The 72,089-nt window shown below is 42.6% G+C and overlaps 1 long non-coding RNA gene across 5 annotated transcripts; it reads right to left on the reverse strand.

The window, feature by feature from the left end:
• Positions 1-5,407: 5,407 nt before the first annotated feature.
• LOC149524125 (uncharacterized) lies at positions 5,408-33,890 on the reverse strand. 5 transcript variants are annotated; one of them, XR_016349988.1, is made up of 6 exons: positions 33,768-33,890; positions 30,260-30,302; positions 11,544-11,614; positions 8,679-8,725; positions 6,883-7,498; positions 5,408-5,964 (listed from the first exon to the last, which is right to left on the reverse strand). It is a non-coding gene; the product is annotated as an uncharacterized LOC149524125 (long non-coding RNA). The 5 variants fall into 5 exon arrangements; XR_016349987.1 differs by lacking the exons at positions 30,260-30,302; positions 33,768-33,890 and adding an exon at positions 11,808-11,856; XR_016349990.1 differs by lacking the exons at positions 5,408-5,964; positions 6,883-7,498; positions 8,679-8,725 and adding an exon at positions 8,958-9,610.
• Between the last annotated feature and the right edge of the window lie 38,199 nt (positions 33,891-72,089).

The raw sequence follows: 72,089 nt of genomic DNA on the forward strand, positions 1-72,089 counted from the left end.
TGTGGAAAAATCATGTGAAGTGGAGAGGATGAACCTGACAGTTAACAGTAGTAAAGTGTTTGGGTTAGATTAATGTATTGAGTCAAAAGAAATGCAAACTAAAGATGCCTGTTCAGTAGCCAGCATGAAGCAATAAGCCAAAATAAAAAGTGATCTGAAAAACAGATCCAATACAAACTCAAAGACATAGATTAAGGGGATTTATTAAATGGTTTCATGGACAGCTGTGATGCAACTAGCAGGAGATGTGGAACCTATTTAGTTCTCTTTCAGTGAAAGTATCCATCAAGCCTAAAACCTCTTTGCAGAGGAGATCACTGTAACATATACAAATGTTTGTATACTATAATTATAATACTAGTTAAAGTATAACTGGTTCATTTAAATAAGTTAAATAAAATCTATTCTTGTCTTGGAATAAACAAATTCTAGCAAGCATTTAACTTGAGAACGCTGGCCTAAAACTTCCACTTGTCTTAAAAGTATTTCTGCAAAATCATGCCAGTCTAGACACAGCCCTAGAGATTAGTCCTTTATCTTGTAACGGAAAAGTTTTTCCGTTAAAAGTATTTCCACAAATGTGTGTCTAGATTGGCACGGATGCGTTTGCACAAAAAGTGCTTTTGCGCAAAAGCATCCTTGCCAATCTAGACACGCTTTTGTGCAAGAAAGCCCCGATCGCCATTTTAGCCATCGGGCTTTCTTGTGCAAAAAGTTAAGGTGCCTGTCTACACTAGCCCTCTTGCTCAAGTATTCTTGCGCAAGAGGGCTTATCCCTGAGTGGGAGCATCAAAGTATTTGCGCAAGAAGCACTGAATTCTTACATTAGAACATCAGTGCTCTTGCGCAAATTCAAGTGGCCAGTGTAGACAGCTGGCAAGTTTTTGCGCAAAATCTTGCCAGTCTAGACGCACCCTAAGAGTAGGAATAGGGCATGAAATAAATCATTGACATTACAGAAGGAAATTGTAGTGGCAGGATGCTGCTGTGCAACAGTTTGCTTAGTACATATTGCAGCTCTCCATAATAGCCAATCAAAAGATCTTTCTATTTCTAAGTGCACAACTGTGCTTTGTGCTATAATTTAAATGTTACAAGTAATGGGGCTCCAGCAGTCCCCTGAAATGACCAATGGTGCCAATGTAACCATTCTAATTACTAGGAACTAATTCTTGCCATACAACTTAAATATTTCTTTCTTTATGAAAAAAGATTAGAAGCACTGAAGGAGTATAATTTGGCTAAACTACAGCCATTGATTACAGATGGGCTATGTCTAGACTGGCATGATTTTCCAGAAATGCTTTTAATGGAAAAGTTTTCAGTTAAAAGCATTTTTGGAAAAGAGCGTCTAGATTGGCACGGACGCTTTTCCGCAAAAGCACTTTTTGCAGAAAAGCATCCGTGGCCAATCTAAACACGCTTTTGCGCAAAAAAGCCCCGATCGCCATTTTTGCAATTGGGCCTTTTTTGTGGAAAACAAATCTCAACTGTCTACACTGGCCCTTTTGCGCAGAAGTTTTGCGCAAAAGGGACTTTTGCCCGAATGGGAGCAGCATAGTATTTCTGCAAAAAGCACTGATTTCTTACAGTAGGAAGTCAGTGCTTTTGCAGAAATTCAAGTGGCCAGTGTAGACAGCTGGCAAGTTTTTCCGGAAAAGCAGCTGATTTTCCAGAAAAACTGGCCAGTCTAGACACAGCCATGTCGTCTTGGGGAATATTAGAAGGATATGCACACACATGCAAAAATTGAGTTATTTAGGATTGTCTAAACAAAGTATGAGTGTGTGTGTGGGGGGGGGGGGGGGAAATGACATACAATTAAGGAAAAGAAAATGTATTTCCAGACCCTTAGTCACTTTCATTGTTTCTGAGACTTGTCTCCATTTTTGTGTGGTATGGAGTATCCAGTCTGAGTGCAATATCACTAATGCTGCCTGTGAGCAGATCTGCCTTCAGGCAGAGCCTAAAAGTTTGGGTAAAATACCTAGCCCCCAACCTTGAACTCTGTTAAGTTTATCTGAACCTCAAACAACTTTTTTAAATATTTGAATACATTTAAATAATGTTGTTCCATTTGAAAATGTCTGCACTTCTTAGGTTTAGCCAGGCCCCCCACACAGAGAAGTGATGTAAAGTGTATAAATGCAGCAGCAGTGGAAGCAAGGATGATCATAAATCAATCTGGGTATTTCTAATATGCCTCATAACTGGCACTAAGCTCATGGGAAAGTCACTGTTCTTGCACAACTTTCTGATCACTTGTGAGGGTACAAAAAGAGGGAAATAAACTTGAAAATTTCAGAAAGAGCACTAATATGACAAGACCAATTGACAAATAGGTTTTTAATCAGGGCTGTACCTATTCAGATTTGGGGTCTTTATTTAAAAAGGAAATCACTAATCTTTTGAAACTCACCCATTTCTTGTTATTGCCTCCTGATCCAGGAGATGACATCTCTGCATTTACAGTCACTCCAGCATCAAAATAAATTTTGAAACAAATACTGTGTTGCAAAAGTGTAACAGGTCATCATGATTCACCACTACTGAACCTTCTGCTGGTCTCTTTGGGAATTAGCTCTTCAGCCTTGGAGTGCCTTCTTCTGGCCAGTGTTTCACGTTTGTTATCTGTCTTCTGAGCTATTGAAGGCCCTGTGTTCCTCCCAGCCCACAATGCCCTTTCCTCACAGCACTACCATGTGGCAGTGCCCCCCACACTCCAGGGCCCTCTCTCCCTGGGAACTCCAATCCCCTATACACACCTTGCCTCAGACTCACTGTCAGTTATCTAGCTCCTCCCTCCAGGCAAACTACAGTCTGACATGGCCACTTATCATTGGCAAGGGTGTGGACATGTACCTCCCTGCAGCCCTGGATGCCTCAGACCTTGAGAGCAAGGCCTCAGCCTGGGAATTTGCCTAGACAGAGTTCCCCAGCTCTGCTCAGCATCATGTCCCCTCTCTAGGCCTACAAGCAGTCAGGTCCTTCCTGCTCCCCAGTTGCAAGAGCCTGTTTCTCTATGCTCCATGAGCCCCTATTTATACAAGCTCAGCTGGGCCCTAATTGGCTGCTATATGCCACAGCTGCAGCCCTCTCAGGGCTGGATTTTACCTTTGGTATAGTGGGTTGTGAAGGGGTTTCTACCCCCAAAAGGGTTATGTAACTTGCTGTCAAAGGTACCAGGAATGTTGAGAGACATAATTTACTCTATTTCCATCCCATGGTTCAGATTATTCTCCCCAGATGTATTACAATAACCTGTGTTTTTTCCAGATGCAACCTCATTATATTTTGTTTCTATTCTTCTAGCCTTGGTAGGTTCCTTTATATTATTTTGCCCTCCCTGGTGTTTACAGCATCTTTCAATTCTGCAAATTTAATTAATTTGCTGCACAGTTTTTCTAGATCATTAATAAAGACATAAAATAAAACTGGGGCCAAGACTGAGGTTTACACAACCTCACTGGACATTTCCTTGCTAACATTTCACCCTCATCACAGCACTTTTTTTATTTTTCTGCTTTGTTTACAATCTTTCAGCCATTTTTCAAGCCAACTAACAGATCTTACATCCAAGTCTGTTTGAAAAATTATTGGATGAATGTAATGCAGTAGGCGTAAGATGCTATAACAAAGCATTTAACAGAATGCCCCTCCAATTATTATTTCTTTACAATTTAATTCAATCACAAAACAATTCAATGTTGCAGCCTTCTATCTAAATCCATGAAACCAAGAGCTTGTATTTATATATTCTCCCCATTTCTAGCGAGTGCACCCCCACGCCGCCTCTGATATGGCATTTTTATGTGTAGGTTTAAAACTGGTATACAAAAAAGGAAGCACCATTATTCCCATTTAATAGATAAGGAAACAGACACACACAAGTGAGTGTTTGTAGGGCTGCCAGGTGCCCAGCATTTTTGCCTCTTGTGTGCATGTGTGTGTGCGTGCGTGAGGACAGAGGGAAACACGGGGTGGGGGGCCCAAGGGAGCGCACACTCACCCTGCCTTATGTGATGTGCTCCCCTGTGTTTCTCTGCACCCTTCTGCAGGTCATCCACGCCGAGAGTGATCCACCTGCACAATGTGGACGCGACACTGGCTAGCTTCGCTGCCCTCGGGTTCCCCAACTGTGGGGGAGACCTGGATGCAACCCACATCCCCGTCCGGGCCCCGGAGCATCGAGCAGCTCATTTCACAAACAGGAAAGGGTACTGCTCAATTGTTCTCCAGGCCCTCGTGGACCACCGGGGCCGCTTCTTAGATGTCTATGCGGGCTGGTCCGGCAGGGCACACGACGCCCGCATCCTCCGCAACTCCGGACTGTTTCGCAGGCTGGAGGCAGGCACCTACTTCCCCCAGCAGAAGTTGACTGTCGGGGATGTGCCTATGCCCATCTGCGTCATCAGGGACGCGGCCTACCCTCTGCTGCCCTGGCTAATGTGGCCCTACACAGGGCAGCTGGACCAGAACTGGGCCAGGTTCAGCGACCGCCTCAACCGGGCCCGAAATCAGGTGGAGCTCGCCTTCAGCCGCTTAAAAGCCCGCTTCCATTGTTTGCTCACCCGTCTCGAGATGGGTGAGCGGAATGCAACGGAGGTCCTGGCCGCGTGCTGCGTGCTCCACAACATTGTGGAGCGGAGTGGGGAGGCCTTCCTCCCTGCATGGATGGCAGCCGAGGCACAGACATTTGAACAGCCCCACACAGCTACCATCCGCCAGGGACACCAGGATGGGGTGCACATCCGAGAGGCCCTGACGGACATGTTTGCACAAGCCCCATAGTAGGGTTGCCTCGGTCTCCCCATACAACTCCCTCCCATCCCTCCCCTACTCTTATCTCCCCCCAATAGTAAAGCGTCGGTTCCAAGCACATCGGCCGTCATCGTGAATGTTCGTCGGGTGCGTCAGATGTACTTAGGGTTTTTCTTTTAGTTTAGGCTAGGGTTTAGGCCACCATCGCCTGTCCGAGCTGTCCCAAAGAACAGGAAGAGGATTCATGGTTCATGCGGAAGGCTCGAGTCAGCGTACCCGATTCCAGTTGTCTTCAAGGGATCTCCTGGCCGTTCTTCTCCCGAAGCCCAGAAGGACGAAAGGATTGAGGCTGCCAGCAACACTACAGTTGTTCTCTGCGTCTAGGCTATGTACATATTTCTTTTAACCTTTCTTGCTTGTTGGTTATCTACGTTAATATAGTTGTGGTTTAAATTTTACTTAAAAGTGTCAGTATTTATTTATGCGCCACAAACCAATGACCACTTAAAGGGACGACCGGTGATAGATACAGAATTTGGTGTCCGCATTTTGTAATCCTCTTAAATTTAGTTGGATAATTGGCATCTCAAATATTTATTACAGTTACCTTGAGTAACACAATAACCAACACAGTTTTGTTCTCAACTGAAAAATGTATGTTTTTATTTACAAGGGGAAGGGAGAGGGGGAGGAGACCTTCAACTGGGACGGGGAGGGGGAGGAGCTACTCCTGGGAGGGGTGGTCCCTGCGAGCGCTCCTGCGGGGACGGATCTGGACATGAGGGTCAGGCCGCATCGGGGCAGGCTGCACGGGGAGGTGGGCAGGAGGAGGGGACATTGCAGGGGCGGCAGGAGGAGCGGGCATTGCAGGGGCAGGAGGGGGCATGGGCAGTGCTAGGGGAGGGACGGTGGGAGCATGGGGTAAGGCCATGCCATAGTGAATGGCATGGGCTATGTGGGCAGTGAGGGTGGTGATGGAGTCAGCCACGCGTGTGCACTGGGCCTGGAAGGCAGCCCAGGCCTCCTGGCGCCACTGCAGGTCCCCCTGGATGCTTTGGTGAATCGATGCCTCGATGCGCTCGACGGCCTGCACATGCCGGTGAAGGAGCTGGTCCCGGTGGCGGAGCCTCTGCCTGCGTGGTTGGGCAGCTGGGGGTGCTGCTGCTGCCGGACTGGAGGGTCCCCGGCTTGTGCTTGATCCCGCTGCAGGGAAGAGAAGAAAGGATGGGTCAGTCAGGCAAGCTGGCCACTGTCCCCACACCTCATGCCCTCCACCCCTGAGCCCAGGTGACACCACAGGAGTGTGGCTTGGGCCCACTCGGTTTCCCCCTTACCCCCCCATGTTGTATGTTTGCAAGGAGGACTGCCCCTGGAGTAGGGTCCTCCTCCATGTATTGTAACCACCGGTCTGTGTCCTGGCCCCATGGAGGGCGGGAGGGCGCTTGTGTTGCGTTCACCTGTGGAACTCCCTGCTGGTGGAGGCTGTGAGGCTTTCGGCTAATCACTGGTGTTTGACAGGGAGTGAGATGCATCCCCACACAGTGCCTGGGAGCGTATCTGGCAGAGGCGGTCTGGGCTCTCAGATCCTCATCGCGTGGGATATCTCCTGGACGGAACCAGGAGAGTGACTGGGGGGGGGGGGAGAGAGGTATCCCATCCTTGCAGCAAAACTCAGGCGGCCCTATGGGTGGCCCAAGCGCTTCCCCCCCTTCTCCCTCCCACTATCCCTCACACACATAGCCCAGGGACATGTGTGTGGCCGCAGTGGGGACTTCCCTCAGGGAGCCAGCCAAGGCACCAGGAGCAGGCAAGGGGCTTGGTGGGGACCAGGGCTGTGATGCTGCGGTTTACCCAGGAGCAGCTGGCTGTGCCTCACAGCCAGGCATGGGACAGTGTTGCCGTTCTCTGTGCTGCACTCTTGTGGAGGTGCGGGCTCTGGCCTGAGTCCCTGGGGCCCTGGCTGGTTCCAGCCGGCATCCACCCTTCCCCCTGGTCCCGCCGAATGTGTGTGGTTGCACATGCTGCTTGCTGCCTAATGCTACACAGCGTGCAGCTCATGTGGCCTGAGTGACATGCTCTCCCCCCACCCCCGCCCTTGTGAGTGCAAAGTTCAAGACTCACCGGTGGATCCTTCCCCGGCCTCCGAGGAGGCGCGGGAGACGTTGGGGCTGCTGGAGGGGGCCTGCTGGGTGGCACTGCTGTCTCCTTCCCCTGCCTTGGTGGTCCTGGTGACTGGAGGGCACATGCTGCTGTCGACGGAGACCTCTGAGGCTTGTGGGGCTGGCTGGCCCAGGATGGCATGGAGCCGGTTGTAGTGGGGGCAGGTGTCTGCTCCTGCCCCCTGGCCCTTGCTGGCCCGCATGTAGCCCAGGCGCAGCTCCTTGACTTTAGCCCGGACTTGCTCTAGGTTCCGGGCTGGGTGACCCTGCTGGGCAAGCGCCTGGGCCATGCGGGCGAAGATGTACGCATTCCGGCGCCGGGAGCGGGTGTTATGGAGGGCCTCCTCCTCCTGCCAGAGGTCGAGCAGGCTGTCCAGCTCCCCCAACGACCAGGATGGGGCCCTTCGTTTGCGGCCTCTGGGGGCCTCCTGCGCTGGGGGTGCGGGTGGCTGATCCCCTCCTGGAGCTGCCATCCTGCTGCGGGGTGGCTGCTGAGGACGGCAGGGGCCACGTGGCAGACCTCAGCCCAGAGGTCCGAGGAAGTGTCCTGTCTGGTGACCTCAGCTGCCCTGCGTCTGCTTTAAAAGGGATCAGATTACCAGGAAGTCCGGGAAGCTGATCCTGGCTACGGCGTCTGATAGGGCTTTTTTCCGTTTAGCCTGCTTTTGCGCAAAATGTCTTAGCTGCCTGTCTACACTGGCCCTTTTACGCAAAAACATTTCCGGAAAAGGGCTTTTGCCCGAACAGTAACATCAAAGCATTTGCACAAGAAGCACTGATTTCGGACAGTAGAACGTCAGTGCTTTTGCGCAAAATCCAGCGGTCAGTGTAGACAGCTGGCAAGTTTTTCTGCAAAAGCAGCTGCTTTTGTGGAAAAACTTGCCAGTCTAGACGCAGCCCCACAGTATAACAGATACATACAGGCTACGTCTACACTACAAGGTTTTTGTGCAAAACCAGATGTTTTTAAGCAAAAACCTGCAGAGCATCCACACCTCAAATGAGTTATTTCGCAATTATATTGGCAGTTACATAACAAACCAGAGGGCTCTTTCTACTGTAGGTAAACCTCCTTTACTGAGGTATAACTGATTTTAGCACTACAGATATTGCACTAGAAGGCAAATGTGGATGCTCCAGAGGGGTTTCTTGCACAACAAACCCCTATGGAAAAAAGCACGGGTGGTCTGATGGCCATTCTGTGAATGGCCATCAGAGCTGTCTTGCTCAAGAGCGCCCAGCATGGTGGACGTTCTCTTGAGCAAAAGCACATTGTTTTTGCAATGTGCTTTGAGGTGTGGACATGCTCTTGTGCAAGAAGCCTGTAGGTGCAGACATAGCCACAGAGTGGTCACGTCTCTAGTCATACTGACAAATGCTCCATTTTAAGTATGAACTAGGGAAGCGTTGATGACCCATCTATAATTCCATAATTCTGAGCTCTAACTGGAACAGGCTGTTGATTATACAGGGAGGCAGGACTGCATTTCCCATTGAACATTCCTTTCAGTCTTTAATATTAGAAGTGTTGTATTACTCTAGCAGATCCTCCACCAGTAAAGTGGCAGCTGGCATTGCGGAATTTCCCCTTTACAGAATGGGAACAAAAGAAAAAATAACTGAAGAATCCCTTCCCACCTGTTCCATAGGTCTGAATACATTGGCGTTAATATCACATTGAAACCTACTGTATATCAATATTACTACAACAGAGCCAACCTAATGCTTTGCAAACAAAATGGAGTAATTAATACTCACTGTGTCAATAGTAGGACCACGCCTTTAAAAAGTTGATTTCAACAGCACTGCAATAGAGTGGCAAGATTAAAACTACCAGATGAATGCATACCAAATGTATCAATAGACCCTAAAGTACTTAAGAAAAATCCAATTGGTCATTTTGAGATAAGAGGAAAATTTTCTTTTTAAATCTAGTTCAGTAGGAAAGGTGCGTGCTTCCCTGCCAATGCTTTGCAAAAAAAAGAAATCTTGAGGAAGTAATAGCATCTCATTTATTCAAAATCTATTAAACCAAATTAACTCTCAATTGATTAGGCCCCTACAGGGCAACAAACTGACAATTTAAGCAAATGCTCCTTCTGTCAAAGAAAAAAAAAAACAATTGTTCATCTAAAACATTCCCTTTCCATAATTGTTGACTATTCATCCATCATTCAGTATTCTTACAAGAGTATATCAGAAGCTATTGCATATTATGAGTTATTCTCAAATTGTTATAGATTAATACATTTCAGTGTTTCTAATGTAACAGCAATACAGACTGATTGGAATAAGTTTCCAAAGAGTGTGGAATGCGACAAGATGCAGGGGATTTTTTTAAAATGTTTTCCTCTCCAAAAATAATTAGGGAAGTAAGGCAAAAGATGTGTTAATGCAATATTAACATCCCACATTCACAATAACAAGTGGACAGGATTTGCAAACGTTAGGGTTTCTACTGGAACTGTGGGGCAAATCTTGTTCTCATGTACACCAATGTAAATCTACACAAAAGGTACTATAAATATGAAGTATCCTGCAGCACTCTTCTCTAGGGGGCCAACTATGTCCACTCCAATTCGCTCAAAGGATATACACAGGAGTGAGAACAGAATTTCTCCACAGGCTGGGGTGCCATGAACTAACACTTTGGACAGGAGGCACAAAAGTATGCCATCTACTTGCGGATCCTGGAACAAAAGAAACGTGCTAGTATCCAGAGCCAGCATCTTTTCCCTCCCCAGGTGTCCTGCAGTGGGTATGGCATGGAGAAGCCACATGACCTCCCTCTAGTATGGGCGTGGTACCAAGAGTTGGTGGTATACTTCTTCCATTTGCAGTCCCTTTTCTACCCAGTATAAGCGGTCTTCCTCAATTTGAAAATGGGGGAATTGTTCCTCTGGGGGGGGGGGGGGGGCAGGGCTTAGTCTCCCCATTTACTACAGCCACTTGGTCATCAGCTTGTTGCTCTCCCACGAAGTCTGAGGGATGAGTTCTAAATTTCAGGTCCCAAGACGCCGAACTTCCCTCTTATCAGGGGTTCTAGCGGGTTTTCCCCTTTGTCCCAGGGGAGCTGGGGTTGAAGGCTTACTTGTTCCTCTTGCTGGCATGTGGAAAGGTTTGGGTTCCTGTCACACAAACAGCAGAACCACAGTCTCAGTTCTGGTCAGGAGCCAACTGATCTAGGCTCCTTCCTTTTATAATCCTTCCGGGCCTGGCATTGGCTACAGGTGAAGCAAGGCGGGGCTAGCTGGGCCAAAAGGCTTTTTTTTTTTAAACTCCTGTACTAACAGACTCTCCTCTTCGCTCCCTCCCACCAAGCCTTATAGCTGTCCAGAGCACGCCACATGGCACTCCAGCAGTGATTTCAAGGGCCTAGGGCTCCTGGGCCCTTTCAGATTGCTGGGCTGCAGGACAGCTGCCTGCTTTGTCTTCCCCCATCCTGCCCCGTATGTGGGTCCACATACAAGGCCTTTGCTCTCTCCATCTGTCTTCAAGTCCTTCATGCATGAGCTCTGCCATGTGCTCGTGGGACTGTAACTGCTACCAATATTGAACTTGGAATAATTCAGGTGTCCTATTTCAGGAATAACTATACTGATTTCACATAATATAACTGTACACATGGTGCCATCTTTTCCTTATCCTCCATTTATTTGTTGCTATTTAGAGTTGCTTAGGAAAAGTAATGTGCCTTGGACTCTGTTTGGAAAGGGTGTATGTGACCTGGCACACCACTCGTCCGATGCGCCTTCTTAGCTGCTCTGCAGATTAGCTCATTAGGTCTACAGCCATTCCCACAGCTGCACACTGTCACTCCATAGAATCCCAGGTCTGGAAGAGACCTCAGGAAGTCATCAAGTCCAACCCCCTGCCCAAGGCAGGACCAATCCCAACTAAATCAACCCAGCCAGGGCTTTGTCAAGCCGAGACTTAAAAACCTCTATGGATGGAGATTCCACCACCTCCCTAGGTAATCCATTCCAGTGCTTCACCACCCTCCTAGTGAAAATTTTTTTCTAATATACAACCCAGACCTCCCCTACTGTAACTAGAGACCATTACTCCTTGTTCTATCATCTGTCATCACTGAGAACAGCCTCTCTCCATCCTCTTTGGAACCTCCCTTCAGGAAATTGAAGGCTGCTATCAAATCCCCCCTCATTCTTCTCTTCTGCAAACTAAATAAGCCCAAATCCCTCAGCCTCTCCTCACAGATCATGTGTTCCAGCCCTCTAATCATTTTGATTGCCCTCCTCTGGACCCTCTCCAATGCATCCACACCCTTTCTGTAGTGGGGGGGGCACCAGAATTGGACCCAATACTTAAATTCTCTCTCTGATCTGCAGTCCCTCTCTGACTCTAGGAGCTGCAGCATGACCTCTTTGTAACTCAGCAACCATGTCATTCAGTGTTGCTGCTTTCTGGGTATATTTAAATGTTCCCTTGAGCAGCCATAATTAGTGTCTCACTGTTTCAGCAGCCATTCCTCTGTGGCTGGTAAGACAACTGAGACCCACCCTCTCCTCCAGGTGCTAATCCAGGCACAGGCAACACATGGGGTGCATATGCACCCCCTTTAATGTGGGAGGGCCAGTCCACACCCTCCCCCACTTCACTCACCAGTAATAGGGAAAGTGCAGGCCAGGCAACTCCAATCCATGTAGTGCTGCTTCTCCACGCTTTAAGGAGTGCTGGGAAAAAGCAGGCAAAGAGGGGTGAAGCAAGGCCAGGGTAGGGGCAGGTCCACTTCCTTCCTCTGCTACCCATGGGCACTGAATCCTCAATCTAGCACTTCTGGGCTTTACTCTCTCAGCTCTCACTGTTCTTCCCCTGTATGCACTATTCCTTCCCTGTCCTGTTTTCTACCATTTCTGTTTCCCTCACCTGCTTCCCTTGGGTGTGCAAGCTTCAAACCTTCCTTCCTTGTTCCAAGGAGTGACTACGCTTTCCCAGGAGCAGCCCCTGGCAGTTACCAACTGACTGACTTTTTAGACCCTGCCTATTCCTGCACAGCTGAACCTGATTGCAGTAAATTCCCTACAACCTGGCTTTTCCTCCAGGTTCAGCCTATAGAGCTAATAGGGTAACATTTTGCTATTGCTACCAAAAATAATATTTCATAGGACATGCAATGTGGCCAGGTAAATGTTGCTGACAGAACTTTTTTGTGCTTATTTGACTTAATAGAGATTTCAGCTATTCAGCCTTCTCATTGCGTATTTTGTATTAAACAATTTCTTTCAGGCCTACCAACTGGCTTGATTTAATTGATTCCCTTTTGTTTATATTGCCTTATACTCCCAGTTAAACTCAGGAAATTTATACTAGCCTGCATAGGATCATAGAACTGGAAGGGACCTTGAGAGATCATCAAGTCCAGTTCCCTTCCCTCATGGCAGGACTGAGCACCATCTAGATCATCCCCGATATTTGTCTATCAAACCTGCTCTTAAATATTTCCAAAGATGGAAATTCTGCAACCTCCGTAGGCAATTTATTCCAGTGTTTAACCTCCCTGACAGGAAGTTTTTCCTAGTGTCCATCCTAAACCTCTCTTGCTGCAATTTAAGCCCATTGCTTCTTGTCCTATCTTCAGAGTCCAAGGAGAACAATTTTTCTCCCTCCTCCCTGTGACACCCTTTTAGATACCTGAAAACCGCTATCATGTCCCCACTCAGTCTTCTCCTTTCCAAACTAAACAAGCCCAATTCTTTCAGTCTTCCTTCATAGGTCATGTTCTCTAGACCTTTCATCATTCTTGTTGCTCTTCTCTGGAGCGTCTCTACTTTTTCCCCATGTTTCTTGAAATGTGGCGCATGTTTCTAGTATAATGCATGTACAAGACAGGGGATCAGAGGGAATGACTCAACTATGTAAAAGGATATCGATAGTATTTTATTTCTACAAATGGAGTCTTCCAGTGCAGCATTTATCTGCCATTGCCATTACCTTTGTTAATAACATCTCCTTAGGCCTATTTTCAATTACATAACTATTGATTTATACATACATACATGGAGCACTAGAATGACTTGTTTAGTGGGGTTGCTGGAAGCCAACAAACAGAACTATAAACTGTTAACCCTGCAGATGATGGAAACCTCTTCAAACCAGAGGTGCAGCAGCACCTCTATTTCCACCACCCATACATATGCCTACATACGCATACATAGAAACACACACAACTTGGTGAAAATCCTTTTCTATATTAACCAGTACTGTGCCCAAGAAAGTAAGGGAGAGATGGGAAGGAGCCGCAAGGATTTCAGTCTTTGTATTATTTGTGGACATACTTTTTTGGGTGATCAATATCTGCACCTACTTGACGTGTAGTTTCAAATATGCATTTGAATTATGGATCAGGGCTCTTGCCATTTCTTGCTCACTCAGTAAACAGCACACAGATAAATAGCTGTATTCTGTGAGAGTGATTTCAAATTGGACTCATATTTGTCCAAATAAGAAGTCTAGTTACTAGACACGTGACAGCTCTTAGCTCAAAGATGCATCATGGCTATTGATTTTCTAAATGATCATTTCAGATGGAAAAGGAGGGGGAACTTAATTGGCTAGCAGAGTCCCGGGTATAATGTTAAAAACATTTTAGAGTTTGTGTGCCACATACTTTTTCCCTTTTGCAGTTCTGTACATTTTTTCTTTCACATTTATCAAAAGGACAAATTTCCATTGGTCCAAAAATTAAGATTTACAAAACTTTGCTTGCACTAGACAGAATCCATCAGCAACATTGTAAGTGTATTACCAAGATCTGAAAACTGTTTATGCCACAGATGGTAGCACAGCACATTTGGAAAACGTACATGTGTCAGGAGAGTGGTTCGAGCCTCCAGTTTGTTAAACACCAAGCATTACCTGTAATCCTTCAGCTTTACAACTCTTCCTATGCTTATCCCTCCATCAAAAGCCTCAAAAACTTCTGCTAGCAGAATCACAACGCTTACTGGCTGAATGCCTCACATTTGTTTATGAAGTCACAATATAATGTATCATGGACAGAAGGCTTTTTTGTATTTTCCATTTCCACACCTAAAAGGGGCAGCTGGGAGTTTAGAATACTGGGTCAACATCCCCCAAGATACAAAGGTTCTGAAGACATTGACGATGGCTTAAAGGATGTTCTTCTCTGTACTCTCATTCAGATAATATGTGAGATTACATCACAAAAAGGCATACATTTAATGAAGACTAGCAAGTGATTTAAAATATAGCTGTTGCTATACTTCACAGGCAAAAGCACTGTGGGGAGCACGGGGCCACCACAGGACTCAAGCAGTCCCCTGCTGGTCCCATGCTCCCCACAGTGTTTGAAAGCGGCAGCACCACATGGAGCCTGGGGTTAGCTGGGGACTCTGCTCCCGGGTTCCATGCAGCACTGCTGCTTTGAAACACCACAGGGAGCCCAGCCTCAGGCTCCACACAGCGTTTCAAAGTGGCAGCGCCACATGGAGCCTGGAGTCAGTGGGGAAGTCCTCAGCGGAACCTGGTCTCAACATAGTGCTCCCTGACACACTGGGGTCTAGCCCCAGGCTCCATGCAGCAATGCTGCTTTGAAGCATTCCCTCTCCCCACCCCTCCTCACACCCACTGCCTCTTTCTGATAGAGGCAGCATGCAGGAGGAAGCGACTAGTTGACTAGCCAATAAGCATTTGCTTATCAGATAGTCAGCTCGTCGTTCAGAGCCCTACTCCACAGTTTGATATGTCTGAGTGCTTTCCTTTAACTTCAGTGGCCAGCTCCTCTCCTAACCCTGGTCTACACTAGGGAGTTATTTTAGAATAATTCCCCTTATTTTCAAACAAGTGGAGCGTCCACACTGCCAAGCCTGTTATTTCAAATTAAGACTGCTTATTTCAAAATTGTCTTAGCGTGGACGATCTGGTGCTCCTAATTCAAAATAAATGGCCTAAACGGCCTCCACACCTGCCAGCTCCACTGCTCCCCTTCTCCTGCAAAACTTACAGCAGCAGGCTACAGAAAAAGGGCTTGTGGCACATGCAGAACTTTGCCAGCTCTGTGCTGCACAGCACCATCCCAGGAGCCATGGAAGATGCCAGCACTCCCTCAGCTGCAGAGATCCAGGCCCTCATCAAGCTCTGGGGCAAGGAGCCCAACCTCCAAGATCTCCACACCAGAAAGAGAAACACTAATGTCTGTGGCTGGATGGCCACCGGCCTGTCTGAGAAAGGACGCACCTGGACCCTTGACCAGGTCCAGATGAAAATAGAAGTGCTCCAGCAGAAGAACAAGGCCAGGGAGCGGAGTGGATGATCTGCAGTGGCACCACACACATGCCGCTATTACAACCAGCTGGATGCCAGTCACCTCCTCCACCCCACCCCCACATCATCATTGAGTCCAGCCAGGACACACCTAGCATCAGCCTCCATGAGGGCAGGGTTGCAGAGGTTGAGGAGAAGCATGCTAGCCAGGTGACTATGCTCACAAGCCAGGAGTTGCTCCTCACCCTGGAGCACGTCCCCCTGCCTCAGGATGTCTCCCAGACATTGGATGATACAGGGAAGGCACTTCAGGTGAGTTCTATAACTTGCCCTATACACACATAGGGGCAGGTGGCAGCCTACCTGACCTGCAGGTCGCACAACAGCCTGTGCACGTGGGTGCACAAGGAATGCTAGTTCAGATCACTCAGCCCCATGACACTCACACAGGAGCCCCTCGGTCCTTCTCACAAGGTTTCTGGAGAGGCCTGCCATACTCCGGACTCCATGGTGGGACACCTTCCTATGACAAGCCACCACTATGGAGTCACACAGCAGTGCCACATGGGGTACAGGGTCATGCCCACACCCGGGCAGCATTTACTTCTGGTCAAACACAATGATGCAGAGGAGACCTATCCACTGCATGGAACCTGCAGGGGAGAGAGAGAGAGGAGGGGACCCCAGTAACACTCTCTTCTGCAAGCAGCATCTGCCACTCACACACACCTCCCCTATGCCTTTCCTTCCTTCAGCGAGCAGAGATAGAAGTTCTCTCTTTGCAGGATGCAGCCAGTGCTGGATCCGATGTGAGCGAGACACAGAAGGAAGCCAAGTTCCCTATCCTCATCTCCAGCCTGCAGGCTCCTGGCCAAGCCGGCACCCTACCATGCCTGTTTATCACCACCTCTTAAACTGGGATGTTGGAATGTCCGTACAATGTTGACGGGCCTCTCCGAAGACGTATGGGACATTGACGACCTACGAAAGACAGCAGTCATCAACAACGAACTTCTGAGGCTGAACGTAGACATCGCCGCCCTACAGGAAACACGACTGGCAGACTCAGGCATTCTGAAAGAAAAAGACTACACCTTCTACTGGCAGGGAAAGGCCCCAGACGAGCCCAGACAGCATGGCGTAGCTTTCGCGGTGAAAAATAGCCTACTGAGTATGGTAGAACCAGGCAGTAATGGCTCAGAACGACTCCTCACCCTTCATCTCAACACCACCACGGGCCCTATCACCCTCGTCAGCGTATACGCCCCAACTCTGAACGCAACATTGGAAACTAAAGACCGGTTCTATGAGAACCTAACATCTGTCATCAACAGCATCCCCTACAAGGAACAACTCATCCTTCTGGGTGACTTCAATGCCAGAGTAGGTGCGGACAATGACTCATGGCCTTCGTGCCTCGGAAAATTTGGCGTCGGCAAAATGAACGAGAACGGCCAACGCCTGCTCGAGCTCTGCGCTTTCTACAACCTGTGCATCACCAACTCATACTTTCAGACCAAGCCCCAGCATAAGGTCTCCTGGCGACATCCGCGCTCGAAACATTGGCACAAGTTGGACCTTATACTAGTTCACCGCTCAGCTATCAATTGCGTCCTGCACGTACGCTCTTATCATAGCGCTGACTGCGACACAGACCACTCCTTAGTGTGCTGCAAGATCAGGCTGAACCCGAAGAGGTTTTATCGTTCAAGGAAACAAGGAAATCCTCGCATCGACGTCAGCAAGATGTCGCAGCCTGACCTGATGCAGAAATTCGCAGAAGCGCTTGAGAAGGAACTTGACACCACACAGACAGGAGACTCTGCCATGGAAAAGTGGGAAACACTGCGGAACATAATGCACTGCACTGCCCTGGCAACCTTTGGAAAGAGGACCACAAAGACGCACGACTGGTTTGAAGCAAAGTCCTCTGTGATGATTCCAGTCATAGAAGCCAAGCGCGCCGCCCTGGCAGAATACAAGCGGTCACCAAGCCAGAGGAACCTACAAATTCTCAGGGCTACTAGAAGCAAGGCTCAACAGGTTGCCAGACACTGTGCGAACGAATATTGGCAGCAGCTCAGCAACGACATCCAGAAAGCAGCCATATCAGGGAACACAAGAGGCATGTACGACGGCATCAAGAAAGCGCTGGCCCTACCAAGAGCAAAACAGCACCCCTCAAGTCATCTACTGGAGAAATAATCTCCGACAAGCAACAACAGTTGGGGAGATGGGTGGAACACTACTCTGACCTCTACTCCAGACGGAATACGGTGACCTCCGCAGCATTAGATGCCATTGAATGCCTGTCAATAATGGAAGAACTTGATGCAGAGCCAACAGTAGAAGAGCTCAGCAAGGCTGTTGATAAACTGGCCTCAAGAAAAGCCCCCGGCAGCGACGGGATTCCTCCAGACCTGCTGAAACAGTGCAAGTGTTCCCTACTGCACCCTCTTCACAAAGTGCTCTGTCAGTGCTGGAAAGAAGGAGCCGTACCGCAGGATATGCGGGATGCTAAGATCGTCACCCTCTACAAGAATAAGGGCGAGAGAAGTGATTGCAACAACTACAGAGGCATCTCCCTTCTTAGCATCGTAGGCAAAGTATTTGCTAAGGTCATCTTGACCCGACTGCAGAAGCTGGCTGAACGTGTCTACCCGGAGTCACAGTGTGGTTTCCGCGCAGAACGGTCAACCGTAGACATGATTTTCTCCCTACGACAACTCCAGGAGAAGTGTAGAGAACAGCAGATGCCCCTGTACGTCTCCTTCATTGATCTCACCAAAGCCTTTGACCTGGTCAGCAGAGACGGACTCTTCAAAATCCTTCACAAGATCGGCTGCCCACCAAAACTGCAGAGTTTGATTGAATCCTTCCACACAGACATGAAGGGAACAGTGCAGTTTAACGGCAGTTGCTCCGAGCCTTTCAGCATCAGCAGCGGCGTCAAGCAAGGCTGCGTTCTTGCCCCCACATTGTTTGGGATCTTCTTTGCCCTGCTCCTCAAGCATGCCTTCGGCTCAGCAACGGAAGGAATCTACCTCCACACCAGATCGGACGGCAAGCTATTCAATCTCTCTCGCCTCAAAGCCAAGACGAAGATACGCGAGACGCTGATCAGGGACATGATATTTGCCGACGACGCAGCAGTCGTCACACACACCCAGGAAGAACTACAGTCGCTGATGAGCCGTTTTTCCATGGCCTGCAAAGACTTTGGGCTGACTATCAGTTTGAAAAAAACAAACGTCCTAAGCCAGGACACTGTCACTCCACCAGCCATCACAGTAGACGACTACCAGCTTGACGTCGTCCACCAGTTCACGTACTTGGGCTCCACCATCACCGATAATCTCTCCCTTGACGCTGAGCTCGACAAGAGGATCGGGAAGGCAGCCTCTACTTTAGCCCGCCTGACAACCCGAGTGTGGACCAACCCCAGGCTGACAACCGCAACAAAGATGGCAGTGTACAACGCCTGCGTCATCAGCACCCTGCTGTACGGGAGCGAGACATGGACCACATACGCGAGACAAGAGCGGAGACTGAACGCCTTCCATCTACGAGGTCTGCGCCGCATCCTGGGTATTACCTGGCAAGACAAAGTCTCCAACCTCGAAGTTCTGACTCGAGCCGGCCTCCCCAGCATGTACACCATGCTCCGACAACGTCGCCTGCGTTGGCTTGGCCATGTACGCCGCATGGAGGATGGGAGGATCCCAAAGGACATCCTCTACGGGGAACTGGCATCTGGGAAGAGAACCACAGGGCGCCCGAACCTGCGATTTAAAGATGTCGTGAAGAGGGACATGAAAGCCATCGACATAAACACGCAGTCCTGGGAAGACCTCGCAGCAGACCGCCCAAAGTGGAGGGGCACCCTGACCACACAGCTCAAGTCAGGCGAAACGAACATGATGCGTGCATCAGAAGAAAAGCGAGCCCGCAGGAAGTTACGCAACAACAACAGCCAGGGAACCACCTATAGCTGCGACTTCTGCGGCAAAGAATGCCTGTCCCGGATTGGCCTTTTCAGCCACCAACGACGCTGTCCCCGACGCTGTCCCAGACAATTCGACACGAACCAAGACGAGAACTAGGATACGTCATCCATGGTCAACTGACCGACGGAGGCCAACAAATGGGTGGGTGATGCCTCCTCTGGGATATCCATGCCCCTCCAGAAAAGTGCCTGCTTTCTAGGCATCATATGGTCTTGCTTGAAGCACATCTCCATCATCTGAACTGACACCTTCGGTGTTAGCTCAGACATTAGGGCTAGGCTCCATACACAGTGTCTCCTGGGATGAATGCCCTTGTAACTTTTCTTCACAGTTGGGCCAGCTATGAGCGTGGTGCATCCACTGCCTCCCATGCCATCTTCATGACTTTGTGGTATCCACTAAAGAAAACGCATCCAGGAAGACCTGATGTGTGAGTAGTTGGCCTGCCTCCAGTCCTTTTTCCAGGAGCTTGACGAGGAGCACCGGGAGCAGGCTGCTGACCACAAGGAGTGCTGGGCTGACCAGGAGCAGCAGAAGGCTACCTGGGACCAGCTGGATTGCCAGGATGAGGCTATGTGCTCCTCCTTCACCTCGGAGATGAAACAGGGGAAGGAAAGACACACAGGGGAAATGCAGGGGCCCCTTGTGGAGGGCACGGGGGAGAGTCTCACAGCTGGCCTTAGCTTAAACTCTCCCTCGAGGCCTCCCAGATGAGCACAGTTGCTTGATGTGCTCATCAAATGGCACTAGTGTTCAGCTCCTCATAAGTCCTGGCAGGCATTCAGCCTTCACCCCCACCCTGGCAGGAAAGTCTCCACCTTGCTCTCTCAGAGGTTGTGGAGCACACAGCAGGTTGCCACCAAAAAGGAGATGTTGCACTTGCTGAGGTCCAGATGGGTGAGGAGACTCCTGAGCTTCCTCTTTAAGTGGCCAAAGGTACCCTCAATGACCATGAGGCACCTGATCAGCCTGGTATTGGTGGGGTCCAAGCTGTCCGTGTAGGGCCTCAGAAACCAGGGGAGCAAGGAGTAGTCTTCATCGCTCAGGAGGCAGATGGACATGTCTACTTCCCTGACCCTGATGGTGTAGTTGGGGAAAAAAGTTTATCTTCCCAACCAGCCAACGTTGATGTTGGTGAAGCGCCCCTACAGCTTCTGCATCCCTTTCCGCTTATGTCATCCAAGCCACAGTGTTTGTGGGCCAGGATGAGCTCACAAATGGGGAAGCCCATGGTGGCAGAGCACCTGACGATGCTATTGATGTTGCCTACAGTGACAACCCTCCATAGCAACATGTTATTGATGGCCTTGGCTATGTGCATGAGCATGGCCCTGAGTATGTATTTTCCCATGCCAAACTGGTTCCCATCAGAGTGGTAGCTGTCCAGCATGGCAAGCTTCCACAAGGCAATGGTGACATGCTTCTGAAGGGGGATGGTGTGTTGCAGTCAGGTGTCCAAAGTTCTCGAGCCACTGCTGGTTGTCCCATCACTGCTGGACTATGTGATCTCACCATTTTGAACTGGTCTCCCTCCATAAGAAGTGGTGTTCAATGGTGTCCAGAGGAATGAGGGGCGTTTGCAGCAGCAGGAGCACGAGTACCTGGGTGAAAGGGTCCTCCAGTTTGAACTAGCCATTGTCCTGCTGTAACAACATGTGGGCAGTTGGATATTAGGAAAGGCTGGGGAACGGGCGTTTAGAAGAGGGCGGTCTGATGCCCACCCTCTCCTGGATTTCAAATAGAGCTAACTAATGGTTCTTATCAGCCTCTTATAACTACTCAGTCTTTAAGATGCTACTATACTGTTTATTGTTTTTTACAAGTTTTTCCTGTGACAGACTCATTCGGCTATCCCTCTGAAGCTTTCATTTTAGCTGTAAGACCATTCTTGAGTATGTCTGACAGTGTGTCCAATACAAGGGGGAGTGCACTGGCCTAGTGCTCCACAGTGAACAGTTAGTTGCGTGATGGTGCATATTTAACTAAACATTGTATTTGAAAATATACTAAACATCCGATTCTTTAATGCACAGTCATGGGCTTTAAGCATGCAAGTTGCGCACCAAGTAGGGGCCCCACTAGGCTTGGCACTATACAAAACTTAACCATCCACCACAGACAAAAAATGGAAGCAGAAACAGTCAAAAAGAGGTGAAGTAAATTGCCCCAGGTCACACAGCAGCCAGTGGTAGAGATGAGACTAGAACTCAAAACTAGGAGTTCAGTGCTCTGTATATCAAAATCACCCCATAACTGCCCCTCAGAGTGATAATGGCACTAATGGATCATCTCTTGCTAAGGATGTTAAATTTAGTTTAATCAACTAATAGACTAGTTAATTATTCAATAAGTGGGGGAACTGCAGCAGGGTTAGCTCCTGGACTGGTAGCTAACCCTACTGTGGCTCTGCCTTTTAAATGTATTAAGAGCCTATTGGCTCTTAATACACTTAAAAGGCTAAAGCATAGCATGAGGGACCCAGTGCAAACCAGGACAGCTGATTCCAGGCTCGCGCAGAGTCCTCCCTGCTGCGCACCAGCCTAGCCCCTGACAAAATGCCACTGTTTGATTGCCCACCCTGATCTAGTCTATAAGCACTTGCAGGATAGTGGTTAGCTGCCTCCAATCCCTCCACCTTCAGAGTCCCACAAGGTCTAGTTCTGCACTGTCCAACATCCACAAAAACCTGCTAGGAGAGCTAACAAGTGGATTTAGGCCTAAACACTAGCAATTCTCTTATAGCACATAGCTGTGTGTCCTTCACAAAATACAATATTACAATTTTGTAACTTAAGAGTCACTGTGCAGTGCATGTTGCTGTATTGTGTGTTCTTCAGGTTGCCAAAAATAAAACGTAACTAAATCATGTATAATGCTTTTTAAATACATATGTACATATGTATACGTAATCTCCTTTCTTGCTGTTGCCACTGTACTACTTTGTTGCTTCTTTTTAAGATAGAAGAATTCCTTGGGCATCAGGCCTTTTTATCATATGCTTTCATTTTACAACTGCAAGCAGCATTTGCAAACAGAACAGGGTGTATCTGTTGATTCATCTGAAACTCACTCCCATCTCAAAGTTAATGAGAATGCTCTTCCAGAGGTTTATTAAATTCCTTCAGCAGTTAGTCATTTCCCCCTCCTGTTCTGATATTAAGGAAAGCACTTTAAAAAGGGCAATTTATCATTAAGTCTGCAAATCAGACCCTGACAAAATTCAGTACAAGCCAGCAAATGTAGCTACTTTACTCCCAGCTGTAAAACAGGTAGACTAACAAAGCAGAATTGCTATTACAAACCCAAGAGAGAGAGAGAGTGAGTGGGGAGGGGGAGAGCAGAGAGAGAAAAGAAAAAAAGGCAATTAAGCTAATGCAAGTTGGGTGTCACAAGGTTATAGATATTTCAAGAGCTGAGCAATTTACCGTCTGGAAAAGGAGTAGAGCTCTTGCATAAAATGTCCCCCAGTTCAGATTTATTATGCTTTTAGTTGTGTTATATGTGATACAATTAGCAGGAGGTGCCAATAAGGCATTCTCTCAAGGACGTGGTCATTCCATACCATCTGTTATTAATTGCATTGTCCTTTCTACAGCCAGCTAGAGGGGAAAAAGTTCTCTAGAAGCACCTGCAAATACTCACTGTATGATGACTAGAATTTAAAAATACCTAAGCCAGAGCTTGGAGTAGAGGGGAAGAGTAGAATATATCTTCAGATCAGCTTATCAGAATTCTGAGAGGAAAACAAAACATGAAGAGGCTATTTTTTGTAGTGTAATTGAGAGTTGCATTGATTTTTTTATTTTAAATTTATCATATATCAGAAATAAAAAACAATTAAATCCTACTACTGGAATAGAACTGTCATATAAGGTTTGAAGATCATATTGAAGTTTTAATAGCCTTCATTTGCACGTTCCCTATGCTACTCATATAATCAGAAACCAAACATGTTAGTGTATGTCTACACTAGTTCATTAGTTTGAGCTACGTAGGCAAATGAGGGCAACCAGAGTTGCAAAGGAAGCCCGGGATTTAAATAACCCGGGCTTCATTTGCATCTTCCCGGGCGCCGCAATTTTTAAATCCCCTTAGTCCGAACTCCATGCCCATGGCTACACGCGGCACAGAGTAGGTAGTTCAAACTAGGATCTCTAATTCAAACTACCTACACCATGTCGCGTGTAGCGCGGGCACGAAGTTCGAATTAAGGGGGATTTTAAAATGGCAGCGCCCGGGAAGATGCAAATGAAGCCTGGGATATTTAAATACCGGGCTTCATTTGCAACTCTGGTGACCCTCATTTGCCTACCTAGCTCAAACTAACAAGCTAGTTTAGATATACGCTTAAAGACTGACTACTATTTTTGTTCTTGTTGGGAGAACATGAAGGAATGGGTAGAAATGAAATCACACACTGAAAAATATCACTTTCTGAAAACTATTGGTGCCAATATACCTTGTATCCCTGCTATTCAGGTTATTGTTATCCAGATAACATGATGAGGGATGCTTATGGAATAGATTAAAAAATGATTTTCCTTTGTATGTCACTCATGTTGGGGGGTTTTATCTGACTTTTTATTATGTGACCAGTCCTGTGTGCCTATGCAGAAGAGTAAGCCACTGCTTTATCTCCCAGCACTGGTTATCTATACCACAAGGATGGGAGCAGCCTTCGGAGAATCGCCATATCCATCCATCATGCATGTGAGTTGGAGAATTGAAATCTCTGACAAACACCCCAGGCAGCAGAGCTGAGCTTATGTGCTTTGAGATGTCCATTGTGATCTGTACAGGAGGCCCCCAACTTGCAATGCAATCTGTTCCTGGGGAAGCGTCACAAGCCGGGAGCATCGTAACTTGAGCCTTCATTTACAGTAGGTGCTGTGCACCATCGTAAATGAAGGCTGAAGACATAAGTCAGAGGTTTCAAGCCCCTTCTGCACTTACAAAAATGGATGTAAGTGTGGGGGGTCGGAACTTGTTGGGGGCCTCCTGTATAAGAAAAGCCATCCTAGGCCAGACCATCTAGCCCAGTATCCTGTCATTGCCTACAGCTATGCCAGGTGCACCAGAGAGAAAGAAAAGAGCAAGTGACCCATCTCCTATTGCCCATTACCAGCTTCTGACAGAGGCTAGAGACATCATCCCTGTCACCATGGCGAATAGGCATTGATGGACCTAACCTTCATGAATGTATCTAGCCCTTTATTGAATCTTTTTATAGTCTTAGACTTCATAACATCCTCTGGAAAAACGTTCCCCAGGTTGACTGTGCATTGCATGAAGTAATATTTCCTTTTGTTTTAAATCTGCTACCCATTATTTTCATGTGGTGACACCCAGTTATATGTTAAGGGAAAGAGTAAGTAACTCTTCATCACTTTTTCCACAAAAATCATGATGTTATAGATCTCTATCATAGCACCCCCCCCCCCTTAGTCATCGATTTTCCATGCTGAAAAGACAATCTTAGTAATATCTCCTCATATGGCAGCTCTTCTAAACCCGTAATCATTTTCGTTGCCCATTTCCAAACTTTTTCCAATGACAAGATATCTTTCTTAAGATAAGGTATGCATGCATATTCAAGATGTGGATGTACCATGGATTTATAGAGAGGCAATAAGATATTCTGTTTTATTCTCTATCCCTTTCTTAATAATTCCTAACATCCTGTTTGCTTTTTTGACTGCCACTGCACATTGAGTGGATGTTTTCAGATAACTATCTGTAATGACTCTAAGATCTTTTACTCTTAAGCGGTTAAACCTAATTTAGTCCCTATCATTTTATACATATAGTTGGGATTATTTTTTCCAATGTGCATTACTTTGCATTTAATCAATATTCAATTTAATGTACCATTTTGTTGCCCACTCACCAGTTTTGTGACCTCTTTTTGAAGCTCTTCACAGTCTGCTTTGGTCTTAACTATCTCGAGCAGTTTTGTATCTACAAATTATGCCTCCTCCCTATTAACCCACATCATTTAGAAGATGTTGAATAGGATTGGTCCCAATACGGACCACTAGTTACATCTCTCCATTATAACAGCTGACCATTTATTCCTACTTTGTTTCCTATGTTTTAACCAGTTAATATATGACAGGACCTCTTATCCCATTACAACATACTTTGCTTAAGAGCCTTTGGAGAGGGGCCTTGATGATGGCTTTGTGGGTATATAAATACACTAAAACCACTGGACCTTCCTTGTCCACATATCTTCCTTGTTAAGCCCACTCAAATAATTCTAGTAAATTGGCAAGGTATAATTTCCCTTTACTGGAACCATGTCAATATAGGTACAAGAGAGCCTTTCTAAGCAGGAGGAAACCAAGAACAAAATCATTGATTTAACCTAGGGGCAAGGGCAGCTACACATTGCTACAAGCCCCTGAGATGTTGCTAAGAGTCAAGTGCCATTGTATTCTAAAGCACCATGCAGCAACAACATCACTGTATCCAAATTTCAGATTTATGGGCATATAACTAGAAATAAAAACTACACTTTTACATCTGTAATTTGCCCACTAAATATTTGTCCTGATGATGAAAACCAACAGTTTCCAAACTAAGTAAGTTCTTAAAATAAAGGATAATTATGCCAATTAGGGCAAAACTTCAGCAGGAGTAAGAGCAGGTCATAATATAAGATCCAACCCTGTACATTCTTAACCTCTTCTAAAAGGTGTTGGGTCCCCTCAAGTCCCACTGACTGTAATGCAAACTGAAGAAACTCAACATGTTGTAGGATCAGACAGAAATAATAGAAGTAAAGGCACACATGATGCATAAGGGAGGGAGGAAGAAAGAAAGGTACCAGAGTCAGGAATAGGCAAGGGAGCACAGAGGACTTAGTAAACTGTTTGGTTTAATATATTTCTGTTTGTTAGTTTGTCCATATGTCACAAGCACACATCTGGAATGGAAACTTGCATGGGATGCGAGTCAAAAGATGTGACTCTTAAAGAGGGATTTGAAGAGCAAGGTTGCTTAATGTAAAGGTAAAAGGAGGTGGTTTTAAATTTATGAGGAAGAAGAATAAAGGCATGTGACAAAAGCAGCATAATCCTACAGTCCCTATTAAGGTAAAGCTACCATGCACCTATTCTCTGCCTGCTGCAAAGTGCAGGCACAAGAGTGCAACAGGCATGGCAGGGAGACTCATGTGTCTGATTCTCACATGTATTCCTAGTTCAATGCTGAACCATCTGCCTACAGTGAGGCTAATATTTACATATAACACCATAAAAACACTTCTCCTCATTACATTTTGTAATCTGTCCTGTCAGTCACTCTGTCTTTTTCTTTAAGCCCTAAAATAATCTGTGGTTTCCTTTTTAAAATATCACAAGCTACAGCTGATGAGTAATTCACTGAGTTACAGCTACTTAAAATGAAATATAATTTCAGGAGTACCTTAGGTACTGCAGACTGCAGCTACTAAATTAGCTGTAGTACACTTCTGTAATTGTTAGATTAAAATCTTTAATAAAATTAAGGTTGCATGTGAAAGCCTGCATGATTGTATCATTGCATCATTTTTGTATAATATGAGCCTAACTACTCCATCTCTGGACTGGCCTTCCTTGGAAATTATTAAAGGAAATGAGTTCCTCATAGATGATCTAGCAGCACTGCTGTAATTAGTTCAGTTTGGTACTTTAGGACTGAATTTCTGTTAAGGGTTCATAACTCAAGTAGCATTATGTAAATGTTATGATATGTGGTATGCATGCCTGGTCTAAATATAAAAAAAACAAGTATCATCTGAGAAGCCAAATATACCTACCAGAATTCACAACGTATGGAATACCAGCAAGGATTCCGTAGATTATTGGTTGTCCAATGATCTTCCCTGGAGGACTATTTGTCCATTGGACAGGTAAGAAATTGTCATGCTTATGAAGTCAGGGTACCCACTCCCACAGAATATACTGGGAGGGAGGGATTTTTGTATTAGAAGAAAACTGTATGGTGGCCCCAGATCAGCACCCTAAAGCTAGAGCACCATCAAAATCCTCTTAGAGCTCGTTTCCTGTTGGCTGTCTTGACTAACTGCACAAAAAGCTTATTATTATACATTCGTATTATGATAGAATCCAAAGGCACCATTTTTCTGGGTATTGTAGAGCTGAAAATAAAATAAGAGTTCCCTGCTCTGAAGAGTTTATCCGGCTTTTATCTTGCCTGCAGTCCCCTGAAGCTCTGTCACCTTTTCAGAATTCTTCTGCCCACAGCATCCTTAGCAGAAACTGTAATGGGATGAATGGAATTGAAAAAGTTCTGGTTTCAAGATGGAACTCTTGGGGGGACTCCACATGCTCCAGAATGCACACCAGGCTTGTGCTGCTACCAGATAAATTCTAGTTTCATCACCAAACAGGCTTCTCCAGATGTTTAATAATCTCTTTCTTACAACTCTGCCTGCCTGTTGCATTCCTTATTGCCACTGAAGCAAGAGCTGCCTGTGGAGCCCATGTTCTCCATATCAGGCAAAACACAGCAGCTCAAAGAGGCAGATACACTCTGAAGTTAATGCAGCCTCAGGCACAACACAAAGCCTGTCTCCCTCTCCACAAAGAAACCCCTGATCCAGTGGTGCACCCTCTGTGCAGGATCTAGGGGTGCAGATGGAACCTTGGGTGGGTTAGACTTCACTGCCCCTCTCCAGTGCCTTAAAACCCCCAAATCTCTCAGAAAAGTAGCTGGAGACCCAGAGTTCAGTCTCAAAGGATTTTCAGCAAGGATTGCCCAGTGCCAGCCTCCCCACATTCAACTCCCAAAAGGAAGTAAAAAAAAAATATTAAATAACTTTATACAATCTCATGATGAAGAAACAAATCTAATGTTTACAACATAACAGCTATTTTATAAGCCAGAGGCATCTTCACAGTTATAACAAACATAAATAAAGAGAAAAAAAAAGTAAAATTTGAACAGTCCATACAAAACACAGTAAGGAGAAACTGAGAGACGTCAAAATCTTAGATTTAGTTCCCCTCTCAGATGGTGTGTCTGAGCACCAAATCTTCACAATATGCTGAGTCTGAACTTGCTTGTGGGAATCCTCAGCTGGAATCCAGGCAGACTCATTTTCTGCCGTGGATCACTGCTAGACAGGCTGCTAACGGATTAACTAGACATTCAGTTGAGTCACAAGTGAACAGACTTAAAACCCCGTTACAAGAAAATACAAAAATTGAGAACAACAAAATAGAAATGACTTTCCCCATTACTACATTTAAAGAGGAGCTGAAGAATCACACTAGCTGAGACATTAACTAGAACAGACTAGCTAAAATCAACAACATTCCAAGCATACAACTAAAGCAGAAGTAATTTTCCCTTCCAGGTCCCCCTTGCTATGATTAACATTGCCCATGTTCCCTCACAGAGGGTTAACAGCCTCACTACCTGCTGCAAAGTGCTTCAGAGTGAGGGACAGCAGCCTGCTTTCTGCTCCAGGCTCAGCTTCTCCCAGCTCACCCAAGACAGGAGGTCCTAAGAAAACCAGCTGCCCTGCCTCCTTTCTCATGGAGTCTGACCCCACCAACAGAGTCAGAATCTAGTGGAGCTGACTCCAAACTATCACACCCAATTCCAGAAGCTTCTCGGTGTGGAGTGCTAAATAAGCCTACCAACAGTGACCCAGACACAACTTACTCCTTTGTCTCCCCATGGGTGTCTTAAAGAGATATCTCCCTGTTGGGTACATGGGTTACACAGAGACTGATCTCCCTTCCACACAGGGAGTAGGAGGGAAGCCTCTGTGCAAACCCAGGAGCACAACCTGAGGTTAGTAAACTATTTCATAAGGCCCTCAATGCTTTATTCATTTACTATTATTATTATCAACTATTTCCTCCCATTTCCCACCGCATTTTGCACATATGACGAAAGATATGCCCTCCCAGATTCTTGTTCTTTGTTAAAATACAGCATTCAGCAGCAAAAAGAATTTTGAAGGGAATATTGTAGCTTTTCTGTGGCCATCACATGTACTTCAAAAATTCCATTGATGTAATGCTGAAACTAGAAAAGTGGTCTTAAAACAGGATAATGGATTGATGGCCTTTGAACTGTGGTTCTCAAACTTTTTGGCCAAGGGCCCATGACTCAATGCAGGCCTTTCTGTGGCCCACCTGACAACCACTTATAATAACAAAATGCCTTTGCTTATCTCTAAATACTTTCAATACTAAATTATTCATGTTAGGCTATTGGGACTAACATATAGAGGTATATATAACTGATTAGAAAGGAAAATATTCATCAAAATAAAAAAATTAAACAGATTAAGTGCTTTAACTATGGTGTTAGTTTACCAAACTTTTATTTAAATCAAGTAAAATGTTAACTGATGTCCAAAATAAAAGGTTTCAATACTGTCTTTATTTAGCAGGGTTGGGGAACCTTTTTTGGGTCTAAGGTCCACAGAAAAATCAGATGTCAGATCACAAAAGTGAGAGGCAACCCCCTCACACCCAAACCTCACTGATGTGGCCCCCAACTAAAACACCTTACTACCCTGTTGCTCCAGCCTCACAGGAGGGGAGGGGCAGGGAAGACCAAGGTGCAGGGCTTCCCACAGGCCAAACAAACACTTTTGGGGTTCCAGGGTTTGTAGATTGTGAACCTTTCTAGGTTCTGGGGTGAGGCCAAAAATGAGGGGATTCAGTGGGAAGTGCTAGGGAGTGAGATAAGTACGGGGGTGCAGGAGAGAGTCAGGGTAGGGGGTCTGGATTGGAGACAGGGTGCTGGAGCTAGCTTGGAGTGGGGGGGGTCTTGCTGGGAGTTTGGGTACAAGAAGGGTGAGTGTGTAAGGTCTGGCTCGAAAGGAGGGTGCCAGAACAGGCTGGAAGTGAGGTATCTGGAAGGGAGGGAGGGTACAGGAGCAGACCGTGACTTGAGTGTCTGGCCAGGGGGCAAGGTACAGGAGCAAGGAAGAGTGCAATGTCAGGCCAGGAGGGTAGGTGCAGGAGTGGGCAGGGCATAGGGTGTCTGACCAGGAGGGAGGATACATGAGTGGGATATGGGTGCAGAATCTGGGCATAAGAGGGATGGGGGGGCACTTACTTGGCTTCGCATCCCTACTGCTCCCAGGCACTGCTCCCTTTGGCTATAAAGAAAAGGAAATGAGGACTGCTGATATTAAGCTGTTTTGAAAGGTCTCAGAACAACATTCACAATGGAAATGTGTGAACCTTGGGGAGCCAAAGAGTCTGTGAGCCTCTTGGGTTGATTAGAATAGTTAAATTGTTATCCATATTAATGACCAATCTTTTGTGAGCTTAGCTCAACTCCTGCCCTCACTGATCACCTTTGGCAATGAATTCCTCAGCAAAGGTGGAGAGGTTTACCTCCTGTAGCCCTGATAAATATATACAAAATAATGCTAATCTGCCCATTTAAAGTCACAATATCATAATACAAACTCCCATCTAGTTTCTGCTCCTTGTAAAGCCTAAATCTTGTTTGGCATTTAGTATTTCCCTATTCATGGAATATCAGATTATTTGAGAATAGTGATAGAAATGTAGCCGTGTTAGTCTGGTGTAGCTGAAACAAAAAACAGGACTATGTAGCACTTTAAAGACTAACAAGATGGTTTATTAGATGATGAGCTTTCGTAGGCCAGACCCATTTCCTCAGATCAAATAGTGGAATTTTCTTCCACTATTTGATCTGAGGAAGTGGGTCTGGCCCTCGAAAGTTCATCACCCAATAAACCATCTTGTTAGTCTTTAAAGTGCTACATAGTCCTGTCTTTTGTTTCGGATTACTTGAGAGTCTTTTAGATTATTTTTCCAGGTTGAACCTCTTGTTTATTTGCTAGCATTACTTCTAGACTCTGTGTCTTATTGTGTTCAATTTAAGTCTCTCCTAGTATTTGTATTACTCCATCGCTGCATCCCCTTGCCCCCCTCCCTTCCCAATTTAACATTATCTGTTAATTTAATGAACAAGCTCTTCACTTATTCCATCTTATTAATGAAGATATCCTTTCCACTTGGCCTGTCACAAATCCCCAAAGAGACCGCCAGTGAATATCTCCTTCTGGTCAATATGCTTTTTTGTATGAGAATGCACATGTATTCTTTATGGTCTTTTATTCTGGTTCCACATATTTAAGACAATGTGATTTTTTTCCTAAGTAAAATTTCATGAGATTCCCAGAGCAGATATTTCACTGAAGTGCAGTTGTATCACTCATTGCATTAAATTCATCTACTAAATATATAATTTAATTAAAAATATGACATCTGATCACTTAGTCTTTAGAAAGTCATGGTGTTCATTATTATTCTCTAGATACTAGCACTTACTTATCTCTAGTACTTCATTAGAGATTATAGGTACACTATGGGGAAGCTGTTCAAGAGACCTGAGTTCAATTCCTCCCTCTGCCAGGTGCCTTTGACAGGCAAAGTTGCCATTCTGCACTACAGTTACCTCCCATCTTTAAAAATGGGAATAATGATACTGCCCTACTTAGTTGAGCGCTTTATTAGAAGTAATTCCAAATCTCCAAGGTCAAATATTGGTACTATATTTCCCTTCGTCTTACTTGTCTTGTAACCCCCTCGGCTTTCCATTACTTTTCAAAATGAATGCTAGTGCTACAGTAACTTCCTTTATAATAAGAGTTTGTTATCTGAACCTACTGCTTTCTCTGCCTTTCTAAATGTGCCTTTCCATTTTTAAAATTAATGGCTATCTTGACAAGATCTGTAATATGTACTAAGGGGAAAATTCTATTCTAAGAATCCAGAAAAGCCCTCAACATGCACAAGACACAGAACCATCACAGCCAGACTCTATGGCAAACATCATAGTGGCACTCCGTAATGTATGTTGGCCTCATTATCATTGTAAGCCAAGGTTGGAATGGGCCAGCTGAAGGTGGTTTTACTAGTAGTGATTGAGATATGGATACATTTCTAAAAGGAAATGGACTGAAAGTGTGCCTTCACTGACACAAAGGTGTGTTTTTATAAAAAAAGAAACTAAAATGTTTTAGCTATCTTGCAGTAAAAATCTAGCAGACACAAGACATACATTTCTCAAGAGGAAGGCTATGTAAGGTTAACCATGTTGCTTAACTCATCCACTTACTTTGTTGTAAGCTGCCTTCTCTGCATTTAAGGTTTCAAACTGTGAGAACTAACACACAATAGTTACATCATGTAAAACAGAAAGGAAAAACTGAGTCAGTGAAGACAAAGCTGAAAGACTACTAAGTCATTTCTCATACCCCTGGACAAAACAACAAATATTTGAAGGCTTGATTTAAGTCAGGAAGCTAGAGGTGAAAATCCAGCACAACTCTACTCATAACTCTTCTGAGGAGCAGAAACTATCTCACCTTGAAGCTGCCAGTTTGCAAACAAATTAGCTAGTCTGTAATTTATTTAGAATAGGAATGGCAACTTTATATGAGCCTAAGAACAGATATTGCAATCTGTCCTGTTTATCATGCTTTTAGTCTTTTCCAGCAAGTCTCCTAGTAAAGTTTGTCTGAAGCACCCTTAGGCTACGTCTAGACTGGCATGATTTTCCGCAAATGCTTTTAATGGAAAAGTTTTCGTTAAAAGCATTTGCGGAAAAGAGCATCTAGATTGGCACAGACGCTTTTCTGCAAAAGCCCTTTTTGCGGGAAAGCGTCCGTGCCTATCTAGACGCGATTTTCCGGAAAAAAAAGAAGCCCCGATCGCTGTTTTCGCAATCGGGGCTTTTTTGCCCAAAACAAATGAGCTGTCTACACTGGCCCTTTTGCACAAAAGCATTGAGCAAAAGGGACTTTTGCCCGAAAGGGAGCAGCATAGTATTTCCACAAGAAGCACTGATTTCAGATAGTAGGAAGTCAGTGTTCTTGCGGAAATTCAAGCGGCCAGTGTATACAGCTGGCAAATTTTTCCTGCAAAAGCACCTGCATTTGCAGAAAAACTTGCCCGTCTAGACACAGCCTTATTGTCTGACTTGTGCCTTTTTGTGTCCAATCTCAGTTGTCACAGACTACAAACTGTATGTTACGTGATGTTCCAAGATCTACATAGAATGAAAAGATTTCATTGCAGTTTCATTTTTACCCAGAGGTTTTGAAGATCATGTCAAGATCTGGTTATTTTAATATATTTTTGCTTAGCTCCTATAAATACACTCAGCTTGATTTCTAATACTTGTGAATGCTAAAATAATCCACTTCATGCATCTGACAAAGTGGTTTTGACCCACAAAAACTTATGACCAAATAAATCTGTTAGTATTTAAGGTGCCACAGAACTCCTCCTTGTTTTTGCAGATACAGACTAACATAGCCACCCCTCTGAGACTTAGATTAAATTGACTCTCTTTCTTAATTTGTTTTTACTATAATAATTTTATTAAAAATATCCCTGAATTTGATTAACATCTAAACATAGAATATTGTATTTTCTAATTACATTTTTTACTAATTAGTTATATATTAGATCCTCATTTTCAAAGAACATTGTTGATTACAAAGAATAATAATCTAGTCAAGAAAATATTTAACATTTTGGTGGAAAGATTTTCTTTTGAAGTTAATCAGAAAAAATATTACCTCTTAATATTGGTTATTAAGTCCAATAACTCAGATTCTTCTGTCATCTCTGCGTTCTTGTGTATAAGCACCAGAAAGCAATACTTCAATGAATACCACTGGCGCAGTTAGTAGCAAAATTCTATTGTATGAAAGTAATTTGTTTATTTAAACAAAGATAATTACCAGCCATAAATGCCTGTTTAATAATTGTATTTAATGGTATAAATTAAAACATTGTCTTGATTTTAACTAAGCAATGGCAAATGATCAACCCCTATAGAAAAATTAGGCAGGTATTCTGGTACGTTGTTCTATAAAAACTATTTCCAGTTGTTTTTGTTTGTCCCGTGGTTCATGTATACGGTTAATACTGTGAAAACAAATTCATCAGTAACATGCTGTTCAAGTAAGTGAAAACGTGCACAGCAAAAGAGTCAGCAATGAGTATTTCCCTTGTTTTGTACTGTGTTGTTCATAAAACAATGCCATTTCCATGGAACTAGACAAAATAGAATATAGCCAGTTTAAATCTCAAGACTAAACTCTGGGCTGCTAGGAGGATAGCATCTAAACTGAGTCACGAAATGCTCAAAGGAGTATTAATATGCATTTGGTATTCAGAGAGTCTGCAATCCCACTGTGCAGAATATTCCCATCAGAAGCAAGAGTAATCTGTAAAGATAAGTTAGACATCAATATGAATAAATAAGTAGACCACAGGCCCTGCCCCATTGTCTCTGTGGATGTGCACAAGGCTACTGATCTCCCAAGTAAAGGGTAGGGGACGCACGGGATAGGCTCAAGCAAAGCAAAGATCATGGGATAGTTCTACACATTTTAGCAGAATTGGGAAAGCCCTTTCATGCCTGGTCCCTTAGGCTACATCTACACTACAGCACTATTTCGGGACACAGAGATATCCTGAAATAGCTATCCGATGTCTTACCAGCAAGCCCATTATTTTGAAATATAATGGGCAAGCTATTCCAATATCCCTGTAAACCTCATTCCATGAGGATTAAGGGATGTTTCAGAATAGCAGTTTATTTCAAAATAAATGCTGTATAGACAGTGCCAAATTACAAAATAAGCTATTTTGAAATTGACTTGAAAGAAGCTACACAATTCACATAGCTTATTTCGAGCTGGGGGGAAGTGTAGACATACCCTTACTCTCAAGAGCATGCGATTAAATACAGGTAGAGAATGGAAGTTTCTGAAGAGACCTAGGCTTTTGTGTGATCCTTATGCTAACTGGGCATTTAGACAAATAGTTCCTTCTTTGGACTTACTCCTGCTACAACAATACTCCTTATTGCAGGATTAGGTTCCCCTGTATTCCCTGAATAAATCGCTTCACTCTAGGGATTAATTAACTAATATTAGCACAGAGCTTTGAAGATGAAAATCTCTACATACAGTACTTTGCTAAATGCATTACTAGTATTTGAGATCTCAAGCAAGCTGAATAAGTGCTTATTTTGCACACTTTTGTATTTTTTTTAAATGGAAATCTTCTGACCTTTATTTTTCGGAATACTACCATACCTACCAGGTGGTACATGGAAAAACATGTCTCACATCACATGGAATCTTTTCCAGAACTTGTGTCTTGCAAGTAACACAGTATTGGATATGAACAAACAAAACTCAGCTCTGAGTCCTTACATTATTACTCCAAGTCAGTAGCATCTTGCTCCTTGAGTAGTTTTATTGATTTCAGTGGTATTACTAATGGAATAAAATGCCACACAAAAAAAGGTGTCAGTATCTGGCTCTCATTTAGCAGGTATGTTTCTAGCCTTGTTTCTCCAGCTCTTTGGGGAAAAGCTCTTAAATTCTATGTTGACAGATAAATATAATTTTCTTCTCTCTCATACACTGACTGTTTTAAGTGATTCTGAGCAGATGGAGCAATTCTCTCTGCTTCCCTTTCATTTGACACTCCTGTATGTCCTTAGCTTTTTGATAAATCACCATTTCACACAAATCATGACAGTGTGTCATTATAAAATATTCCATACCTGATGACCTTTGAGCATTCCTTATTCAAAGATTCATGAAAGCTTAGCATGAGGTATGTCTAATGATTCCTGTATAAACACTCTGAAAGCTCCCTCCTACAAAGGCTCAGCCAGGTGGAGGACACATTTTTGACACTCATCTTCAATCTCTGGTTCATTGGTAGTGCCTGACAGCTCTCATTTGCTAAATAAAGTACAATGTGTCAATCTGAAATAAATGTAAATTATCACCTTTCTTCCTTGTTAATTAAGGTCTGATTAATGCATTCTAGCAGTTGTTGCTAGTACCGTAGGAGCATAGCTTTTGTTGCAAAAACAAAACTTATATATAAATCATGGTTCTGCCTCATCTATCGAATTTTAGGTTTAAAAGGTTACCTGCAAAAATTTATCCTGCTTCACAATGCAGAGATCTTGACATGCCAGTCTTTGAACAAATGAAATAAAAAAGGACTGAAAAGAACCGAAACTCCCCTCCTTCCTCTGTTCATATTATATATGTTTAGCATTAATGATCTAACATATGGGCACCTGGAAAAAATCAGCCAGTAAATAAGAGCTTGATGGTCCAATAACAATACAAAACTGCATAAATAAGGTTGCTTCTGAAAGATCCTTTCTTGAGTTCAAAACAAATGTGTCAAACTCTCTAACATTATTTGGAACCACCAGCTGTTTGTTGTATCTGCTTCTAAGCAGACACAGAGGGGGGGTGTGAATTTGTGCCAAAATAATATCCTGGGAGGATCTGATTAAATATTGAGAGGAATGGATTATCCTGTGTTTTTCCATGTATTTTAGATGTTGCTGCTTTTTACATTTTAATACTTTGGTTTGCAGAAACCCCATACATGGACACATTTATGTCTATTGAACAGACCAAAATTCTGTGGGCTTTAGAATGGGAAAGGGAGTGCAAAAGGTGGAGGAGATTATATGATGGCTGGCAGAAATATGGGATCAGGAGAGGAGATAAAGAGAACTAATGAGGGGGGAGGGCTTTTCTGGGGCAGCAGTTTTGTTCTACAAAGTGTCTAAAGTTTGAAAGTAAAATGGAAGAGAGGAATCAACTTAGCTGAATATGAACAGAATCAACTGAACAATGAGCCAAAGGGCTACGTCAATTACCCCTAATAATGACACCTGGACTTATTACCATCCTTTACAATTCTAGCTATTTCCATCATTCCACATCTTTAAACAAAGGGAGCAGAGGAGAAGGCAGATAATCACTCTCAATGACAGGAAACTGGACTACATAAACTACTAGTCTGTCCCAAAATGTCAAATGGTATATATGTTTACCAGAATGTCAGTAATTCAATTTCATGCTTTCAAAGTCATGATACTTTTTCCCCCCTGTTGTTTGATGCTCCAGAAAAGCAAGAAGTATTAAACATTTTCAGAATGGGTACCTTCCAACCTTTTAGTGACCCTTTTTTTTATCAAAAACAAAACAGCATTCACTCTTATTTCAAATGGTAACCATGTTAATAAAGATGATTCTTTTTTCTTTCTGGCAACTCTTAAGGAACAAGTGGTCAAAATAACTTTTTATAAGGCTCCCTTCTCTTCTTTCTTTAAAGAAATGAGTTTAGTGTTTATGAAAGGTGCAAGTCATAAATATGGAAATTCGCATCTAGCCCAGCTGCAGAAAGACTGGGAACATGATCCATCCAATGTTCCTCAGTTTTGGAGGTACCATCTCATGGATTGAGGAAGATATTGCAGCCTTCATGCCCCTTGAATACTGGGTCTCGTTGTGGATACCTCTAAAAATGTGCTAGTTATGCTGGAGTTTGTGGAGTGGAAAAAATCTGTCCTCTAAGAACATCAACTCACCATTATATCAAACAGCCATCTGGTGATAATGACTTGTGTTCACTACTAAAGTGAATGAGAGACTAAAAGCTGTTGTTCATTACCAATATCTGATGTAGAAGCCAAGTAGCAGTTTCATGATAAAAGGGTGAGCCCTGTTTGAGAACAGCATTACATTTATTATCTTTATTTAGCATACAAATCTCAGCACACTCCGGAACTAACAATTTGTTATGTATTTTGTACATTGAAGCCTAAAGCAGAAAGTTACCCTATGGGAATGCATTAACAGTAGGATGTATATGTAGTTGATTGGATGCTGAAACACTGCTTCACTCCAGTGCTTGTGATTCCTAAGTGTGTGGGTTGTAATGTTGTTATAGAGTTTGGGGATAAAAGCATACATTAACATCTTGTTGGATCATAAATAATGCTCTCATTGTGCAAGAAAGTGTGGTTGCTAATAACTATTGTTTTTAAAATATTTTTATTCACTAAGGAAATAAGAGCCCTTGCATCATTTCCTCTTGTTATTCAAAAGGAATGTATAAAATAGTGTTGTTCTAAAGTTCTGGAGAGTATGAATTGATACTACCAAGCATGAGATGCTATTTTGCCTTTTTTTAAAACAACAGCTGTTCATCCATGCCAATGCTGCCAAAGATGATTACTCAGAAGAGTTTTTACTCTTTCACTATAGGGCTAGATACAACTACTTTTTAAATATTCTTGTTGCCAGAATATTTCTGATATAGTGCCCATTTATAAAAAGGGAAATAAGAACAACCCAGGAAACTACAGACCAGTTAGTTTAACTTCTGTGCCAGCAAGTAATTAAGGAAATCATCTGTAAACACTTGTAAGGTGGCAAGGTGATAGGGAACAGTCAGCATGGATTTGTAAAGAATAAATCATGGCAAACCAATCTGATAGCTTTCTTTGATGGGATAACGAGTCTTGTGATAAGGGAGAAGCGGTGGATGTGGTATACCTAGACTTTAGTAAGGCGTTTGATACGGTCTCGCATGATATTCTTATCAATAAACTAGGCAAATAAAACTTAGATGGGGCTACTATAAGGTGGGTGCATAACAGGCTGGATAACCGTACTCAGAGAGTAGTTATTAATGGTTCACAATCTTGCTGGAAAGGTATTACAAGTATGGTTCCATAGGGGTCTGTTTTGGGACCGGCTCTCTTCAATATCTTCATCAATAATGTAAATATTAGCATAGAAAGTACGCTTATTAAGTTTGCAGATTATACCAAGCTGGGAGGGGTTGCAACTGCTCTGGAAGATAGGGTCATAATTCAAAATGATCTGGACAAATTGGAGAAATGGTCTGAGGTAAACAGGATGAAGTTTAATAAAGACAAATGTAAAGTGCTCCACTTAGGAAGGAACAATCAGTTTCACACATACAGAATGGGAAGCAACTGTCTAGGAAGGAGTACGGCAGAAAGGGATCTAGGGGTTATAGTGGACCAAAAGTTGAATATGAGTCAGCAGTGTGATGCTGTTGAAAAAAAAGCAAACATGATTCTGGGATGCATTAACAGATGGGTTGTGAGCAAGATACAAGAATTCATTCTTCCGCTCCACGCTGCGCTGATTAGGCCTCAGTTGGAGTATTGTGTCCAGTTCTGGGCACCGCATTTCAAGAAGGATGTGGAGAAATTGGAGAGGGTCCAGAGAAGAGCAACAAGAATGATTAAAGTTCTAGAGAACATGACCTATGAAGGAAGGCTGAAAGAATTGGGTTTGTTTAGTTTAGAAAAGAGAAGATTGAGGGGGGTCATGATAGCCATTTTCAGGTATCTAAAAGGGTGTCATAAGGAGGAGGGAGAAAACTTGTTCATCTTGGCCTCTGAGGATAGAACAAGAAGCAATGGGCTTAAACTGCAGCAAGGGAGGTTTAGGTTGGACATTAGGACAAAGTTCCTAACTGTGGGTATGTCTACACTACCCTCCTAGTTCGAACTAGGAGGGTAATGTAGGCATACCGCATTTGCAAATGAAGCCCGGGATTTGAATTTCCCGGGCTTCATTTGCATAAGCGGGGAGCCGCCATTTTTAAAACCCCGCTGGTTCGAACCCCGTGCAGCGCGGCTACATGGGGCACGAACTAGGTAGTTCGAACTAGGCCCCGTGTAGCCGCGTTGCACGGGGTTCGAACCAGCGGGGCTTTAAAAATGGCGGCTCCCCGCTGATGCAAATGAAGCCCGGGAAATTCAAATCCCGGGCTTCATTTGCAAGTGCGGTATGCCTACATTACCCCGCTAGTTCGAACTAGCGGGGTAGTGTAGACATACCCTGTAAGGGTAGTCAGACTCTGGAATAAATTGCCCAGGGAAGTTGTGGAATCCCCATCTGTGGAAATATTTAAGAGTAGATTAGATAAATGTCTATCAGGGATGGTCTAGACAGTATTTGGTCCTACCATGGGGGCAGGGGACTGGACGCGATGACCTCTCGAGGTCCCTTCCAGTCCTTGTATTCTATGATTCTATGATTCTATAGTTTTTAGTTGCATTTAGTAGTAAAAATTTTACTGTCAGTATTTCCACAGAGAGCAATAAGCAAGTAATAATTTCAGATTAATTAATGTTTTGAAGAAAAATACAAAGAAGAGTTGCACAGCATTCTTCCTACCTGTGTTATTGTTACTATTAGAAGCACATCCAGCAACTTCTCATTTCTGGTTCAAAATCAGACAACTTTTCCCCTAACCCCAACACTCTTTTTAAAAGGTAATACTCTTTTTTAAGGAGTAATGCAGATATGTATATTTTAGATGGGCCATGGCTTTGTTTTGTGCAATACTGAAGAATATTTAGATTTTTCATATTGCACTGCAATTGTAAGGGCAGATGAAAGGTCAGGGGAAACTGAGGGGGGTCGTGGCCAGCTGGCTACATTCCTGTGAGGGACAGGGAGTGTCCAGTTGCCTACAGTCAGGGTGCCAGCTTTGAATCATAATTGATTTTTGAGTTAAGTAAGATCACTGGAGTAAAATCATGTACCACTCATCACCTCAGAGAGAATATGTTAGGTGCACCAGAAGAGCCTAAGAAAACCAACTGGAGGAAGTATGTCAGACCATTAGTTCATGCATATAACTGGGTCATTGTTGCTAGGCAGATTTAGCATTTCACACCCAGAAGCTTCTGGAGTTGTGTGTGGTAGTTTAGGGTCTGTCTCTGTTTCTGGGGTCAGACTCATGAGCAAGAAGGCAGGGCAGCTGCTTTTCTCAGCTAAAACTCACACATGTGCCCTCTGTGAATTTTAGCCAAACTGTTCTAGTTTGCTTTCTCAGTCAGTATGATTCTTCAACTCCTCTTTCTATTTAGTAATGGAGAAAGAGTCATTTCTATTTTGTTGTTCTCAGGTTTTGTATTTTCTTGTAACAGGGTTTTTTTTTAAGTCTCTATCCTTGTGACTTACTGGTTAGCTGGCTGGTTAGCAGTGATCCAGAGCAGGGGAAGAGGCTGCCTGGACTTGAAGGATGTGTCTACCCAGCATCCTTAGTCAGAAATAAGCTACTCAAATTGCACTATGCAAGTTGCATAGCATATTTCGATGTTATTTCAAAATAAGGCACTATTCTGAAATGTTCCTTATCCCTTGCGCAATGTGGTTTTCCAGGAAGTCACAATAGAGAGTCCATTATATTTCAATATAATGGGCTTGCTCTTAAGATGCAGAATAGCTATTTCTGGGTATCAGAGGTATCCCGAAATAGCTCCACTGTGTAGGCATAGCCCAACTGAGGATCCCTACAAGCAAGTGGAGAGATGGTTCAGATTGAGCATATTTTGCAGATTTGACCATCAGAGACAAAAAATGAGACTCTGGTGAACTAAATCTAAGCTTTGTGCTCTCTCAGTTTCTTTGTATTGTGTTTTGTGTGGATTGAACTGTTCAAATTTTACTTTTTGTTTTTGTTTTTGTTTTACATTTATAATTGTGAAGACAATGTCTGTGGGTTATAAAATAGTTGTTATGTTGTAAAATTAGATTGTTTCTTCTTCATAAGATTTTTAAAAGTTATTTAATTAAATTCATTTCTTTAGCTCCTTTTTGGACATGAAGGAAAAGAGGCTGACCAGGGACAATTCTTGCTGAAATTCCTTAAGAGATTGAACTCTGGGTCTCCAGCTACTTTCTGGAGGTTTATGTAGACACTGGAGAAGGGCAGTAAAGTCTACCCCCCCCCCCCCAAGGTTATATTTCATCCCAACTAAAATATATTTTTAACGTTCAAAACTATCCAGTTTTGCTATTTTAAATTATTAAAGTGGGGGGAATCCCAAATTAAGATATATGGTTTCTATATAATTAAGAAAAAACGTGGTCAGGTTCTTTACAAGATAACTGAAGCTAGACATTTTAAATTTGGCTTGCTATGAAGATCATATTGAGATCTAAGGTCAATTCTGTACAGGTTTGAAACAATTGTTCAGAGTTACAAGTGCCTGATTTTCATTTACACTAAGGTTTTTCTACATGATTCTGCAGTGCAAAATGGAGTTAGTGTAAATAAAACTCAAGAGGAGTCTTCAAAGTAGATTGTTTCTACTGCATGAACAGCAGAAACAGGCTATTCATTTTTAGTCATCACAGTTCAGGATGCTTTTGCTGACCACAAATATTAATAATTAAACAGCAAATCAGCAATTGTAAGTGTAACTGCCATAAGGCACAGTTGAACCTGGGATCTGTGTGTAAGAGCCTTTACAGCTTAAGTTATAAATCCATCTAGCTGCCACTTTACGCTGTCGAGCTCACTCATTATTATCTCTCCCTGTAAGTGGTCGAAGTGCCACTGCATGGAATAGTGAACCACACCCACTAGGTATGTGGGTTACATAAGCTAAAACCTATTCTAACTAAGTCATTTTGAAGAAAATCAAAGTTATGAATGCGTGATATTGGACTATGTGTTCTGGAATAAATGTAAAAATTCAAAATATTTCAGGACACCTTAGTTAAGGGTGGCTTTATTTAAGAGCAGGTGAGTCCGATGGCATCAGGCTAAACAAAGGATCAAATAAATTACAGACAGGAAGGACAGGAAAATCTGAGAGATTTTTCCTCCTACCAATGATTAATTGTTTAGTCGTTAGATAGAAAATTATCAAGAGTGCCTCTAGATATTTCAACTCCTCAGTTCAGTACATTGCTATTGTTACATTTTGTTGATGGTTTTTTTTTGACCAAATATTATACTATAGAACATACCAAAATTAATTAATATTTTAAAATTACTTAGTTACTAAAAATGTATTTACTACATGCCCTTCGTCCTCTTATTTTGTAAATTAATCCAAAAAATCATGTTCATCTGGCACCATTTATTCTTTATAACTGTGATGTTTACTGCTTACTGCAGAAGTGCTCTCTATGTATCAAAGCCAATAAGAAAATCAAAGCTGGTGTTTTTAGAATCCAATGAGACACCCAAAAAATAGAGAGGGGAGAAAATGTTGACAAAATGAATTATAGAAGCATTTGAAATACTACCCTGAGGTGATTTGTAATATGCAAAGTGGAAAGAAGGGACGAAAGGGGGACATGCTAAAGGGGTAGATAATGGGATTGGAGTGGTAACTGTCATTGGTTCCATATTTACACACAGACATGCATACACCAGCCATATTAAACATTCACTTATGCCACTGTCAACCACTTCTAAGGGTTAAGCCTAATAACTCTTTTTAAGGAATGTTATGCAAGGTACACTTAGCCCAGATCAGGTTGGGTTTTGATGTTATTAAAAAAAATGCAGTATACTTTAGTTGAATGTGACAGACGGATATATAGGAGTCATCCTATGATTCACAGAACAAAAGAGTTAGCAGCAGCACTGAAAGGGCCAAACAGCCAAAAGTGCCTGCTTCAAATGAACTCTGGAGAAATAATGATTACAATAAAAGCCTCAGGTGCTGTTCTTTTGACCTTATGCCAACAGTTGAAACTTGCTGTGAAATGGCTTGGCATTTCCTTAAACCTCAAGCGGGACTGTTAACATTAGATTGAAGTGCAGGTTTTCCTATTTGTCAGAAGGAATATGACAAGGAATGAAAATGGAAAATAGAAATTTACTGTTGACTCACATCAACACCACCAGGTTTTGGATCACAGAAATATTCCCTAGCCTTTAATATTCTCCCAAATCCATCTTATTGAAACCTTTTCCCTTAAAAATGGATTAATTTTATTGATCACTGAACTAGTGTTCTACCATGAATTACGACATTGCCAATTCCTGTCTGAGTAAAAAAGTGCATCAGTGGACCACTTGAAGCAAAAATTAAAAATAAGATCTTTTTGTAAAGGAAAAATAATGATTATTTTTATGTTGTGTGCAGAACAGTTCTGATGCTTCTTTGCAGAAATTAAACTCTGCTATTCCGTATAGGAATTTTGTTCCCAGCAGATCACTGCCAGAGATAATAAAGTATTAAAATAATAACATTGATTTCCTTTATACAGTTGAATACTCTCAGAAGGACGTCAAGCTCTTTACAAATTACATGGTCCTGATCCTGCAATCCCTTATAATCAAAAACTCTTGGGCCCAGTTCATCCTCCTGACACACACATATGTGAGGGAAGGGACAATAACTTGGGCAGAAACACTCCCAGAAACTTTGAATGGAGAGAAGGTGCTGCCCTCCACAATATCTCTCCTCTGGCAGAACTGTGGGGGAGGCTGAACTAAGGACTGGACATACTCAGTGGCATTGTTCCTAGACATGTCACATATTGAATGCTGCCTCTGGTTTCATTTATTCCTCTAGGGTCCCCTCTGACATCACAGGGGACATGACTTCACCAAATGGATCTTCATGAAACCATGCAGTGTGATGAGGAGTAACAGCAGGGCAGCAGAGCCAAGACAATCTGTGAGCCCAGGCAAAACTTCTCTTTGCCAGACCCTCTCCTCATAAGCCAAATTTGAGTGAGTAGCATTGAGTGATCTAGCACCATAGGTCATAAGAATGCTCAAATTTGGTTGATCCACTTCTCTGACATGAAGAAGTAGCCAAGTCCAATCTGCCACCCTAGGCAGCTGCCAAGAAATCTATCATAGTCAGGGGTGTCCAAACTTTTTTCAAAGAGGGCCAGATTTGATGAAGTGAACATGCATGAGGGCCGACCATTTTGCCTGACAGTCTTTGAACCATTAAAATTAAATGCAAATTAACTATTTTATGCAAAGTTTATTGCAAACGGCATACTTTTCATTTCGTCACATGGATGACAAATCTAAACAGGTGTTAAATCACTCTGCCTTTCATATCTGAAGACCAGATGGAAAAAAAAATCCAGGAAGCTGAAATATGTCAGGAACATTGTAAAGTACATTACATATTATTGGTAATAAAGGTTGTCTGTCAACTTTTAAGTTCAAAAAATATGAACAGGAACATAACACCAAGTATACATGTTGTGTCCAAATATATTTATAACTGATTTAGACCAACTGACATTAACTGAGATTTTACAATGTATTCATCTCAATACATATGGATTCGTTGGGGGGCCATAAAAGATAGATATTGCCAAATTACCTGTGGGGCCGTATTAAACCGGAACACGGGCCGCAATTGGCCCGCGGGCCGGACTTTGGTCATGCCTGTCCTAAACAGATTCTTAGTTGCCTATGGATAGAGTAGACCCAGGAGGGCTATATAAAAAGATTTCCACATATCTTAGAATTCCCTTTCCTGGAGGCTTGCAAGGCTGCATACCCCTGCTCACTCCGTAACCTCTATTTTATCACAGAGTGGAGATCATAAAAATTCAGTTTGCTTGCTCTTGTGCTATATATTAGGTCACTTTTCACACCTCTTCATTCATTACCCAAGTGCAACCATCTCTTATGGGAAATGTGACATTAGTTTATCTGTGCATATCATAACTAAACAATTTAGGACAGAAAGGGGAAAATAATATAACCAAATGAAAGTACAAGGAGAATTTGAGAGGATAGACCGACAAACTTGAAAAATTGAAATTTGTGTATGGTAACAAGGGAAACTTTTCCCCTCCCCCTTTCTAAACAGGATTTTAAAAACCTGAATGTCTCTTAATTTGACCTTTAAGAAGTGCTTTGAAAAAAATTATGGCACAGCATTTTTTTGCTTCCAATATTTTATATATATACTAATTACGAAGTGGAATTATATCTCCCCAGGGAGAATCTACGGCTGTGTCTAGACTACAAAGTTCTATCGGAAAAAGATATGCAAATTGTGAACCGCAATTTGCGTATCTTTTTCCACTTTTTTTCTCGAAAGAGGCTCTTCCAACAATTGGCCCCCATCTTCACTGGGCCAAATGTTGGGAAAAAAGCCTCTTTTGGAACATCTCTTTTTCCTCTTAGAACAAGGTTTATAGGAATGCTGGGAAAATGCATCTGCTTTTCCAAAAAAAATTTTGGAAAAGCAGACTCATTCCTTGGATGTGGCAGAGCTTTTCTGGGATACTGCTGTCTAGATGTACCCTAAATGAGGACTCATCATGCAAAACTCATCCTTAAGAATAAGGAATAAAGCAGTGCTAGGTTGGTCCTATTATTTATATTCCAAAAAATGTGGACATTAAAATTAACACAAGCCCACTGAAATAATTCAGCATGTCTTGGTTATGTGTGTTTTATCAGATAAGCTTTGCAATCAATTAATACTTTGGAGACTTTGCTGATTAACATCTACTTCAATAGAATTAAAATGAATTAACAAAACTTTTCTTACACTTGCTGAACTCCTGAAACTTTGCTTTCCAGACTCATTCTGATATATGTCCCTTTTTTCTGGCACATAGCTCTCTGTAGGAGGAATATCTAATTACATTAAATAGTGTGGAAATCTGTGCAAGGCAAAGATGAATAAGAAGAAAATCACAGGTAAGTATCTTCATACAGCATATTAAGATGGCAATATATTTTCCCCATAAATATTTTCCTTTAACATTACTAGTAAATAATAATAATAATACTTAAAATATAAGGAATTCTAAAGTCCCTGTACTATTCTTAACATTGCCCCTTTGAGCCCAAAGACAAGAATTTTGAGTGAACTCAGATTGTATTTCTCAACAATTAGGATTGTGTAAATACTTACAAAACAATGTTTCATGATTATTCACTTCAGTAAAAACTTGAATTTTGATAATCTAAGTTTAGAGTTTTTTTCAGTATTTGCTCACCAAGAGCTATCTATGGCAGAAATTTTCTTGAGCATAATGTAATGTAAGCATATGTTAGAAGACATTGATGGAAAAGCTATTTTAAAGTCACAAATGCAAGTATTTGGAATTGAAACCTGTTTCACTTTTTCTATTACAGTGTGACACATGCCATCGGACTTACACAAAATCACAACAACGACATATCTTGAATTTCAAATACTGAATGTTCTCAAAAAAACATTGCAAAAAAAAATCCCAAGTGTTTATATCATTTAGTGATTGATTTCAAATAACAATTACATACAGGAAACTGAACTGCTCAAAGATAATTCATAAACAGAAGAACAAATTAAACTGAATAATTATAGCAAATAGCTTACTAAAATTACTTCTACAGAGAGATGCCAATTGTTGGTAAAGTCAGAACCTCGAACGAATTTATATGGAAGTGTAATAATGTAGATAGCATATATGCACATGGTATTTCTGAAAACATGTGAAGAGACAAATATCCTTGCTTCAAAGGCCTTGGCTACGTCTAGACTGGCATGATTTTTCGGAAATGCTTTTAACGGAAAAGTTTTCCGTTAAAAGCATTTTTGGAAAAGAGCGTCTAGATTGGCACGGACGCTTTTCCGCTTTTTTGTGCAAAACAAATCTGAGCTGTCTACACTGGCCGTTTTGTGCAAAAGGGACTTATGCCCGAACGGGAGCAGCATAGTATTTCCGCAAAAAGCACTGATTTCTTACAGTAGGAAGTCAGTGCTTTTGTGGAAATTCAAGCGGCCAGTGTAGACAGCTGGCAAGTTTTTCCGGAAAAGCAGCTGATTTTCTGGAAAAACTGGCCAGTCTAGACACAGCCCTTGTGTACGCCACAGAACTGAACTTTCTCTATGAAAACCCGGTTCAGTATTAATGGTTCACTGCATCCATAGTAGCCATACTGAACTGGGTTAAGTTTTGTTCCACTAGCACTGTCCTAAAACCACTGCAGTGGCTTTATCCTCTGGGCACCAAGGCAACAATGTTGAGCTCAATTCCCACAAGCAAGGCATTGTGGGAGTTTTGCAAGTTCAACTGTACACTATGTGAAAGGAGTGGGGGCGCCAGTTTACATTGGTGCAGCTTGATGTGAAGACAGACCAAGAAAAGTGCATTGCTCTAAGCCTACTTCATTTATATTGATGTAATGCAACACGGGCACGTTTTCTTAATGCAGACAGATGGGTGAGATGAGCCAAAGCTCCGGGATATCAATGGAAAGACTCCCATTGAGCCCCATGGTATAAAGTCTTCACTGAGAGCACTTCACTTTGAAGGAGGAATTTGGCATGATCAATATTATTAGCAGGGTGCTAATGATATTTTCCCCTTCAATATGTTCCTTACCATTCTTTCTTCTATACCCATTTATTTTTTTTCATTCATCACTTTTTCCACAATTTATATCAATAATGCCCTTCTATCATACCTGGCTTGCTATCCACTCATTTCATATTGTTGGCCATGAAACTTCTTACTATTTTTTTAACACTTACTTTTTCATTCCAGTGTCTAATTCACTGTTAAATTCATTGTATTTTACTGTTAAGGGCTATTCGGGTGGCTGGTACTGATAAGCTGACAAAGAAAAACTTCCTTAGATATTGAAAATGTAGTTTTTTACTCTAGACTAGAAATTAGCAGCCTCAAATGCATTGTTTTGTATCCATTTTACTTGATAAATCTTGGCATCAAGATATCTACAAAACTGAGCTGTCTCATTTGTGCCCATAACTTCTTCTTTTCAGGGTCTGAATAGATTGGGTGTTTTCTAGCTAATAATGATGCATTACATTTTATATGCCCATTGTGCAACACTGAACATACCTCACATCAGATGACAAAAATAATTGGAAAAACAGCTCTCTTTAACAGGACCATTACTAGAGCTGTATGAAGTTACCAGTTTCCACTTGACATGTACCTGGAAGAAGCTTGAAAAAGTGGATATAAAGGTAAGCTTTTTTGTTTGTTTGCTAAATCAAACTGTGGTCCACTTATTTGTGGTTTCTGGCTGGTTGGTGCTACTATAGCAACATAAAGCACTCACAACGCTAACTTAGCTGGCAATTAAATTAGCTTTACAGATGCTTTAAATAAATGGAATGGCACAAAACAGCTTGCACAAACCAGTGAATCTGGCCCGACTCTTGGGTTTCAGGAGTTGTTTTTGACAGCCTTCCAGAAGGGAAAATTCTCCAAACAGACATCCATGTATTCATTAGGGCAAGACCCAAGCATCAAACTTCTCAATTGGGTTTCTAAACTACTCCAGAATTCAAGAGTGTTCAGTAGGGCTTGGGATGATCTGTAATCTTATTGACTTCAGTGGAAACAGAACAGGGACCATTGATTATAAAAATCATTAACAAGTAAGAGATTTGTGGCAAAGTTGCCACCTCAATACACCCCTTTCATTGGTGCCTTAGTAACTTTTTTCCTCCTACAGTCCCTTAATCTTCTCCAACTCTAAAAAAGTCCTGGCCTTCCGCCAGACCACTTTGCAGTGTCATTTACCATAGTACAAAAGGAATAGACATAAAACAAAACCTTCAGCCTGCTAGACACAACTGACTGCCACTTCCTTAAAAACATGCTTCATCCACCTGACTTTCTCATGCTCCTTTGTCAACCCCACCTTCCAGGGACTGGCACACTCCTCCCCTCACTCAGGCTATGTCTAGACTACATCCCTCTTTTGAAAGAGGGATGTAAATTAGATCAAAATTGCAAATGAAGCTGGGATTTGAATTTCCTGTGCTTCATTTGCATAATGGCGGCCATGCGTTCTTTCAAAAACAGGCATTTTTAAAAGTGAAACCACCATCTAGATGTGGTTCTTTCAGAAAAAAACACCCTTTTTCGAAAGATCCTGTATGCCTTATTTTTTGAGGCAGTTTCACTTTCAAAGTACCCATTTTTGAAAGAACGCGTGGCCACCATTGTGCAAATTAAGCATGGGAAATCCATGGGAAATTTCAAAAGAGGGATGTAGTTTAGACATGCCATCAGGGTACATCCACACAGCAGCATTATTTCAGAATAACATAGCACGCGTCTATACTCCAAGCCTTTATTTTGAAATAATGACGAGCTGGCGCACTTCTTACTCAGACTCCTGTAACCCTCATTTCACAAGAAATAAGAGAAGTCGAAGGAAGACTGTTCTTCCTTCTAATTCCTGCTGCGTAGATAGCGCCAAAAGCCGAATTAAACTATTTCGACTTCAGCTACACAATTAACATAGCTGATGTTGTATAGCTTAAGTCAACTTTACCCCTTCTACGTAGACATGGCCTCAGAGTTTTAGGCTACATCTCCTCAGATCTTATCTCCAGTCACACTTCCAGCTCACCCCTAGAATAGCCTGCCTGCTTTATCCTTACCAGCCTCCTTTCTGGATGCTTCCTAAGAAGAAGGAACTTTCCTTTCCTTTTTTAGTCCAGTCTGGTCTGATCTGGTTCAGACTGGTCCTCAGCTGAGCTCATCTCGCTCTTTACAGAAACAAGATTTGCTCTCTTCCTAGGCATGGTCCACCTTCCAGGTGCTAGCAGGCAGGTTAATTGCCCTCTCATCCCCGTATTAATCCCTAGACCAAAAATATTGTGCAAATGTACATTGTGGCTGTGTCTAGACTGCATCCCTTTTCCGTAAAAGGGATGCAAATTAGACACATCGCAATTGCAAATGAAGCGGGGATTTAAATCCCCCCCGCTTCATTTGCATAAACATGGCTGCCGCTTTTTTCCTGCTCGGGGCTTTGCCGGAAAAAAGCACCAGTCTAGACAGTGATCTTTCGGAAAATAAGAGGAATTTTTTTTAAGAGGAATAAGGGATCTTTCGGCAAAGGCTTTATTTTCCGAAAGATCCCCGTCTAGACTGGCATTTTTTCCGGCAAAGCCCCGAGCCAGAAAAAAGTGGCAGCCATGTTTATGCAAATGAAGCGGGAGGAATTTAAATCCCCACTTCATTTGCAATTGCGATGCGTCCAATTTGCATCCCTTTTACGGAAAAGGGATGCAGTCTAGACACAGCCTGTGAGTCAAATGTAACAAACTGTGTGAATTGTCAGCAGGACTTGAGCCTAGAAGTTTGAGCACAGTACCACAGACCTCCACCCTAAGCACTAGTGGATTATTACCCTGAAGTGCACCACCTACTCTATCAACATTACCTACTTTCCCATTTAAGTTAAATGGCTTTTACTTATCATTTGTGTACAGTTTAATCATTACCAAAGAGAGATTCCATTTCTTTCACAGACATTCAAAAATGCTTACTGATCATTTTTCTAGCCATAAACTTATGTATCTATAGATCTAGATCTGGAAAATTTTATGGCTATATATATATATATATATATATATATATAAAATCCTGTCTAAAGTAAGGAAATTCTTATAAATCCTCTTGGTTAACATTATGGCTGTCTACAGTAGGAATAAGAAATCCTCCGGAAAAGGGCTTATTTCCCAGAGAATCGCATCTAGACTGGCACTTTTCTCCGGCTTATCCCCAAGACGGAAAAAAGCGGCAGCCATGTAAATGCAAATGCCACGGAGGATATTTAAATCCCCCGCGAATTTGCAATTCCGAAGTGTCTAATCTGCATCCCTTTTCCGGAAAAGGGGTGCAGTGTAGACACAGCCTATATGTTAAGGAAAAAGCATAGCAATTTTAAAACCATTTTTTCTTATAAATCTGTTCATTAAAATAAAAAGGACACACTATGCATTCCTGTTTACTGCTTCACCTTAAAATAAAACAATAAATAGAGTAAATATACTGAATAATCATGCTGAAATGAAAAAAAAAATATTATGGTCAACATTTTATTATTATTACTTACAGGCATGATTTTTAAATGATCAGTCTGATGTTTCCCTATGGCAGACTTCTACCTTTTTGATAAACCAATGACCTTTTAGGGACTTCTAGGTCCTAAATTACTGTTGGGAATGTTGACACCAATTAATTGGGAATAGTTTATCCTCATTTTGCTATTGATTTCAGTGACAATTACACAGAGAGAGTGAGCTTGTTCCTACAATCCTGATGCAGACAAAGCTCCTATTGCAGTCAGTGAGAGTTTTCCTGGAGTCAGGAGAACAAGCTCATACACTGATGCCATCACATTATCATAGACCGTTTTAAGAATTCTTTTCTATTACATTTTTGTCATTTACATTTTTTAATAAAGCCTGAAAGAATAATTCCTCCTTCACTTCCAAAATGTTCACCTGGGCAATAGAATAATATATAAGTAAGGGTCTTATTTTTCCCCTTGCTATAGGGCATTTTGTAAATTCTAAAATACAAAGGCAATAGTCAGATCTGTAGGGTTCTCTATATTTATGGAATTTATTGAGATTAATAGAATATTACAGTAATCTGTTGTCCTTTGTGGTAAGATCTGTGCTGCTGTTCCTGGAAAGAAATACTTGGTTCATAGTTTATAGAGTTAATGTCTGAACTTAATGGAGCACAAAGAGAGTGGTATTTCTCATGAAGAAGGCATATTATCCATTTAAACAGCTTTCAATCTTGCACATAAATTAGACCTCAGACATGCCACAGAAAAGGAAAAAACACATGGTAATGAATTGATATGCTTGCAAAATCCCAAGAAAGAAATACACCTTATGTTGGAGAAAAAAGCAAAAACAACTTAAAAGAAAAAAAAATAAGTTTCCTTTCTCCCCACAAAAATCTGGGACAAAATCTGATTTTAATTATTGACTTTCCCATATTGTTGCAGCTGTTTTGTTTGTTTGTTTCCCATATTGTTTGTTTATAAATGTGCTGTAATTGTTTCATAGGGTGTCTATCATAAATTAACTGAATTCATTGAAAATGACATACTCTATATACCGCTTTGACTCTTAGACTATATGCTCCTTGGCCTTCTAGTTATACTTAGCATAAATGTACACAGATCACACAGTTTTTATAAAAATACTTTTTAAAAGGACTTGTGTGTACACACAAGGACATGAAAAATTGACATTAGATACGACATGTCAATATGATATAATATTTGCTGGACAGAAAATATTGCAATAATTTCCCTCTTTGCAGATGTTGCCAACTTTATTTGTGTTACATCACCCTTGGCCTTTGTTCAAGATGTTGTAGATTGGAATCCGTTGCAAATTCTACAAATGTGTAATTCTATTTGTCTGGATCTCCTCTAGCCACTTCCAGTCTGTACCAGGCACACTCTGCCTTCAGTCTATGAGCCCCATTCGAGACACAATGAAAGAACTATATGGGAAGGGCAGGATGACTGGGCCACAATGTGCTCTGCAAAACCCCTTAATGCTATTCCCAAATGAGCACTGGAAGGCCATCCTAGACTGCATTTATCTTAAGATACTACATGGGCAATACTATTATGAGCCTCTCATTCACAATACAATGTTTATCAGAGTTGATTCGAAATTGGAATGTCCATTTCTTCTCATTGTAAATTCTGATATTTCCACATTAATTAATGGAAGCTTTCAAAAAATGTCAATTCAGTAATATTTTGACATTTCACTTTGGCCTGGTTTAATATTAAACTGCATTCACCTGAACTGCTGCATTCCTCCTGTCCCAACCCCATTTTATGAGCGTGGCTCCTTGACTTGTCTACATCTCCCATAATGCACCAGAGCAGTTCAGGAAGAGGCGAGACTGCACAATGGGACTCCAATCTCAACTGGAATTTTAGGCAGTAACATAAAACAAATAACAAACATAAGCTTAATCAAATGTTAAGGTATTCTGTACATATTACTGATATGTTTAGTATCTGCTACATTGCATAACTTGGTTAATTAGAGTAGCTAAATTAACAAGTTAACAGAAATTCTGTTAACAGAGAGGAACCTTGTTTAAGTGGGAATTGAATAGTAGCTGCTATTTATAATGTGGCCACATCCCTTTAACAAAATTAGTTTTAAAAAATAGAAAATCTAATCATGAATATGAGAAAAAATGAAATACATAGAAGGAACCATCTCAATACCTAAAAGTCATTATGGAAGAAAAATAATGTTTCTTGTATCTAAATAATAATGTTAACTCATATTAATATTTATATAGCCATCCTTTCTTCTAATGGTTTTGTTGATTTATATTTTGTTTATACGGCAGGCTTGTCCCTTGATGTAAAAAGTCATTTGTCTTCATAGGCCTGATTGAGAAAGGGCTGCACAAAGGGACTTTCCATTGACTTTACTTGCTTGAGTGAGGTATTGCAAATAAACCATTTTCTTCTCTTATTTTAATCCTACAGTCCTGCTGACTTGATTTAATTCTAAATGTGTCAACACCACAGAATCTGGTCCTGCATGGACAAAATTAGAGGATCAGTTGTGAAGCTCTGAAACAAAACTTATATTAAACATGTAATTTTGCTGAAGCTAGGTGTAGTAGCAGACTCTAGCTTGCCAACAAGCATGATGATAAGAAACCTGGTAAAGGGACTTTAGCTCCAGTGGCCAACCCTCTTCTCCCTCCTCCCCTCCATTCACCCCCCCCCCCCCCCTCCCCTGCAATCTGGATGCCAGTGTAGTAAGTTGAGGTCAGTAACATGGAGTCAGCAGGTCTAAATAGAGGCCTATAACATGAAAAGATGAGATAACATGATCTTGGTAACTAATTGACCATTCATTATCAGTGGGAAATAGGTCAATGGAGGGATGATAGGAGAACTTTCTGGGTGTCTGGCTGATGAGTCTTGCCCACATGCTCAGGGTTTAGCTGATCGCCATATTTGGGGTCGGGAAGGAATTTTCCTCCAGGGTAGATTGGCAGAGGCCCTGGAGGTTTTTCGCCTTCCTCTGTAGCATGGGGTATAGATCACAGCTAGAGGATTCTCTGCATCTTGGGGTCTTCAAAGTATTTGAAGGCTTCAATATCTGAGATATAGGTGAGAGGATTATTCTAGGAGGGGTGGGTGAGATTTTGTGGCCTGCATTGTGCAGGGGGTCAGACTAGATGATCATAATGGTCCCTTCTGACCTTAAAGTCTATGAGTCTATGAGTTTATGAAAACAGCAACAGACCTGCAATCTAGTGAGCAAGACTTTGGTTCAGTAACAGGAGCCAAGAAAGAGGCCCTATTGATAAATTGTGTGATTGTGTAAGTTAGGTCGAGCATGGAAGGACACACGGAGGTACTGGGTACAGACTGTAAGCCAAAGGGGAGTATTGGAACATCTTAATAAGAAATGTCTTGGTACAAAAACTCCTTAAAAACTAATGCACATACCGACCTAGGTTTAGGACCAGGTCGGAATTGACAGCATGAACAATAGTAAGTAAGCCCCCCTTCCATAAGGTGAGGGGTGATAACTAGGCAACAGAGGGTGGTAACCTGGTACGTAAAGAAATGATGTAAGTTGTTTGTATCTGTCTATAAAAGGACACCGCAGAGGGTGCTCTCCGGCCGACCTTGGGGGGGGGGGGGCAAACTAGGCGCCTGAACGGCAGGTGTCATTGCCTAAACTTACAGAACGCACAGTAGCTTAACTTTGACTAACTGCTGTTAATATCTGTTATATGGCAATAGGCCTGCCCAGTGTTGGTACCTTGTCAACGCGGGCCATAGTGCCCAGTAGTGTAACATTGTACTGATCTCTGTTACCAACTGGTAGAGCTTCGCATTTGACAATAAACCTGCTCGATTGATTTCAAACCTTGCCTGCATCTGTCGTTTCCGGGGCCTCTCAGAGATCTCTTGTGTTGACCCAAGTGCACGGGGTCTAACACTCTAGATAAAGGGAGTACCGATTGTTACACATGCAGCCAAAAGTTTATCAACGGAGTAGAGGTCCTGTCAGGAGCGCGCCAGAACAACCCTGACCAGACGACGCTGACACTGACAGTCCAGACCACCGAAGGTACGGAGGTACGAGAACACCGAGGTACGACAGCCAGCACTGGGATAACACATGCTGGTTGCTGTTGCGTAATTCCTGGGCAGTAAGCCATTCTGCAAGGATCTGTCCCGTGCACCTAAAATTGATCAGGGAACATCAGATAACATTGCTGCAGCTTTGCTCCCCTACCCACTGAGCATCTGGCAACCAAATTCAAAATGCAGCTCTCCAGATACACGAGATAACTGATTACAGCATGCCAACATGGGGAAGCAGAAACACATAACAGGCAAATAAAACTCTTCCAACTGCTATGCCTGCAACAATGGACATTACAATTCCCACTATAACAAAAATAGCCATTTTAATCCAGTATTTTCTGCTACTCAATAACTGTTTGAACGTCAATGATTCAACAGGGGGCACTCTTCCCTCTGAGTTCATTCTGAGTCAGTGCCTCAGCTATGTGTTAGAGACACTGACAAAGATGTAGTGTTTTGGATGAGAGAAAACCTGAGGTTCTACTAGTCTCTAAGGAGACTGGCACTTTTTGAAAGAGGCAGGAGTGAATTAGTGAGTCTGAGAGCAACAGAACAAGGCAAAACTGGCAAGATTTTAAGGGAAACCACTGTAATTTTCTCCTTTATTTTGTCAATTGGATTTGAGTTTCAGTTGTTTCAGAATATGCTATTAAATATAACACAATGTACATTTTGCAAACATAACATTTTAGTAATACAAGCTTTCACCTAGAATCTAATATTAAATCCTTGTTGAGAGTTGGGCGGAGACCAACAGTACATTCAGCAGGTTATTAAGTATGTGTTTTAGTGCTTTATATTTAGCAAGGTGCATTAGATAAATACCCTGAGTAGAAGAAATTAACATGTAGCTGGAGCATGGAAGGCTGTGTGTTTTGGTCTTTGTAACATGTGGTTATGTTAAGTTAAAATGGTCTGAAATTTAATTTTTAACCTAGATGTTTAAAAATATGAGAAATTATCCGTGCTACATAAAGGTAAAAAGTACAGTATGATCTGAGAAGAGGTCATGAAAGAAAATTGTTTAATAGATACTTGGAATCACAAGTTCAGTTACCCTTTACTTGCTTATATAGGGCATGGGAGTTCAGACAAATTCCAATTAAGCAGTTGTTTAGCATCTTTGTATATCAGACTGCGTATTTAAGTGTCTAATTTATTTAAGTACCTGCATTTCGAAAAGTTGGTCATAAAGCTTTCAGGTTTTGGAGCTGAGCAGCACTGAAAAAGGGTAGCATTCAAGATTTGGAGAATCCTAAGTGAAAGGACCCAGATTTGGATGGATTCAAAATGTAGACGATTCAAGACAAAAAAATGTTTTGGAGCTACTCTGATTTACAAAGCAGAGGATCTGATCCACAATGACTGAGAGGAACTGATAAAACACTAAATAATCTTGATATGACTTCACAGACTTTCCCAGAATTCAGGATGCTTACTGCATCAACCTGGAAAACTTGTTATATTCACCAAAACCTGCTCCATTGCAAAGAAAAGAAAAAAAATGTGAATTGAATTAGAACTTTAAAATGGGTTTTCAGACAAAACCCAGGGAGACTGTGAAGATTTGATCCAATTAAACTGCAGGTTGATTTACAAGGCTCTGTGATAATTTCATGTTTTTCAAATATAAACCTTTTTTAAAATTAATTGCTCATCACCCTAATTTAAACTTGATCCATTATAAAATATAACGGCAAACATTTAAATACCTATTAACAAAAGTTATATAAGCAACACACCACAGAAGCATCTACCTATGTACTGATGACATTGCTGGAAACAGAAAGTCAATGTGGTTGAAATGTAGGTACTGTGTCATTTTCAACTTTAAACATTATGAAATAGAAATAATCATTTAAAATGAATAATGTTAACTAGGGGGCTGCACCCCTTGCTCACTGTGGTTACCAAGATCCCCCACCCCGGCCACTAGGTGTGCCAACCTCCACTCTGGCCACTATGTGCACCAACTCCCTACCCCAGCTGCTACACACCAACCCCTCCCCCGGCCACTATGCATGCCACCCCCCACTCTGGCCACTATGTGCACCAACCCCCTGACTGTTATATGTGCCAACCCCCTTCCTTCTGGCTGCTACGTTACTTTTCCCTGTGGTGGGTGGGTGTAAAATGGATCTCTGAAACATTTTAGTACAGGTGGGATCCCCTGGTCCAGCATCCTTGGGACCTGAGTGGTCACAAACCGTGGAGTTTGCCAGACTAGGGGAGGTCAAGGCTCTTCTCCGGCTCTGCTCCCTGCTGCTGGCTGCCTTCCTCACCAACAGGGGTGCCAGTCCAGCTGCTCTCCCGACATCTGGTCCCACTGCCTGTAGCCATGTTGGGACTCCATTTCCCACTGTGCTTTCAGCATGGGGGGCGGGGGGAGGGAAGGAGCGTGCTTCTTGCTGTGCCTGCCCAGCTAGAGCTTTGATCCCAGCTCCCACCAGCTGGTGCACTCCGGGGCCCCAGCCCTACTGCCTTTACATTACGCCTGGCAGGAGACGCTGGCCTTGTGAAGGTGGCTTATCGGTTCAGTGTTTGGGGGGAAGCTGTTTTCCCATCCCTGCTTCACATCCAGCCACCTCTGGCCCTGCTTCTACTTCCAGATCCCAGACCCCGCTGCTCTGTGACCTAGCCAGGAACCACTGCTGCCTGACTCTCCTGCAGGGCAACCAGCGGCCAGGGAGTGCCCTCTGAGGAAAGGCCAAGAGAACGACTGGAGCTCCCAGGACCCTGGCCCACTGCCGGGCCCACACCCAGCCCCTGCCTCGCTCCTGGGGGAGGAGGGGAAATCACCACAGCCCCCACAGTGAAGAATTCGCATCTTGCCCCAAGGCATGGACGTCGCTTCTCCTTCTCACTCTGCCGATGATGATGTGATGATGTCATTCCATCATCCATCAGGAATAACTTTTTTATATATATAGAGAGAGAGAATATAGATGCAAAATGCCAGTAACAATTATTTACACACAGAGACATAAACATGATGGAAGGATCAGAGAAAAAAGAAGCAAACAGATGAATGCATGGTAAATGAGCAAAATACATCCATGCAGAGGAACAGCAAGATGTAGAGGAAGTGGGGTCTAGTGGATAAGCATGGAACTAGAGTCAAGAGAGCAGGGTTCTGTCCCTAGATCTACCACTGACTCATTATGTGGCTTTACACAAGTCATGCTGTTACCCTTTGCCTATCTTACCTATTTGGATTGTAAAATTTGGGAGCAGAGAGTGTCTTACTCACTGCTTGTACCACATCCCTTAGATGATGGGTTCCCTCAATCTTGTTTGGGAAGCTACATCCATGTGAGTAATTAACAGCAACAACAAAATACATGCTGGAGAGAGATTGGGTAGGTTCAAACATGGAGTTGTCCACAAATTATCCTTTGCCCCTATTGCTACCTCCGGTGATGTCCAGTTAAATTCTGCAGTCTATCGCTTGTGTATATACACTTAGGGTATGTCTACACTACCCCGCTAGTTCGAACTAGCGGGGTAATGTATGCATACCGAACTTGCTAATGAAGCCCGGGATTTGAATTTCCCGGGCTTCATTAGCATAAAGTCGGCGCCGCCATTTTTAAAAGCCGGCTAGTGCGAACCCCATGCCGCGTGAACCCCGAACGAGGAGTACAGATAGTTCGGAATGGCTACGTAGTTCGAACTATCTAGCCCGTGCCGCGTGTAGCCGCGCGGCACGGGGTTCGCACTAGCCAGCTTTTAAAAATGGCGGCGCTGGCTTTATGCTAATGAAGCCCGGGAAATTCAAATCCCGGGCTTAATTAGCAAGTTCGGTATGCATACATTACCCCGCTAGTTCGAACTAGCGGGGTAGTGTAGACATACCCTTAGAAAAGAGAGCCACTCTGCACACATCTCTAATGGTTAGATTCCAAATTTAGCATAGGTTTTAAGAGCAATGATTAATATGTCATGCAATTTCTTTTGTTAAGAAATCACAGCTGATCTAATTAAGCCAGTCTAAGCAACAGCAAAAAAAGGTACATTAACACATTTCCTTGAGATTAGGTTTCACATTCCTACATCAAATGCAATGACCAGTCTCGCAGAGTTAGCTCACTCATCAGATTTTCCACAACACATCTAGTGTATAGTGAGGGGGAGAGAGGGTTATTTTGCATTATTATAGCATCTTCCCTCCAAGACTCTCAGAACACTTTATTAACAGCAATCAATTTATCCTCACAACAACACAGTGACATAGACAAGGATTTTTATCCCCCATTTTACTGACAAGGAAGCTGAGGAAGAACAAGATTGAGTGGTTTGCTGGAAGTCACACAGAAAGTTTGTGATATAAATGGGAATAGAACTTATCCCAAATTCAGGGATAAAGTGAGTATATAGTGAATGTAAGGTATAATGTAAACCACCTTCTAGATAAGGGATGGGCAAAATAGTGCCATGGGGCTGGATCTGGCCCACCAAGCCATTTAATCTGCCCCACAGCCCGTCCTGCTGAGATGTTAAGACTGTTCAAAATGCCTGGTGGCTTACTCCCTTTCCCCTGCCAGGGGTGCATAGCACTTAGAGGGAGGGAGTCACCAGCCATTTTGAACAGTGAGACACACTGCTGGAGGGGGAGACAGGGTTGAAAGACTTTGCATGCTCCCCCATCTCCAGGCTTGCATTATGCAAGCAGTGAGTAAGAAAAACTCTGCTCCAAAAATCTTACTCCCTCCTCAACTCATTAGCCACTGCTTCTCAACTCCCCTCACTGAATCTGAGTCTAAGGCAATCTAAACTAGAACACTGAGCATGCCAACCGACCAGAAAAAAAGAAGTACAAGAGGAACAACTAGTAATACGATGAAAGAGTCATTTAAAATAGATACCATCATACTTGAACTCAGGCTCAGTCTGCCTTCAGGAAACTGACACTCATGCAAATCCTGGTTTCCGATGGTGCAGTGAGATTATGTGAGGGGTACATATTGATACAAATTTTCCAGATTTACATCACAAGTCTTCATTGCATTCACTAAACCAGTATAAATAGACCTAACAGAGTCTGAAATGATTCTAATCGAATCAGGATTTTTTTGCTGAAAAATTTTCCAGTGGCAAATGGTGGAGTTTTTTTCCACAAAATTCCATATGAAATTTTGCTGAAATTTTTTTTTGAAGGAAAAATTGAAACGATCGCTCCCACACTGCCCACCTGGAAAGCTCTGATCAATTTCACTTTCTGCCTGCTGGGAGAAAATAGAATTGACAAAAACCTTCAAGGCTGGCAGATGGAGAGCCAGAGACAGACACGCAAGAGAAGGCAGAGGCTGAGCTCCCCAGCTCTACACCTGCCTCTCTTGCAGGGAACAAGTGAAATTGACAAAAGCCTTCCAAGGCACACAGCTGGGGAACTGTGAACTTCCCAAAATGATTTTTTTATGGAAATATGTATGAAAAATTTTGTGATTATCTTCTTTTTGTCCCGATTTATGCTGGAAAATAATTTAAAAAAAAAAAACCCTTCCCTACTGCCAGCCAGCTACTACTTAGTCTAACTTATCCTTCCTTACATATCCCTTCTGTATTTGCAGCACTTTGTAGAATTCAGTCCTTAATGAGCTTTCCAAAACCACAATTATACTTACTAGAACACATGAACTGCAGTCATCATCTCATTTAAGACTATGTGAAATCACTTTGCCTCTTGGGAACCAGCCTTCTAAGACCTCCTCTGGACTTCACATTCTTCTATCGGTTTCTGAAACAAGCTTGTCTGTGTACAGCTTGTTGTACAGCTTGCTTATAATACAGCACACTCGCTGACCATCTTGCCAAGCCTCAGGATGCTCAGTTGCTACCTGGTCCTGTGTGGCTGACAGGGAATAGCTTCTAGAGTGTATAACTTTGCACACAACTGCAGTCAGCCTTTACTCACATACTGAGTAAAAACATCCAAACTGTGCTGTACTTCCTTTTGCTCCTCTTATCCCAAACGGAGTAAAAATCAAGGCCTGCAAGCCAAGCTTGGCCTGATCACTTACTCATGACTTAAAAGCGGCAAACTGCATGCCTCTGGTAACTGGGTGTGATAGATCATAAGCAGACTATTGGATCTACCTGTGCTCAATCTGGGTATGTCTACACTACCACCCTAGTTCGAATTAGGGTGGTAATGTAGGCAACTGGAGTTGCAAATGAAGCCTGGGATTTGAATTTCCCGGGCTTCATTTGCATAAGCCGGGCGCCGCCATTTTTAAATGGCCGCTTGTGTGGACTCCGTGCCGCGCGGCTACACGTGGCATGGACTAGGTAGTTCGGACTAGGCTTCCTAGTCCGAACTACCGTTACTCGTGAAACGAGGAGTAATGGTAGTTCGGACTAGGAAGCCTAATCCGAACTACCTAGTTCGTGCCGCGTGTAGCTGCGCGGCACGGAGTCCACACTAGCGGACATTTAAAAATGGCGGCGCCCGGCTTTATGCAAATGAAGCCCGGGAAATTCAAATCCCGGACTTCATTTGCAACTCCGGTTGCCTACATTACCACCCTAGTTCGAACTAGGGTGGTAGTGTAGACATACCCTCTGACTCTTCACTCACCTTTGGATCTGAAGCTCCAGTTCTTAGTTTTATTTACATTTTGTGCTTTTTTAAATCCAAGTCATTTCACTGTCAATAGACTCATGTACAGATCAAATGGGAATTGGGAACTCTACTCATCAATACTTAAAACAAAAAACAGGACTATGTAGCACTTAGACATTGTATATGTGCACCTGTTAAGGATAACTATAGTGGTTTTTCACAACCCTCAGCCAGTTGTATTGTAGTTTTCACTCAAGTTCTTCCCTAAAGGCAGAGGATATTTTAACAAAGTGAAGTCCCAATTCTGTTTCCCTTACATTGAGCAGTATCTTACAATCCAAACAACACACTACTCCACCTGGGTGAAGGTAGCAGAATAAATGCCCCAAATACATCAGATCAACATAATGGATTCTGTTCTTACAGCACTTAGTCACACAATTAAAGTCATCATCATTAGGCCTATTAAACGAGTATCTCTGGATTAAGTGTTGTGAAAACCCACAAGGAGTTAACCTGAAGTGCTAAAGAGAGACTACCTGGTATGTTTATTTTAATTTTCAGAACACTGCAAATACTGCTGTTCATCCCAGGAATAGGTAACAGAATTTTTCCCATTTGCTTTATATAAGTGACAAGTTAATTAATCCCTTGAGGATAAAGACGTACCTTTTAAAACAGAACAAATAAGTAGGATTTTTATTTTTTAGTAACAGGAGCATGTTGTCTCAGAATTACAATCCAATTGAGTTTAATATTTCAAATTCTCCAAAAAGAAGACATAGTAATTAAGCAGGATTTTCTTCTAGGATTCTAGAAAAATCTATTAAACATTCTTAATTCTGGAAATACCATGTTACATGTTCTTAGTACAGATGTTTATGACTTGACATTATATGAACCATCCAGGGTCCTTTAGATGAAAGGATTCATAATAAAAATTGCTATTTTACCTTTTAGCTTTTGCAGCAGCATCATTCTCTTTGCATGTCTGCAATCTATTTACGCTCTTCCGTGCCCTTTTCCTCTTATTTGTCTGGAAAAAATTATTCTGTGCAATGCAAACAAAACAGTTTTTGTATTAAGAATGCTCCTGTGCAAATGGCTTTTGCCGTTCGTGTACATTTAGATGTATTGTTTTAGTATTCTTAACTCAAATCACTGTTTACCTTCTTATATGTGGCTTTCGTTGTAGTTCACAGAATGTCACACAAATAGGATATGCTTTGCAAAACATTGGAACTCAGAAAAAAATCCAATCTATTTCAATTGGTAGAAGTTATTGATACGCACCAGATGAGCACTGTCACTACTGTCTCCCACCATTTGTTTGTGTTTAGTTCTTAATATCTTAAAGGAACTACCAAGAGGGAAAAAAAACTATTAGTGAAATGTGGTACTTTGTCCTTTTTAATTTTTTTTTATCTAATGTCTTCCAAGCTCCCTCAGCAAATTGAATTAAATATTGCTGCAATAGTTTCAAAGTGAGAAATGTTAATTTCTATACCATCCTATATTTTATTCAACTGTATGAAGGAGGGCAGGTTTGATTGTTTGGGGGAGGGGAAGCTGATTGTGGCACTGAAAAAATTTCTGGCATAAATATGTAATTTAAGGAATAGTTTTATTTTACAACAGATTTCAGTGAGACACTGAATGTGTGACAGACTTATTTGCAAAGAGAATATATCCAAAAGCTATTACAATGTCATGCATTGATTCACTTGTCTGCCTATGGAATATTTTTCTGCATGCTCAATGGTGCATATCAAGTTAACAACCACAATTTATTGTTTAATGGAATGGGTGATTAATGGAATGTATTATATTTTAATCAGCCCTAGATCTCTCCTAAACCCTAATATGGTCAGAGATATTCATTGTGCATGCTTTCCCCATGTTTACTTTTTTTCTATTGTTTTCAATAATTATTTCAGTAGAGATGAACAGAAGCAGTTTGCTGCCCAACAGCACAGTCCCCTGTTTATGTAAATAGCCTTTACACTCCCAAGTAGTCCTATAAACTCCAATGAACCTCAGATCAGTGAATTCCATATGGTGTTGAAGGACTCACACGCAGCTATAGTAAGTTACCTGACATAGCCCTGAGTGTCACTATTAAATGATCTGGGGTTTCGTTATCAACTCAGAATGCAGTCTAGCCTTTTTTAAAATAACATGCTTCTGGGCACTTACAGAACTCTCATCATTTTGGTATTTAAATACCTCACAAACACTGATGTCACTCAATTTAACAGAGACATAGCGTAGATCACATGATGTGCCCAATATTAGTTGAATTGTGTTTTCATGTGGAAATCATGCAAACACTGAGAAAAATCAAAGTGAAACTTGGTGGTTTGAGCTGAGATTTGTTTGAGTTTCAGACCAAAACTCAAAGTGAGATTGATGGTGCAAACTCACCTAGAGCTAAACTGGAGCAGAAGGTTCCCTGGGGCCTGGAACCACTGCGTTTCAGCCAGACCTAAGACTGCAACTATCTGGGTATTATGAGGAATATTAATCTCAACTACTGGCTACATACCAAGGATAATACTCTGTCTCTACTGAAGTGAACATTAAAACTCCCAGTGACTTCAATAGAGCCAGTATTTCACTCCAGAGCTCTTCATCCCTCTCTACATCAAGATCTCTTTTTCACTTACTCTTCAAATAGTTGGAACCCATAATACAAAAGGTTGTTTATTGGGATTATATGTATTGTTCTTCCTAAAAGCTGTCTTGTGGGATTTCTTACATGCTTATCAAAATATTTTTAATCACGGATGCTGAAAATCAGGTGTGTCTTTGCCTGGACAAACGAAGATAATGCAAACTGCTCTTCTATATATATATTTGTTAACGTATATTGCAATAAGAGTTTTTAGTGTAGTTTTTTATTGGTCTTTAGGATGTTTTTTGCTGCTTTCTTCTTCATTTCTTATTAACTCTCTTCAATCTGTATTAATTAAATATGCCATATATTAGTGTGTTCATTAAAGGCTTTAGATTCTGCCATTCATGCTCATGCTGAGTAGCACCTTACCTAGCAAGCAGTCCTGTTGATTTTGGCTCAGCGTGAATAAAGGATGGGAGGTTGGATGGATGGTTAGGGGAGTTCTTTGTCTTACACATATATTTGAAAGTGATTGCAAGAGCATGTCCAACTGAGCCAAAGAGGCTTGTTTGCCAGAGTTCGGATCTCTGTCAAGAAATGATGCTGCAGGCCTGAGAAAGAGAATTGCTCAGGCCTGTTTTACAGTTCATGGAGAACTGTTAGCTGTCATTCATATTTCTGATTACATTCTTTCAGTTTGCTATTATTAATGAGCTTGTTCAGGACCAAAAGGGGAACAACCTTAGTATTTCCTCAGATTTGGAACAAAATTAGTACCCAAAATGGCTTCAAATTCTCTAAAGCCCGTGGGCCAAGCCTATGAATTAGAGCTAGTAAGCACATTCTCATTTCCGGTCTAATGTAAATGATCCTGCCATGATTGCATCACTCAGTGTTTGCACTTCTCCATGGGCAGGAGACAGTTCATGAGAATTGCATAGCATCCAATCTCCCAAATTCTACTCCAGGAACTTGTGCTGTGCTGTACTGGCTGGTCAGGCTGTTTTAAATTAAACCAAGGGATGCAAAATGGAAGGTGGGATTTTCTCTTTCTCCGAAAACTTGAGAGCTCAGACCCCAAAGAGTGCATGGCACATCTTGCACAAGATGTTGATCCAAGCAGGAAGAAAGCTTTCTTCTCTCCATGCCCCATACAAATGTTTATAGTTTGCATTAACAGTTTGAAGTGTTTTAGGAAAATTTTGGAGAAAATACGTCAGTGAATTTTAGCAACAAGATGATTTCTGCTACATTTATTGAACCAATTAGAGTATGTATTGATTTGTTGTTAAAGATCAGAATCTGGCCCTAAATAGCTATTACACCATTGGTTTAAGTACAGTTATTCCAGATTTATACTGATGTAATATCAGAGAGCCATCTTTCCAGATGGAGTAAGTCAGTGGGGCTCTGAAAATCAACTGTGTTTCCTATTTGCACCATCTGAGAATTAGGTCCAAGGTCTACATGATAGGATCCAAGAGAGTCATGCAATCTTTTGAACTCTTGTACGTTCTAGGATATCTTTAACAGACCAATAATTGCCATTTCACTGAAGGAAAAAATAAGTTTTAAAAGGTCATTTAAAACTTATCTCTGTGCTGAACATCCCCCACAGCCTGGCTAGCAGGGGCATTCAGCACACATTTCTGAGCTTAACTCAATTTTCATTTCAGTTTTGCAGTTCACCTTTAAAACAACTGAATCGAATATAGAAATTTATTGGCAGCTTTCAGGCTTGATTTTCCTCCCCAAGCATAATGGATGAATGAAAGTGATTGCAAGAGCATTTCCAACTGAGCCAAAGGGGCTTGTTTGCCAGAGTTCGGATCTCTGTCAAGCAATGATACTGCAGCCCTCAGAAAGAGAATTGCTCAGGCCTGTTTTACAGTTCATGGAGAACTGTTAGCTGTCATTCATATTTCTGATTATACTCTTGCTATTATTAATGAACTTGTGCAGGATCAAAGGGGGAACAACCTTAGTATTTCCTCAGATTTGGAACAAACTTGGTACCCAAAATGGCTTCAAATTGTCTGAAGCCCGTGGGCCAAGCCTATGAATTAGAGCCAGTAAGCACATCCTCATTTCCCGTCTAATGTAAATGATCCTGGCATGATTGCATCACTCAGTGCTTGACTAGCTCTAATTGCTTCCTGTGCTTCCAGGCCTCATATTTTTTAAAATCCCAGTTGTCAATTTACTGATGCAACGATACTAATGCTAACGTTTGTATCTAGTCACTGGACACATTTAGAAGCTTACTTGACTATCCTGAGCCCTTCCGACAGCACAGGATTGCCTTGTAGCCCTTCTCTGTCCCTCCTGCCCCATCATCCTTAATTTGTCCCAAGTATGAATGATTGAGGACTTTCTGTCTCTTGCTACAAGATATTTCACAGCACTGCATGTAACTGTATTTCCAGGATGAGCTGGCATCATCATGTAACACGATAAACACCAGAGCCTGGTTTCAAGTTAATGATAATTCTGATTTAGATTAATGTGAGTAAAACAAAAGAAGTAAAGCTGTAGGAGGGGAAAATATCCCACTTGATTTGAATTCAGAGGTTTTGAACAGTTCAAGAAGCTAATAAAGAAACTGGTAAGAAATACAATTTGCAGCAATTTTGAAGACGGGGGAAAAACAACTTTACAAATAGCTCTGGGTTTATATCTAGCCAACCAAGTAGGAAGGCAGAGGCAGATAATAATGTGATTACTTTGGTAATGATATGCATTAGATACATTATGGGAAACAATAATACTCCCTACTGAATGCAGTCAATCCAGTTATTGATTTTTCTTAATGGTAAAAGCACTACTCCAAAACTGAAAAGAGATATCCTTTATTTATTCTCCCTCCCTCTCGAGCCCCATCTCCACAGACCCTTTGATGCAGAGTAGTATACAGAGATAATGGAGTAATGTATATCTAATCTGACACCTACTGGGCCAGGCTAATGTTTCAGATAAAAATTGCTTGGATCACTGCTGCTATTCAAAACACAATATGAAGAAGAAAAAAATCCAAACTTTTGTTTGTATTTTGTAAGAGAGTTTTAAAGCTTTCTTGCTGCCTAAGCATATACTTCCCGGAATCCACTCAGCTGAATGCTGAATGTAGAACAAGCTGAACTTGTCCAATGGGCTGCTCTAATGTCTTCCCTCAGCCTCCTCGCAACTCCTGACTGTCCCTCTACCTTACTATATATTTAATATGTTTAGGCTTTCAATAATCTGAAAAATGTACATTCACCAGAGATTTTTCTTCTGTGTTCATCTAGCCTGATATTTAGTGCTGAGACACATAGCCGCCTATCAGAATCAGACCAACCAATGGAATAACATACTATAGAAAATTGACACTTTGGTCTTGACTCTTTACTTATCATGATAAAAAAAAAGAATCTGATTTCTTTATCTGTTCTACCTACTGCAGAAAGCAGCCACTGTCAGCTGAATAATTAAACAAAAAGAACAGAGCGAAGTTAAAAGCCCCTTATTTGACTGATCTGATACATCAGTAAAATCAAACTAAGTATTTGTACCAGCCACTTGGGCAATGCCTGATTTTTATTCTCATTCATTTCAAGTTTTATTATCTAAGTGTGAAGAAGACTGAAAGTGCACTATTTCTTAGCACTCTCACTCAGGAAATTTCATTTGAACTTTCCCCCAGAGGATTGGAGAAAGCATGACCAAGGTGACAAATCTTTTATCAGCCATAGAGAGTAGCTTGGTCATCTCAATACCTTCCTCTTTTAATCAATGGAAACAGTACGGTAGATGCATTACTAATGTGCCTTTCCATGTATAGCACTAACGGGTCATTTTAGAGACACAAGAAATCACTTTCTTACAAATGGTAGCAGTTAAAATAATAATAATGAAGTATTAAAAATGTAATGTTTTCCTTAAGTAGCAAGACATCATTAATTTAACTTGTTTATTAATGTTTTCATGGCCTAAATCTAATGTGATTAATTGATTAACTGGCTTGGTATACAAAAAAATACAAAAGAGTTATTTATTCAGTTCATCTAACTGGCTTTAGGCCCAGTTAAGATTATTGCTTCCAAACTGAAAAAAATCTTATTATAATAAATTATAATCCACTTAAAATAGACAATTTTTGTCTTCATACAGCACAGCTCTAAGGAAATAACTAAGCAATGAAATTAGCTTTAACTTATGCTTTCCAAGTTAGTGTGTATAGTTAGTAATCTAAATCCATATTTAGGCCTGTAAATAAGTAGCCTAATTTTCAGAAATGCTGAGCCCCCACAATTCCTATTGCCTCGTTTGTTTAGGTGAATAATTATGGATTTAGAGCCCAAGCTTAAACATCTAATTTGAAAACTGTGTCCTAAAGAATACTCTCCTATTTTTTCCTATAGTGTGCTCACATCTCCTCTGTGAGCCTTCCTGAGGAGGCTCTGGCTAGGAATCCAGGTGATGTTTTTAAATCAGCCAGAGAGACAACTGCAAAGTGGGCAATTTCTGCAGTACCCTTGGGCCGTGCTTCAGGGGATCACATCTGGGAACAGGAGGCAGTATCTTCAAAAACTGCTAAATTCAATGCAAAATCATGAAAGATAAACAAAATTAATACAGAGCAACCATTTTTAAAACAATGGCCCATGGGAGTACAAGCAGGCCACGAGATTCAGTCTATTCTTCCTTGCTTCCAGATGCTTCCACAGGCAGCCAGAGTCTTCACCACAAAGAAGAGCCTGGTCATATACAAAAATACTTGGAAACAAGAAGCAGCAGCAAGTCTAGTTGCCTCTACTAGGGCCCAAGGTTATAAAAGAAAGACAGAGGAAAATGGTGTTGCCCTGAAAGACTGGAGCTGAGACCTAGCAACCAAAGCTGACAGGAATAGCTAATGTGACTGGAGCTGCCAGCGGAGGAGGAAGATCAAGAGAAGGGAACAAAGTAGCATGAGAGAGGAGAAGGAGCACCAGAAAGCAAGGAAGTATGTACAGAGGAGCTAAGGGAGAGAGGCAGGATAATTAATTTTGCTCAAATGTAACAAAACCCTTATCCCCAGAAGTAAATGAAAAAAATTGAATTCCTTTTCTAATATTCCTTGTAAGAAATTGTTATAATCACTGGAGGGGATGTTGTACACTTGTAATGGAGGTGGTCCCACCTCACTTCACCAAGGCCTTATTCCCAGCCCTGTAGCTAAAATCCATGTTCCTTCAATACTGGAAGAACTGTTAGATAGCTCACATATTGCTGTGTTACTGGTATTATCACTTGCAAGAGGAGCTATAGGGTCCTACTAAAGCCAAGGGAGACTCCTCTTTTAGGTCTGTCATATGGCCAGGTTAACCCAAGAATCCAGAGAGTCATTACAGTAGCTCCTGTAAAAGAACCTTCTGCAAGTGCTCCCTTTTATGCCACAAAGGGTATGTCTACACTACAAGGTTAATTTGAACTAACTTAGTTCGAATTAGTTAATTCAAACTAAGCTAATTCGAACTAACGGATCCAGACTAAAAAACTAGTTCGAATTAGCGTTTTGCTAATTCGAACTAGCATGTCCACATTAAGTGGACCCTAAACCGGGCTTAAGGATGGCCGGAAGCAGTGCCGGCAGGGCATCAGAGGAGGACGTAGAGCGTGGAGATGCTGTCTCAGGCTAGCCGAGGGCTGTGCTTAAAGGGTCCCGACCCCCACCCCGGACAGACAGTTCTCAGGGGTGCCCCGCTTGCAAAGCAGTCCTGGCTTGGAATGCCCTGAGTGCCCACACTGGGCACATCACACCACTCGGCCAACAGCCCGGCTGCACTTGCCGCAGGCTGCCATCTGGGGAGAGGGGACAATTGGGGGGCTCCAGGAGAGCTTCCACCCCCAGAAGCCCGCAGAGCCAGCCCAGTCCTCCCCATCGGGGGCTCGTGCCCCATTCCTCCCTCACCTACTTCCACTTAGCCTTCCCTAGCCCCTCTTCTTGATGTACAAAATAAAGATAATGTGTCTTCCAAAATGGAATCTGTCTTTATTGAACAAAACTGGGGGAGACTGGGAAAAGGAGGTGGGAGAGGGAAAGAGAGAGGCTGGGAGAGGGGAGGGCAACTAAAATGATCAGGGGTTGGGAACAGGTCCCATATGAAGAGAGGCTACAGAGACTGGGACTTTTCAGCTTAGAAAAGAGGAGACGGAGGGGGGACAGGATAGAGGACTCTAAAAGCATGAGTGGGGTGGAGAGGGTGCATACAGAAAAGTTCTTCATTAGTTCCCATAATAGAAGGACTAGAGGACACTAAAGGAAAGGAATGGGTAGCAGGCTTCAAACTAGTAAGAGAAAGTTGTTCTTCACAAAGCAAAGAGTCAACCTGTGGAACTCCTTGCTGCAGGAGGCTGTGAAGGCTAGAACTGGAACAGAGTTTAAAGGGACATGAGATCAAGTCATGGAGGCTGGGTCCATGGAGTGCTATTAGCCAGGGGGTAGGAGTGGTGTCCCTGCCCAAGGTTTGTGGAAGGCTGGAGAGGGATGGCACGAGACAAATGGCTTGGTCACTGTCTTTGGTCCATCCTCTCCAGGGTCCCTAGGGTTGGCCGCTGTTGGCAGACAGGCTACTGGGCTAGATGGACCTATGGTCTGACCCAGAACTGCCATTGTAAGCTCAGGGCTCAGGGTCGGGGGTCTCAGTGGACCCCCATGATTCTCTTGCACACCTGCTCCTGGGTGGCCAGGCTGGCAGCTCTCCTGCCCTAGCCAGCCACTTTCCTGTGCCTAGTGCGGAGATCGTGGACGAGGTCCACGATGTCTGCACTAGCCCAGGCAGGTGCCCGCCTCTTGCGGTCCTGGGCAAGCTCCCGGGAGCCGCCAGCCTGGAAGAAGGGGAGGGCTGGGGGGCATCGGGTGGGTGGCTCGATCCGTGCCAGGTGCAGGGTCTGCTGGCTGGGTGCTGGCAGCCTTGCACCTGGCACGGGCACCGTAGCCAGCCCATGCCCCTTTAAGGAGTCCGGGGCCGGGAGGGGGGCATACGAGTTTCCCTGGTGTTGGCCAGAGTGGCCACCAGGGAAAGCTGGGGAGGGCTAGCCTCCCACTAGTTCGAATTAAGGGGCTACACACCCCTTAATTCGAACTAGCTAGTTCGAACTAGGCTTAATCCTCGTAAAATGAGGTTTACCTAGTTCGAACTAAGC

This window comes from Pelodiscus sinensis, chromosome 6, assembly GCF_052426305.1.
Source record: "Pelodiscus sinensis isolate ZL-2025 chromosome 6, ASM5242630v1, whole genome shotgun sequence".
In the NCBI taxonomy this organism is placed as follows: domain Eukaryota; kingdom Metazoa; phylum Chordata; order Testudines; family Trionychidae; genus Pelodiscus; species Pelodiscus sinensis.